The sequence below is a fragment of the Mixophyes fleayi genome, chromosome 2, assembly GCF_038048845.1.
Source record: "Mixophyes fleayi isolate aMixFle1 chromosome 2, aMixFle1.hap1, whole genome shotgun sequence".
Lineage (NCBI taxonomy): Eukaryota > Metazoa > Chordata > Amphibia > Anura > Limnodynastidae > Mixophyes > Mixophyes fleayi.
The window spans coordinates 46298604-46370692 of record NC_134403.1 but is presented as its reverse complement, the minus strand read 5'-3'; the positions used below and the strand labels follow the sequence as shown (position 1 = coordinate 46370692).

The 72089-nt window shown below is 42.7% G+C and overlaps 1 protein-coding gene across 1 annotated transcript; it reads left to right on the top strand.

Annotated features, from left to right (window-relative positions):
• Window positions 1-45671: 45671 nt before the first annotated feature.
• On the top strand, window positions 45672-48588 carry LOC142140083 (uncharacterized). The gene is made up of 2 exons (XM_075197943.1): window positions 45672-48100; window positions 48390-48588. Exon 1 carries the CDS (start codon window positions 46019-46021, stop codon window positions 47444-47446), a length of 1428 nt encoding a protein of 475 aa, XP_075054044.1. The 5' UTR covers window positions 45672-46018; the 3' UTR covers window positions 47447-48100; window positions 48390-48588.
• The last annotated feature ends 23501 nt before the right edge of the window (window positions 48589-72089 follow it).

Sequence of the window (72089 nt, the reverse complement as noted above, 5' to 3'; positions counted from 1 at the left end):
ATCCCCTCGTAATAAAAGAGTTGGGGTCCTCTTTAACCAATAAGTGAAATGCGCGTATTTATATATCTAGATTTATGCACACAGGGCCTGGATTGTTAAGGAATACAAAGTGAACGCAATTTTTAAAAACGGACTGAAAGACGAGGATCCCAAGAAACGTTTCTAGCTAAATACGGGTGTAAGTATGCTCTGCCTATACGGCACTTACCATATGCAGATAGATACAACACAGTGCGCAATACACATGTATATATATAAAGTCCCATCAAAACGCAGTTTAAAAAATATTATTAAATACATTAATAATACAGTCATTAATGAAAAAAACATTAAAAAAAGGTTAAAAAAAACTCCCCATGAAATAAATGTGTACAATACATAAAATGCATTGTTATAGTTGCTCTTAATTGCAAATTACATGTTCTAGTAATCATACACGACCGTCACCACTATCACTTACACCTGTCCTGTAGCTGGTGCCTGTGATACGGCTGAAGATCACCAACCTCAGAGATGCCCAGGGCTTGAATCATCATCATCATCATCATCACCATTTATATAACGCCACTGACTCCGCAGCGCTGTACAGAGAACTCATTCACATCAGTCCCTGCACCCCCAACCTTGGCTATATACCGTATTTCCCCACGTATAAGACGCACCTTTTTCCCCAAAATTTTGGGTCTAAAACCTGGGTGCCTCTTATACAGGGGTAACGGGGATGCTGGGGGGGGGGCAGCGTTACAGGGACAGCGGGGGGGGGGGGATCCAGGACGAGGGGGACAGGCAGAGACTGTCAGCGGGGATCCAGCAGGCGGGGACAGGCAGAGAGTGTCAGCGGGGATCTAGCAGGCGGGGACAGGCAGAGAGTGTCAGTGGGGATCCAGCAGGCGGGGGACAGCAGAGAGTGTCAGTGGGGATCCAGCAGGCGGGGACAGGCAGAGAGTGGTTAGCGGAGATCCAGCAGGTGGTGACAGGCAGAGAGTGTCAGCGGGGATCCAGCAGGCGGGGACAGGCAGAGAGTGTTAGCGGGGATCCAGCAGGCGGTGACAGGCAGAGAGTGTCAGCGGAATCCAGCAGGCGGGGACAGGCAGAGAGTGTTAGTGGGGATCCAGCAGGCGGGGACAGGCAGAGTGTCAGCGGGGATCCAGCAGCCGGGGGACAGGCAGAGTGGCAGCAGGGATCCAGCAGGCGGGGACAGGCAGAGATTGTCAGCGGGGATCCAGCAGGCGGGGACAGACAGAGAGTGTCAGCGGAGATCCAGCAGGTGGGGACAGGCAGAGAGTGTTAGCGGGGATCCAGGAGGAGGGGGACAGGCAGAGAGTGTCAGCGGAGATCCAGCAGGCAGGGACAGGCAGATATTGTCAGCGGGGATCCAGCAGGCGGGGACAGGCAGAGAGTGTCAGCGGGGATCCAGCAGGCGGGGACAGGCAGAGAGTGTCAGCGGGGATCCAGCAGGCGGGGACAGGCAGAGTGGCAGTGGGGATCCAGCAGGCAGGGACAGGCAGAGTGGCAGCGGGGATCCAGAAGGAGGGTGACAGGCAGAGAGTGTCAGCGGAGATCCAGCAGGCGGGGACAGGCAGAGTGGCAGCGGGGATCCAGCAGGCGAGGACAGGCAGAGAGTGTCAGCGGGGATCTAGCAGGCGGGGACAGGCAGAGAGTGTCAGCGGGGATCCAGCAGGCGGGGACAGGCAGAGAGTGTTAGTGGGGATCCAGCAGGTGGGGACAGACAGAGAGTGTCAGCGGGGATCCAGCAACCGGGGGACAGGCAGAGATTGTCAGCGGGAATCCAGCAGGCGGGGACAGGCAGAGAGTGTCAGCGGGGATCTGGCAGAGAGTGTCAGTGGGGATCCAGCAGGCGGGAGACAGGCAGAGAGTGTCAGTGGGGATCCAGCAGGCGGGGACAGGCAGAGAGTGTCAGCGGGGATCCAGCAGGCGGGGACAGGCAGAGAGTGTCAGCGGGGATCCAGCAGGCGGGGACAGGCAAAGAGTGTCAGCGGGGATCCAGGAGGAGGGAGACAGGCAGAGAGTGTCAGCAGAGATCCAGCAGACAGGGACAGGCAGAGTGGCAGCGGGGATCCAGGAAGAGGGTGACAGGCAGAGAGTGTCAGCGAAGATCGAGCAGGCGGGGACAGGCAGAGTGGCAGCGGGGATCCAGCAGGCGGGGACAGGCAGAGAGTGTCAGCGGGGATCTGGCAGAGAGTGTCAGTGGGGATCCAGCAGGCGGGGGACAGGCAGAGAGTGTCAGTGGGGATCCAGCAGGCGGGACAGGCAGAGAGTGTTAGCGGGGATCCAGCAGGCGGGGACAGGCAGAGAGTGTTAGTGGGGATCCAGCAGGCGGGGACAGACAGAGAGTGTCAGCGGGATCCAGCAGGTGGGGACAGCAGAGAGTGTCAGCGGAGATCCAGCAGGCGGGGACAGGCAGAGAGTGTCAGCGGGGATCCAGCAGGCGGGGACAGGCAGAGAGTGTCAGCGGGATCCAGCAGGCGGGGACAGGCAGAGAGTGTCAGCGGGGATCCAGCAGGCGGGGACAGACAGAGAGTGTTAGCGGGGATCCAGGAGGAGGGGGACAGGCAGAGAGTGTCAGCGGAGATCCAACAGGCAGGGACAGGCAGAGTGGCAGCGGGGATCCAGGAGGAGGGACAGGCAGAGAGTGTCAGCAGGGATCCAGCAGGCGGGGGACAGGCAGAGAGTGTCAGTGGGGATCCAGCAGCCGGGGGACAGGCAGAGTGGCAGCAGGGATCCAGCAGGCGGGGACAGGCAGAGAGTGTCAGCGGGGATACAGCAGGCGGGGACAGGCAGAGTGGCAGCAGGGATCCAGGGAGAGGGGACAGGCAGAGAGTGTTAGCGGGGATCCAGCAGGCGGGGGACAGGCAGAGAGTGTCAGCGGAGATCCAACAGGCAGGGACAGGCAGAGTGGCAGCAGGGATCCAGGGAGAGGGGACAGGCAGAGAGTGTTAGCGGGGCTCCAGCAGGCGGGGGACAGGCAGAGAGTGTCAGCGGGGATCCAGGAGGAGGGGGACAGAGGCACAGTGGCAGCGATTGCAGGGAGAGTGTGTTGCCTGGCTGCTCTGATCACAATCAGAGCAGCCGGCCATTACACTCTCCCTGCCTTTTTTGACAGCTACCGTAATATTTTGTTTTCAAAAGTAAGGTGCGTCTTATACATGGGAGCGCCTTATACATGGGGAAATGCGGTACATACGCCCCTTCCCACCCCCGTTCCACACATGAAATCGTAGGGCATTTGCAGATGAATTGGATGTATTTGCGTTCAATGACGTATAGTCCTTTTCTGAGCATGAGCACTACAAGTTTATGCTAAATTCAGCCCGTTTTGGCATCTACGTTCCTTAATGTATGAGGTCCACAGTGTTCAGAAATGTGTTTTTCTGTCATGTGAGATGGTATTATGCCCCTTTCAAGCACCCCTCTGCTACTTCCACATATGCACGGCCTACCTGTCTTTGTGTAACCACCCTCGGTTATCACGGCGATAAAAAAAATCACTTAATACCCGCATTTAGGAAACAATTCTCATGAGTATCGGCTCACCTTCAGATTGGTTGCCTCCATTAAGTGTAAGTTTTACGTACAATATATTGTAGATTAATTTTGCTATCTGTTAATATTTTGGAAGGACATAACTTGGAATTCGTTTTATTTCCCTTGTGTTAAACAGGCCACTATGGCCAATTTAGGCTTGAGGCCCCAGTAATGGATTCCCTGGTAACTTTAATCCCCATTGTGTCCCTTAATTAACATATCTGACACTGGATTTGTTACAAGAGCCAAAAAGAACTACAGCTTTAAGCTGTTAATTACATGGGCAGTGTTCATTAGAGGGCTGGAGGCTGTGCCAGGGGAATGTGATGTACTTAATGCCAACTTCAACATCAGCAGCTTGATTAGTATTCTGTCAGAATGTTGATCACAAGCTGGGCGTCCCAGCATTAATCTGCTAGTATTCTGTGCCACATCTATGTCAAACTCTACGACAGGGCTATTTTCTCTTTAGCTACAGCTATAAATAAATCTTACACATTAGCCCTTTTACATATAAGTAATAACTAACATGATTATTATACAATGTCACAACAGAACACGGTAAACATTATGTGCATGGTTCATTAACAAACACAAAATGAATATACTGGGTCTGATTCATTAAGGAAAGTAAGACAAAAAATGGAGTAAATCTTCTCCTGTACAAAACCATGTTACACTACAAGGGGTGCAAATTAGTTTATTATTTTGCACATAAGATAAATACTTTCTGTTTTTTCCTGTAGAATACAAATACTCGATAGCTTTATTCTTACATTGAAATTCAAAGTTGATCTAGGACATGCCCTACCCCAATTATAAATCTGTCCCCACATTTTAAATTTACCTTACTCTCCAATACAACATGTTGCTCATTGCCCTTACTATTGTCATGTTCTGGTTATTAGCTGCTATTTGCACAGCCGAACTAGGAGGCGCGGAGTCTAACGCACCCCCGTTATTCACCAGGGACCCCCGCAAGGGAGTTTGGGCTTCGCTGCAGAGGGTGCGCAGGTCGCGGTTCTCCAAGACGGCCACTGGCGTAGTAATAGAGTAGAAAGCATAGTCAATCAAACCGGGTTAGAACCAAACGGACAGCGAGGTACAAATGAGAAGCCAAAGAATTGTCAAAGGCAGGCCAAGGGTCAGGAAACCGGAGCAGGAGATAAGGTACCAAGGGTGATCCAAAGGCAAGGTCAGAGATAATCCCAGGTCAGGAACAAACATAGGAAACAATAGTAGGCAAAAGACTGGATGTGAAACCAATACTCTGGCACCCTAATGGTGCCAGAGTCTCCCTTATATCCCCTTACGATCCCCCTCATTGGTGGACAGTGTATCTGACCGCCGAGCGGACGTGTGTACGTCCCGTTGCCTAACAACAGGACTTGGCCGGGGCAGCCGCATGCGCACGTGGCAACCCGGCAGTGGAGGGCCACGTCCCGTTGCCCAGCAATGGGACGCGTGGATTGGCCGGGACAGGAGGCCGCCTCTCGCACATAGAGACAGTGCGGAAGCGGCGCCTGACAACTATATATTGACTACACGCATACGCCCAGTCCCTCTCCGTTCCAACCCCTGAAATCGTAGGCTGTAGTAAGAGTCCTTTGTGCTCGATGATGATTTGGACGTTTCTGCATCTTGCGGTGTATGGTCCGGTTCTAAGCATGTGCAGAGTAATTGTGCGCTTTATACACAACATATCGCCATTTACGCTCCTTAATGAATCAGGTCCTATATGGATAATTTTAGATTATTCAGATATTCTAGGATATTGTCACATAAAATAAGTCCTGACTGTATATTCAGGGTGAGTTTCAGTTGTAGAAGATCTACTACAGGTGCTAGAGGCTGGGGGGAGAGGAGAGTGTGTACTTTATAGAAACTATTATGGAAATGTAGTTACATAAATCGTTACACCATTCACATTTTTATCCCATCGACTAATCCCATCATCATCCTGAAAAGCGCTAGTTATTGTACTTTATTCCAATTACACAATTAGATTGTCAGACCTTTATTCTCGTGTATTCAAACGTCTGAACTTGTTGTTGCTGCTTATTTGCAATTGTTATTTGTCATTATATATGCTGTATGGAGCTGCATATAACGTGTTGTTGTATAACTAATCTTACATATATATATATATATATATATATATATATATATATATATATATATATATATATATATACAGTATGTGCAACAGTAGAAATGTCATTTAAAACTACTCTCTACTATCACTGTTACACCACCCACGGTAATGATTATAATATTTCCATTTTCTTCTGCAATACTCCTTGTTTGATCTCATATATGCCTTAGATAAGTCATGAGAGTAAGGAAATATCTTTCCACCTTTATTGCATTTGTACATGGTAATGTTTTCATTACACAGTTTTTTTTCATGCACATAAATGTGTTTTCCCACTTATTAAATAACCGGAATGGCGTGAAAAGTCTCCCACTGAAAGTAACAGTGGATGCCTGATCACTGCCAGCCCAGAACACATCAATAAGTGCGCTGCTTCCAAGCCTCCATTAGAACATGTCATCTCACAGCACAAATAGGTTAATTTGGGAAAGTGCAGGTATTTTTTTCCATGAGACACCCACCCACATTTTCACAAATGCATTCATTTTTATAGACAGTGCATGGATTTGCAGGACAAGATGGGAGCACCTGCAGGGGTGAAAACGTTTGGCAATGAACGGAGTTGGCTGACTTCCATGCTATCTGTGGACTAAGCACAAAAATACACCTAGGGGTATATTTACTAAACTGCGGGTTTGAAAAAGTGGAGATGTTGTCTATAGCAACCAATCAGATTCTAGCTGTCATTTTGTAGAATGTACTAAATAAATGATAACTAGAATCTGATTGGTTGCTATAGGCAACATCTCCACTTTTTCACACAGTTTGGTAAATATACCACTTAGTGTTGCTCTGAAGTGCAAAAAAACTGATTTCATTTTGCATTACTGGATTATTTAAATGCCATAAAGGGGTAGAGGGGGCTTTCTAGGAGGGAACAGCTCTCTTTCCTCTCCTCAAAAGGACTTGAATTATCAAGCACCTAGATCTCGTCTCCCTATACGTATAAAGCGCTTACAGCTCTATTTATAACAGGGAGAAAACCCATGTCAAAAAAGGATGTTTTTACAGGAGATAGCAATTATCTCCATCTATCACGGTGATAGCACAGGTGGTAGTCTCCGCCAATGAAAAGATTCGCCAGCTTCTCCCAGCCAAAACTTCAGAAAGGTTATTGTAAGCTTGCGAGCAGGGCCCTCTTACCTCTCTGTATGTATTACCCAGTATTGTTTTATTACTGGGTAAAGCGCTACGGAATCTGCTGGCGCTATATAAATAGATGATGATGATGATGATGATGATAATGATGATGATGAAAGGTTATTTAAGAAGTATTGCAGCAGTGCCGGTACTGCCACAATCCTCACACTGCTCTTGTTATCTCAGGATAACAGGATATATTGGGGGGGTATTCAATTGTTAGCGTTAACGGAAAAAAACGAGCACTCAAAAAATCTTAGCGTTAATACGGTAATTACTCGCGGAATTTCAGCTCGCTGCTCCCTGAGCGGCGAGCTGAAATTCCGCGAGTAAATTACCGTATTAGCGCTTTTCGCTCGCAATATTACCATATAAACGGTAATATTTTTTGAGCGCTCGTTTTTTTTCGTTAACGCTAACAGTTGAATACCCCCCATTGCATGAAATAACTACAGTATCAATGTATTTATTTATTTATTTATTTATTCCATATTTTCAAACATTTATTTATTTTTGTTATAAATAGAACTGGAAGCCGCTGTCAGACAGTATCGCTGGGGAGTCTCACTCAGCTGCTTCTGTGAAATGTTCTGAATATTGCTGCTGCAAAACAAAATTTTCTATCGCTGATGCAAATGAGAATAGAAATTCTTAGTTATCATTGCTTTATAGTAAATAGAGCCCTTGGCATCTTCTGAGCACATTTACAGATATAGGTTGACTAATGAAATAAAAACTTTGAAATGTACAATCCTGGCACATGTAATAAAGACAGCCCTGATGCCCCCCTTCTCTTTCATCATAAAATAAGCCAGAAATGATGCTGAACTAAACAGCATTTTAGGAGAAACATGTAAAAGTTAAAATAAAGGGGTGGTCCAATGTGGAAGTAACTTGGATTTTTAATGAGAATTTTTTACAAATTCCATCTTGCACATTTTCCAACCTACAAATGTATGCGAATATAGAAGATCAAGTAGGAACACTTGAGCACACAAAAATTTCCTGCTGATCCTCACTTTATATACGGTTCGTAAGTAAGCCTTAAAATCTTGTTTTTTTGCATTTGGACATTGAATTAGGTGGATTACTGCAGTCATCCCACAATCGACAAGTAACACCTCAATCTGTGCCACTTCGCACTTCAAAACAGTGAAAACTTTTTACCTCTACAGTTGCCTTCATCTTGAAGCACTAAGCAGTGGACTTACCTTTGAAAATAGGCTAATATGTGCTAATATTGTATTAATATGTTATTATCATTATAAAAGCTATAACTGCTACTGTGAAAGGATAAAAATTCCATTTATGAAGTTAAGCTAGGGACACACTACAGAAATTATCCTGGTGTGATATCATTATCATCATCATCTATTTATTTACATAGAGCCACTAATTCCGCAGCGCTGTACAGAGAACTCATTCACATCAGTCCCTGCCCCATTGGAGCACTCACACAGACCGAGAGAGACTAAGGTCAATTCGATAGCTGCCAATTAACCTACCAGTATGTTTTTGGAGTGTGGGAGGAAACCAGAGCACCCGGAGGAAACCCACGCAAACACAGGGAGAACATACACACAGATAAGGTCAGATAAGACCATGGTCGGGAATCCAACTCATGACAACAGTGCTGTGAGGCAGAAGTGCTAACCACTAAGCCACCATGCTGCCCCATTAAAGATTTTACCAACAACTTTTTACCAACGACTGACTGTCCCGATCAGCATGCCGATTCATGTGTACACACTTACACGATTTTACAAAATATACCTTCAGATCTGTGCTCTTCATCTGTCATAAACATCTGCTGAATGGATCATGACTCTATGGCACTGGCGGATCCAGGGGAGGGGTGATTGGGACAATCGCACTTGCACATTTGCCGACATCGTTCCATCATTTATAGAGATTTCATGTCCGGTTATAAAACCAAATGAAATGATAGGATGTCCTTTAGTACGATGAAACATGATCGTGGGAGAGCAAACACTAATGCGATATTGGAACTAACAGGTGAATAGGGTGAAAAACCTGTAGTGTGTGTATATAACTTTATTCATACAGCAAATTCCTAATCTAGAGATGCCATTATGTCACAAGTCATGATTATAATTAAGCTGCAGCTTGTGCAATGATAAGTGAACTGTTAGGGGTTATGCATAAACGTTGCAAACAGTAAACACCCAGAAACCCCTCTTACTACCAGTTTACAATGTAAAGGAGACCTGAGCTGTAAGAAGACAGGAAGATGAGCAAAGTAGGAGACTCACAGAAGAGGAGATATTGGAGGAGATAGTAGAGATATGAGAGGAGATATTAGATAAGGTATAAATGAAGAGCAGACCTTTCCCCAGTGTTAGTAGACTGGCTGGTTCTACTCATCATTCAAGCTCACATTTCACAAATACCGCACTTGCAGGCCTACATTCCAGCCCTATGTGTGAATGATAATTTCAAGTCGTTCAGATAATTTATTGGCTTGCACAGGCCTTCATGTAACTTTTAGTAAATACTTTCCTTTTTTCTGACGTTTCTAACTCTCTTCTTTGCTTTTCAGCTATACCATTATATCATCAGGCAGGATTGTTTATTATTAGTCCCTTAGGATACAACAGAAAGCTGCTCTGTGGATAAAGCCGTGCCTGGTATAGAGAACACATGAGAGTTATGTCGCACCCCAGTGCAACACAGTGAAGCACTCTGTCTGATGAAAGGAAGCACAGCTGAAAAGCAACGAAGGAGGCTATAAACTAAACCCTATGTTATATGTTTATTTATTACAAGTTGCAGAAGGTTAGGAAAGATTAATGTAGAGATGGGTGGGCTCGATTCCCCGAGATCCGAACCCGCCGGAACTTCACCTATCCGAGTACCGAGCCGAGCAGGCTCGGTACTCTCCCGCCCATTTGGATTCGAAATCGAGGCAAAACGTCATTGTGACGTCATCGGATCTCAGTGCTTGGTTCTCGCGATATTTGAAATGCATAAATACCCCTCCACAGCAATCCATCGCCATTTGACAAAGGGAGAGAGCAGGGTTAGGTCACAGGCTGTAGTAGAGCAGGGACAGAGCAATTATTGTATATCTTATTCTTTCAATTATTATTGAAATTCTGCTAGCAATTCTTCTAGCAACTGTTAGAGCAGGAAGAGAGAAGGATAGAGGAGGCATTATTTTTGCATATTTTGCACTACAAGTGCTTTGGAGTGTTTCATATTCCCCAGTGTGAAACAACAATTTTTCTGGCTGCAAAAAGTCATATCTAGCAGCACTATCTATTGAATATTTTGCACTACAAGTGCTTTGGGGTGTCCCATATTTCACAGTGTGAAACAATAATTTTTCTGGCTGCAAAAAGTGATATTTAGCAGCACTATCTATTGAATATTTTGCACTACAAGTGCTTTGGGCTCATTTAAATGGATTCAAACCAGTCCACATATGAGCAGGATCAGCAAGCAGGTGCTGGCACCAATCCTGGTGGTTGTGTTCCCAGTACGTCATCTGGTAAAGCCTATGTAAAAGTACAGTCTTTTTAAATCAGGCAAAAAAACACACCCCAAATTTTTGTTTACCGCGTTGAAGCGAAAAAAAAAGTGTAACTGAGGAAAAATTAAGTGCTGATAAAAAAAAAATTGGCAACATGCCATTCTACACACGCAGTGGCAAAGAAAGAATGAGGCCTTCGCCTTTCTCTATTAGTGCGAGATCAAAAAATGTTACTGAGCCTTCTTCTTGTACGGTCACTCATGACCAAGCAAGACCAAGTAATTTGCAGTCCAAAAGTGGTGCACAACTACTGTTACGCGTGAAAGCCAAGCTGCAAGAAAACAGTAAGGCAGTAGAGGAAAATATATGCTCAGAATCAGAAATGACACCAATCTCTGTGGAGAGTCCATCCAACAGTGGTATGTGTAATCGTGAGCATTCTGATAGTGTACCCATAAAGAAGGGCCCTTTCAGCAGTTCTGCTGATGTGTGCCTGAACAGCCCGAGTGTAGCCAGTGATACACCAATTAAGGATGCCACTTTGGAATTAGAAGAGGATGAGGGGGAGATTTGTGTAGGTGAGGAGGGCGCTGATGAGGATGTTGATGAGGATGATGCAGACAGATACCAAACTGCCTTTCTCAATTTCTATTTATATTCTACAGTCTATAACGGCTGAATAGTTTTCTATTTTACTCCTAGTGGAGAGGGGGTCTGATGCAGACAGATACCAAACTGCCTTTGTCCATTTATTTTTATATTGTTCAGTTTATACAGGCTGCTTTTTTCTATTTAACTACAAGTGGAGGGGGGGGGGGGGGGCGGGATCATAGACAGCCACCAAACTACCTTGGTCCATTTATTTTATATTGTTCAGTCTATGCAGGCTGCTTTTTTTCTATTTAACTACAAGTGGAGGAAAGGGGGGTCATAGACAGTCACCAAACTAACTTGGTCCATTTCTATTTATATTATACAGTCTATAACGGCTGAATGGTTTTCTATTTTACTACTAGTGGAGAGGGAGTCTAATGCAGACAGATACCAAACTGTCTTTGTCCATTTCTATTTAATGTACAGTCAATGCAGGCTGATTTTTTTCTATTTGACTACAAGTGTAGGGTGTAATATACACCCAAAGATGATGACTGCATTGACAATAGGCATAGATGGAGAGGAAGACAATCAGGTTTGTCTGCAGAATTAAGGACGGCCTACCAGGATTAAACAGTTTTTTTCATAATTTACTAGCTTTAGAATTACCTTACTTATCCAAGAAACTGGTGGAGCACTAAATTAGGTTATTTTAGACCAAAAAAATTGTATTTTTTTACAAAAATAGCAAAACAAAACCAAACAAAACCAAAACCAAAACACGCAAGGGTGGTTTTGCCAAAACCAAAACACGAAGGTAATCCAGATCCAAAACCAAAACACGGGGGTCAGTGACCATCTCTAGATTAATGTCATCCAAAGGTGCAAAACCCCCTTAAACTGTTATCACGGCGATACTCTGAGCGGGATAATTATATCTAGAATACATATTGGACAAGAATATAAACACTTCTGTGAAAAATAACTTTATATAATCAATGAGATGTGATTTTAGAACTCACTGATTACTAAACATTAACACAGCTGCTGGCCCCCTCCTCATATCCTGCCTGTGCCATCCTTCAGAGATTTGTGGCTCTTTTATGATGATCTAGGTGTGTTTTGTCTTCGCTGACAGTTTTATACTCTGTTTTATTATCCTTATTCAGATGCTGGTAAACCAACAGATTTCCCTTTTACAAAGGACAAAACAACAACAGTTTCTTAAGTTCCTTACTGAATCCTCAGTGCACCGAGTTCTTAAGGTAAAAGACACTGTTACAACAGTTTTACTACGTCACGACCCATTCCATCACGCCACACTATCACAGTCAGTTACCAAGCCAACGTTTTCACCTCCTTTGTTACTTACATATCATATTTTTAGGATAATCACAGTCAAGTAGAGGTCATAACGGCAGCATGAATCGGGTGAGCTCCTATATTAGTGTATTTAATTGACAAGCTGATCTGAGCAAACAATGTATTCTTGTTTTATACAAAAAACACACCTGAGTATGAGTAAAAACATTGAATGAAATATGAGCATAAGTACAGTACATGTACTCAATAGTGACACAAGTCAGTGACTAGTCAGATATCATTGTACCACATACTTGCCGCTCTCCAGGGAATATCTGGGAGACTCCTGAATTTTGCGTAGGTCTCCCAGACTCCATTTTGGTCTGCCTCCCTCTGTAAAATGTCGCGTCATTTGCGCCATTGTGTCAGAGAGGCGGGACCAAATGACATGATTCGCTGATCCCCGTCACCACATGCCCACCTAGTCCTAGGGATCTTCCGGAGGTCAACTTTGAAAAGTTGCCAAGTATACTGTACCAGGATGGCATAACATCAAACTCATCAATGTAATCTATATGTCTAGAGCGGAAGATAGCAGTTACATTCCAGGACATACAGAACTTGTTTCTATAGTAAAATACATATATTAATATCCAACAAATTCATGTTAATAGCTATTGACAGCAATTTATTATGTCTTAGCTATTAGATCATTAAAACTGTACAGTCATGGCCAAAAGTTTTGAGAATGACACAAATATTATTTTTCACAAAGTTTGCTGTCTCAGTTTTTATGATGACAATTTGCATATACTCAAGAATGTCATGAAGATTGATCAAATGAATTGCAATTAGTCCCTCTTTGCCATGACAATGAACTTTATCCCAAAAACAACATTTCCACTGCATTTCAGTCCTCCCACAAAAGGACCAGCTGACATCAGGTCAGAAATTCTCTCATTAACACAGGTGAGAGTGTTGACGATGACAAGGCTGGAGATCACTCTGTTATGCTGATTGAGTTAGAATAACAGACTGGAAGCTTTAAAAGGGGTGTGGTAGTTGAAATCATTGTTCTTCCTCTGTTAACCATAGTTAACTGCAAGGAAACATGGCAGTCATCATTGCTTTACACAAAAAGGGCTTCACAGGCAAGGATATTGCTGCTAGTAAGATTGTACCTAAATCAACCATTTATCGGATCATCAAGAACTTCAAGGAGAGGTTCAATAGTTGTGAAGACGACTTCAGGACGTTTAAGAACGTCCAGCAAGCGCCAGGACTGTCTTCTAAAGTTGATTCAGCTGCAGGATTGGGGCACCACCAGTGCAGAGCTTGCTCAGGAATGACAGCAGGCAAGTATGTGTGCATCTGCACGCAAAGTGAGGCGAAGGCTTTTGGAGGATGACCTGGTGCAAAGAAGGCCAGCAAAGAAGCCACTTCTCTCCAGGAAAAACATCAGGGACAGACTGATATTCTGCAAAAGATATAGGGATTGGAATGCCGATGACTGGGATAAAGTAATTTTCTCTGATGAATCCCCTTTCAGATTGTTTGGGGCATCTCTAAAAACGCTTGTCCGGAGAAGGAAAGGTGAGCGCTACCATCAGTCCTGTGTCACGCCAACAGTAAAGCCTCCTGAGACCATTCATGTGTGGAGTTGCTTCTCAGCCTATGGAGTGGGCTCACTCACAATTTTTCCTAAGAACACAGCCATGAATAAAGAATGGTACCAAAACATCCTCCAAGAGCAACTTCTCCCAACCATCAAAGAACAGTTTGGTGATGAACAATGCCTTTTCCAGCATGATGGAGCACCTTGACATAACGCAAAAGTGATAACTAAGTGGCTTGGGGATCAAAACATCAAAATGTTGGGTCCATGGCCAGGAAACTCCCCAGACCTTAATCCCATTGAGAACTTGTGGTCAATCCTCAAGAGGCGGGTGGACAAACAAAAACACAAAATTCTGACAAACTCCAAGCATTGATTAGGCAAGAATAGGCGGCCATCATTCAGTATGTGGCCCAGAAGTTGATTGACAGCATGCCAGGGCGAATTGCAGAAGTCTTCAAAAAGAAGGGTCAAAATATTGACTCTTTGCATAGACTTAATGTAATTGTCAATAAAAGCCTTTGACACTTATGAAATGCTTGTAATTGTACGTCAGTATACCATAGCAACATCTGACAAAAAAGGTCTAAAAACACTGAAGCAGCAACCTTTGTGAAACCCAATACTTGTGTTATTCTCAAAACTTTTGGCCATGACTGTATTATGTTTAGGGTTTCCATATGTCCCACTTTTACCAGGGTAGTCCCCTTTTTCCTACCCAAAGTCTTTAACTCTCAAGGCTTTTTTTTTGCTTTTTAAGATCCTGATAAACCAAAATTAACAGAACAAGTTTAACCAGGTTGCTATAAATGTATTATCTCATTTGGGACCAAAAATCAATTATGGGGTGGATTGTACAGCCTGAGCCAAATTAATTTCAAAATTATGGGAGCACTAAAAAAAACAATAATGCTTCCTTCAAGAGTATGTATAAGTGGAACAATCAATGTTGATCACAGCTTGTCCTTTCAAGTATGATAGTAGTGTCCATAAATGCTTTCTTTATTGTTTTATTATGTTTTTTTACTGGGCTACACTATATGCAAACCAGTAAATGGTACAAGAATCCACAAGGTACAAAGGAGCAACCAATGAGGCATTTCCTTTTGTGACATGATAATTACTACATTGATTAATGTTAGCTGATGATTAGTTTGCTATTGGTTTCTTCATGTTTGCACTTTGTCACTAGACATTACTGCCTAATTATCTGCCTTATCAGCCTAGTGTCCATCACTCCATGAAGCTAAACATGGCTCCAACTACTCTTCCTTCTCAGAAGAACTACCTAAAGAAACGCATTGCCTTCAAAGACTCTCCCACAAAGTAAAACATTACTGGCTTCCCCAAATATGCTGTTGTCTACTTCCCCAAATAATGCTGTGGATGCTTCCAAGCAAATATATTTTCCATTTCTCATCTGCATGTGAGCTTCTAACCTCAAAAGCTTCTCATACCTTTAAATCTTTTCTCAATTCACATACACTAACCCCTCCAACCACGATCACTGCCCAAGATCTTACTTCCTAAGAAGTAAGATCTTGAAAGTCTGTTCCGCCCAAGCTGTAGTTTAACCAGTGTAACAGGCCTATCAGTGCAGTACTGGTTAATGTATCCGGTTCAAACGGTAGTTAATAACAGTCTTTCTATCTTGTTTAATACATAAAGGATAATAATAATAATAATAATATGTTATTTTGTCTTGTTCTTTTTGATAGCGAATTATTGTGCACAGGTGCATTGCATGTCACCGTTAACATAAATGTTAAATAATATGTTAAACTAATTGTGCATTTTTTTTCATTACTCTGTGGGGAACTTTTTGGTTTATTGTTTTGAAAATGTATATACACTCTTTGCTCATTTTTTATCTTCTTATTTACTACAGTTGTAAAGCTTCACCAGAATTTGTCAGGTACTTCCCTGTCCCAGTTCGTATAGATTATGAAAAAGGTGACTGATATTGAACCTATAAAATTGCTGCATTATGGGAATGGCAGGGACCCCAGAGAAGGAATCACACCAAAAGTACCGGTGTGAGGGATGGAGGGTGAGAGTACAAAGTGTAATGTAGAAATACCCTTTACGACTTTGTATATACCCATCCTGATTGTATCTATGATACTTAATAGGATGTCACATATTGTGTGGTGACTGGAAATTGACAGGCTCAAGTCCTTGGGGTATATTTCTTTAGTACATTCTACAAAATGACAGCTAGAATCTGATTGGTTGCTATAAGCAACCTCTCCACTTTTTCAAACCCGCAGTTTAGTAAATATACCCCCTTATTTCCAATGTTAGCTTCTAAAGGTAGCAAGCAAATAGTTGGCCAGTGACTAATTGAAGTCATCTTCTCTCCGCCACAAAGGGAGATTTGTACGGCACACATGAGGCAGGCACTACGGTTTTCTGAAAAGAACAATGCCTGTTAGCCAGGAAATGTCCACATGGCATTGATGATAAAAGAGCTGTACAGTGTTTTCGCTGAATAAAACAGAACATCTTGGCTGAAACATAGGCAGATAATCTGTAAGTGGAAACAGAACAAACACAGTACTTTGATGTTAGCTTTTTGTTGTTATTTTCTTCTTTTTTAAGTTCACTATTTATATGCAAAATTAATTTGACATTAAAACAGTCAGTGGAACATTGTTTCAGGACTTTGCTTTCATTTTCTTCAACCTTCCATTTTCAGTACTTGAGCTTTTCCAAAGTTTTACACAGAATCTGCTCCTTGTTCTCCCTTCCTAATTCACTAAGCAAATTTCCCACACTTTAAAGCCAACTACCTTCAATTTATTTACTTATATTTCATCAGCTACATATACAAAGAATAGAGGAACTGAACACAAGTCTGCATTAGGTCATCAGTGTCGGAACTACTGGGGTTGTGAACTCTATAGTGAGTATGATAGATTCGCAGCATGAAGGGTATGTGCCACCAGCTACTAACTGGGCATTGGTGTTGGCCAATCAGGAGGCGCATTGACACAAAGGAAAGCTGGCTTCTGATTGGCTAACACTGATGTCATACATGCAAATCAAAGCTGTTTTGGCCTCCATGACCCACTAGGCCAGTGTGCAGCTGATCTGGACAGGCAGTATCTTCAACTCTAGTGTCACACTTCTATGCTGAGAACTGCAAATGACAGCTATGGAGCCTGGAATATGCTGAAAGCATAAATATTTATTGAGTAGATGTGATGCAGAAAGCACAGCAAATGGTACAAACCGAGCATTGCAAACACAGAACAATGGATATCTGGATGAGGTTAAAAAAAGGAAACAACAAGGAATACAGCTGATGCAGGTGAACTGGCTGAGTGGAAAGAAACCAGGTATAGAGATGTCGGCAAGCAGCTTGTAGTAGCCCCAGGGAACAGGAGGAGTAACAGGAGAAACAAATGAGCACTACAATATCAGGAACAGCAACACAAATGACCAGCCAAGGTAACTGGGAGAGGCAGGTATAAATAATGAGAGAACAGGTGCAGATGATTAGCTACTGCAGCAGGGTAACCAATGCTAAGGAAAGAGACAAGGATTAGTAGCAGCACCTCTGATGAAACAGGGCAACTGCAAGGCACATACAATAGTATGAAGTCCAATATAGTTCCAGAGGCAGGAGCTGCCGATACAAAGCAGAATGCTGATGCAATGCTACAGTAGAAACAAAGGCAGATCCTGACACCTAGGCTTATAACTGCAATTTTCTTTAAAATGATTAACATTCCTTTGAACGGGGTGGATTGGCCATAGACCTTACCTCATAACGTTATGGGGCTGCTTGGGGGGAGGGCAGGCTGGTCCGGTCCCAAATGTAATGATTTGGGTTGCCATTTTTGTAGGCTGGACCGCACACTGTCTGATGTTTTACAGAATCAGGCTCCTTTGTGTGTGCACCTCTGTCCCCTGCTTCTGTGTGTGTGTGCACCCCCCGTCACCCTCCTTTTTGTGTGTGTACACCTCTGTCTCCAATTTTGTATGCATACCAATATCTTGCCATCTGTCATCATCATTTATTTATATAGCGCCACTAATTCTGCAGCGCTGTACAGAGAACTCACTCACATCAGTCCCTGCCCCATTGGAGCTTACAGTCTAATTCCCTAACATACACACACAGACACACACAGACTAGGGTAAATCTAATAGCAGCCAATTAACCTGGGCAGCACAGTGGTCTAGTGGTTAGCACTTCTGTCTCACAGCACTGGAGTCATGAGTTTGATTCCCGACCATGGTCTGTGTGGAGTTTGTATGTTCTCCCCGTGTTTGCGTAGGTTTCCTCCGGGTGCTCCGGTTTCCTCCCACTCTCCAAAAACATACTGGTAGGTTAATTGGCTGCTGTCAAAATTTACATCTCTGTGTGTGGGAATTTAGACTGTAAGCTCCAATGGGGCAGAGACTGATGTGAGTGAGTTCTCTGTACAGCACTGCGGAATTAGTGGTACTATATAAATAACTGATGATGATGATGATGAACCTACCAGTATGTTGAGTGTGGGAGGAAACCTGGAGCACCCGGAGGAAACCCACGCAAACACGGGGAGAACATACAAACTCCACACAAATAAGGCCATGGTCGGGAATCGAACTCATGACCCAGTGCTGTCTCTCTCTCCCCATGTGTGTTTCTCTCTACCGGGTCCCCCTAATTGTTGTTTATCTCCAAATTATAGGTGCCTGCCCCTTATTTCTACCCCTTTGTGTTTATGTCTCCCTTTGTCCTCCCATGCCATCTGTCCCCCACTTTTTCCCCACAACACACTTGCACCACAACTTTACCCCCACGTCTTTCACTTCTCCCCTGTTCACGCCTTGCCTTTTCATTTTCTGCTGAAGTCTGGAAGGCAGATCCAGTGCTGGTGGCTGCCGATCAGAAGTGACATGGACGAAAAGAAGCACAACCATGTCCAATGCCACGTAGTTTAACTGAAGGATGACAGGAAAGAACGATTTTCTGATTTTGCTGAGTGTCTCAATAGTAAAGTATTTTTATGTTATAGGTCTTATTCATCATGCTGAAAACCCTATTAGTACATGTGCTAATGGGGTTTTGAAAGACTGCTGGTCAGGGATTCCTTATTGGAGATTTTACATGCACTAGGGAACTCAATTATTATTATTATTTAAAATCAATAGGGCTTTTTCTCATTTCAAGGGTTACTGCCGACAATAATGCTGTTATTGCTGGCAGTAACCCCTGCCGGCTGAAAGATTACCTTTGCATGGGGAAGCCTATTTAATAGGTGTATCGGCAGTAGTTGTACCACCACAATACATGGTCTATTATCGCCATCTCAGGCGTTGTCCCGACTTACCATCGTTGTGGTTAAGGCTAAAGGTGTACTAACCCTGCCTACTTTGTGTGGTCCCCACATACATTTCTTTCGTTCCTGCCTACATTAGGCCACTTTCAAAAATAATTCCAGAGCCACTTTAAGTTCCCAATCCGCCCCTGCACAAAATAGCATCAGCCCAGGTTATCCATTCAGCTTTCATTACTTCACTTTTTTAAGAAATTCCAGCTTTTTCTGTGAATCCCAGCACATTCATTGCAATTTTATTTTTTGGCAAAATGTTTGTTCAGTGGTTGTACACATTTTGGCTGTGCACCTATTTTCTTGCCCAATAGATACAAGTGTAATGTCATCTGTTATGCACTATAAGAGGCTTTTGTCTTGAGGTCTTTTGAGTTCATCTTTGTTAGTTAATTCTTCTGCTTCAGACATGAGTTTAATCTGGGAGATGGATTTACCTCACATAAATCAATAGTTAGTTGTAGAATCTTATCCAGACAAGCATACATTAATTAGACAGAAAGACATGAAGCAATGCATAACTGAGTGGAGTTAAAATATTGATAATGCAATTGACTTATGTGAACACATAGATTAATGGCATGTGGAAGACAGTTACACTTTAGTTTAACTCTATGTGCTACCTCTAATATAATCCTATTCTCATAAATATAAGTCACCTAAAATCTGTGGGAAACAGTGGGAAGGGATAAAGTAGTGGTGACCAGCATCATCGCATCAGAAAAAGATTTTTAGTTCAAGGATCTACTGGACGACCATCTCTGTTCATCTGCTGGACCCACTGAGATCGCCTTTCATTGATGTTGCCAACACCTTTACACCAGCCAGAGGGAGGCAAAAGAGCCTTTATTTGCTCCAATGCCCTGGACTACCTGGATTACCTGTTCTTTCCTACTCTCTCTATACCCACACCAGCTAATCCACATACATTCACATCTCTCATATCACTCCACCATGCACCTACTCAATTTACCCATTTTGATTCAACTCACTTCCACCACACTTTTCACTAAGCTCTTCTATTTCCAGTACCGTTTCTCCTCTCCCATCATTATTCCACCCTCATTACCTTCTCGCTTGTCTATACCCATAAACTTTTCTGCTCCCTGCACTCAACTTACCTACCGACCTACACAACACCAAGGAAACCTTACCAACAACTCCTCCTTCTGGCCCTGCTCCTTCTCATTGCTGCTGACAATATCACACCCAGCCCTGGGCTCCATGCAATCTCCATTATTGGCTTAGGCTCCTCTTTCCACCCCAACACTTCTCATCCACCATGTATTTCCAATCCCTCCAACCTCATCCACCTCTCTCCACTCCCCTTCCTCCCTTTTACTTGTGCATTTCCAAATCAACCTTCCCTGACTTCTCTTGTTCTCTACTATCTCATGTGACTCTTTATTTTCACATGGTTGCCCCAATTTTACCTTACGCTCAAGTCCAAATCAAAGCTCACAATCTTCCCTCCTCCATTCCACAAACTTACCGCTCCACGCTCCTGCACCGGCTCTCTCTGCTCTCGGAGCCGCACTTCTGAATATCAGCGGTCACATGACCGCAACTCGGGGCAGGGAATTCAAACTTGATAGGGTATTTAATCTTCACGCTGACACTCGGTAAGTTTCAGAGCAACGTGTATACTTCCTGGCTACATTCTCTTCGTGGATTCGTTGTGCTACTCAGTTCTTTTCCTGACTCCTGTGCACCACTGCTGCCTGTTTCACTATTCTGGTTCTCCTGGGTTCATGTACCGACCTGGCTTGTTGACTATCCACTGCTGACTTCTCATGTACCAGATTCGGCTATTCTGACCTTGAACTCTGCCTTCTAATTTTGCCTCTGCCACCCAATCGTGTACCGAACCTGGACCCCACTCACTCTGAGACCATCTGCTGATTCTGTACCGTGACTTCTGATTGTATACCAGATCTGGCTTGTCTGACTATGAGATTTCCTTTCCACTACCTACAACTATTACTTGCTTAATCTATGCTAGTGCTACATGTGGAGGCAGATCAGTGGACCGCGACCTGCGAGCTCTCGGCAGCTAAGTCCATCCTGCCTTGTTGCGGTTATTGGTGAATACCTGGGAGCTCGTTAGACTCCACACCTATGGTCGGCCAGCGCCAATCTAGGTTAGCACCAGATCCTATTATGAATGTTACACACCTCCTTCACCATCAACAACAGCACAATTTCTGCCGTCTCCCAAGCAATCTGTTTTGGTGTCACCATTGTTTCCACTGTCTGTCTCACATCACATTTCTTTCACAGTCCTGTTACCTCCACCTTTGAACTACTACTAGAATATGTTATTTTCTTACCAAACACACATAAGTGTATGGATGCATTTCTATGTACACTAAACCAGGCCCTTTGTGCTTTACTTGTGCCTTCAAACAGGAATTGACTTAAATCAAATTATTGGTAGGACATTAATTCCCACAACCTCTGAAGTAATAAAACAAACAAAGCATTTTCAGGTGAATCTGTAAACTTGTAAAAGAGGTAATCACAATAACCTAGAAGTGGGCTTACATGCTGAAATGACCATTTCACAAATAAAAACACAATGCATGTATTTTTTGCTAGGCATAAAGACAATTAGACCAGGTTACCACTGATAGAGAGTTAATAATGGACAGCAAAGCAATACAACACAAGTTTAGATTAAAACAAAATTGTCAAAAATTATAATGATGTAATATTTGCATAGTCCATACATTGTAAGCTTGCGGGCAGGGCCTTCTTACCTCTCCGTCTGTCTGTATTACCCAGTATTGTTTTATTACTGTGTTTGTTCCCAATAGTAAAGTGCTACGGAATTAACTGGCACTATATAAATAAATGGGGATGATGATGATGATGATAGTGATATTACAGGCAAAAGGTTAAGATAATGAGCATTTGCATGAATCTTCCTGTAACTCCTTAGTGCAAAGTTCCAATCTTATATTCTTTGCTTCTGGGAAAAAATGCTGGTATTGTACTGGTTGAAAATAGGTAAATACAATTTTTTGCCAAAAGGAGAACTCCACCTTCAGATAATTCTATTGTACAGGAACATTAGCTTTTTTTATATTGTTATATATGACAATGCAAGGATGGAGGGCCGTGCATGCCAGTTACTTCACATTACCTATCACTGATCTAGTACATTCTAGAAAATGCTGGCAATAATCTGATTGGTTGATATGGGCAACACCTTCACGTTTCCATTTTAGAATGGTTTTTTTTAAAAAAAATCTACCCTAGAGTCTTAATACTTAGGCATTTGTTTTGCATACATCATTGTTGTGAATCACACCATACAAAATGGAACAAAATAGAAAAGATTGCAAAATCATGAAATGTACAGTACAGTCAGGGCCGTCTTTCCCATTGGGCACAATGGGCAGGTGCCCGGGGGCCCTGCAGCCCAGGGGGGCCCGTCAAAGGCAGCACAAAAAAAAAAAAACCTGAAAAAAAAAAGAAAATACTTACCTTGCGGTCAGCTGGCGATCCGACTCCCTCCCTGGTCTCCTCCTCCGTCGCGCTCCGCAATGGATGTCGGGCGGGCGTGATGACGTCACGCCCGACATGCACTGCAGGGTTGTTTTTTTTTGTGCTGCCTTCGACGGGCCCCCCTGGGCTGCAGGGCCCATATATATAATCATTTTTTATTTTTTTTTATATATATCTATATATATAAATGTCTAGTGGCGTGTGTTAGTCTGTCTGTGTGTGTGTGTACAAAATAAAACCAAGCTGCAGCGCCACCTGCTGGGCGGAGTTATACACTGACCTACTAAATTCTTAGTGTGTGTGTAAAAAAAAAATCAGAAAGGGCTGAAATTTGGTATACTAAGATGTTTTTAATTTGTTAATTTAATTTGTTACTTGTTAAAAGTGTTTATAAAGATTTAAAAAAAATATATATATATTTCTTGAAGGAGAAGTGACAGTTGGGAGTGGTTGGTGGTTGCCGGGGGTGACAGTGGGGAGTGGTTGGTGGTTGCCGGGGGTGACAGTTGGGAGTGGTTGGTGGTTGCCGGGGGTGACAGTGGGGAGTGGTTGGTGGTTGAGCCCTGGGCTAGGCCCAAATGCATGACAAGAACCTTTTTAACACCTTAAGTAGCTTGATTTGACTAGAATGCATAAGTATCATGCACGGTTTAACTTGTATATATATATGTATATACAGGGGCCCCGGTGCACTGCTTTGCCCGTGGGCCCAAAATGTTGTTAAGAGGGCCCTGAGTACAGTATATCAGCAGCAACGCCAAACATAATGAGGAAGGGAAATGGAATCCCTGTTCAGTTAATAATAAACCAACAAAATAATAACACACAAACATTTGAAAGCAAACACAATTAAATGCACGCAGCTCAGACAGTGCTGCCAGCTGCAAGCTGTCTCTGTAGGTCTCATTTCCTCACTCTCCACCTCAGTGTTCCGTTAAACAAAGGTCTTTTTAGTACACAGGGTCAGAGTAATTCTTTGTTGAGTCCCCTCAGCGTGTGAAGCTGGTGACCTCAGCGGTGTCTGAACTGTCAGATGATTAGAAGAACGTTTTTAGAACACTGTAGTACCTAGTCCTGTACTGCGCTGTCAGGGTTATTGTTGCATATTGTAGAGGGTCACATAGTGAGGAGTCAATTAGAGAAAATGAGTGGTGAGCTGGGACAAATCTGTCAGTGTAGGTGGGCAGCTCTATGTAGCATTGAATGTTCTGCTTGAGGATCAAAACCTTGCATAACAATTTAAGTTCCGTCATCCCCCATGAGGGCAACTTACAGGTTCACTCTGCTGAATTAATCAAAACTGATTAGACTTCTGATGTGTGTAACTGAATTAGTCACAGGATAGCAAAGAAAATGAACGATGCGCAAGATCCGTCACTGGTTAAAAGAGACTTTATAGTGAAAATAATTTGTAATTTAATATAAATATATATATTTAGCTTTCTCTTCTAACTGATTTGAAGAATTTTACTCATATTGACCAGTGTTCAAACCTCATAGCCTGGTAATGGTTGGTGATATTGTGATGGCTGAGTGTTGATTGTTGGTGGATGCGAATATTTATTTTTACCTGGTAAAGCAGGTTGTATTGATGCTAATAACTTTTCTCATGCTCATGTTCTTTACTTACTTACCACTTATTTATTTTTTGGTGACACAGCTGGACTAGTGAGTTTTATTTAGGGGGTAAATGTCTTGCTCAGTTCTTTGCTACATAGTACATAGGACTGTCCAGCCAAGAAGATGTAAAACGTTTCTTTCCCACAGAATCCACACTTCTTAACTGGGGATGTCTACCTAGACCTCCAGCTCACCTTATAGACCTTCAGAAGGGAAACCATAACTACAGGTGAGTTCCCCTATCTGTTAAACACTATTACATACCCCCAACATTTCCGTATTGTGCTGGAGCCTTGCAATTTAACATGGGCAAAAGGAGCCAAACCAAATTGTCGGTGTGTCCGCTTGCATCAGTCAGGGCCTTGGTGGATCAGTTGCACTGAGTAATTTGTCAGGATTTTTGAATTAAAAATGTCAAAATGTACAGTATGATACTGAGAAGGCCTAATACAATGGATGGAACCCCCCCCCCCCCCCCACTGTATTGCATTATTTATCACAAATGACCATGGGACTCAGTCAAAGAGGGCGACAACGGTTAAGAAGTGAGTCAACCATGTGATGTTCACATCTAATCCTGGTATGCCCTATATGGCTAACTATGCCCCACTGCTGCCAAGTGCCCCCAACCAATCATGATAAATGTTGGGTGGATTTCCATTCCCTTTAATAGGGGTAAAGCTACAACTTTGTGGATCCCATAAACATTTTTGGAAGGAGCCTCAAAAGCTTAGATCATCATCACCATTTATTTATATAGCACCACTGATTGATTCCGCAGCACTGTGCAGAGAACTCATTCACATCAGTCCCTGCCCCATTGGAGCTTACAGTCTAAATTCCCTAACATACACACACAGCCAATTAACCTACCAGTATGTTTTTGGAGTGTGGGAGGAAACCGGAGCACCTGGAGGAAACCCACGCAAACACAGGGAGAACATACAAACTCCACACAGATAAGGCCATGGTCGGGAATTGAACTCATGACCCCAGCGCTGTGAGGCAGAAGTGCTAACCACTTAGCCACAAAAGCTTAGATAGGTAAACCCTTCTTCCCCTCCTAATCCCTGATATATATTACCACCCTTTCATTCTCATCAAATGTAATAATTTATAGTAATTTATTATCCTTTATTTACATAGTACCTGCAAATTTGCAGCTTTTGCAGAGACTATTTAATAGTTTGCAACAATCTCTGCAGTATGTTTTTGTGGGAGAAAACCAGAACACCAGGATAAAACCCACACAAACATGGGGAGAACACAGATAGTGCTCTAGTCATAATCTAACCCATGGCCCCACTACTGTGAGGCAGTAGTGGATATATTGTTTTTACTTGTGAATGGCATTTAAAGTATTTATGTTTTCTTAGTGAATTATTTTTAAGGTACTATACTGTTTACCCACTAACTACTACAGATGACAACGAAGCCATTTGGTTTAGTTTTGTAGCGTACTAAAATGAAAAGAAGAAAATCACAGACAACAAGCAGGTTAATCCGGTGTGTTTCTCACTTGATTTACTAGGAATAACAGAGGAAGATCAAGATAATGAAACAGCCTCTAAGCCCGGAGCCATGTACAATACATCTTCATGGCAAGTTACTGACCTGCTCCTTACTGCATCATGCCTGGTATGATGAAGGACAATGGATCAGTAAAGCTATCATCATTTTCCCACGAGGGAATTATCTGGTCAGGTCATATGCTGACCTCTGACACAGACCAATGATCTTAGACAGTTTGAGAACGTTAAACTTCTGTAAACTGAACTCAGTGAAAGGTTATAGGAAGCGGATGAGTGAGAATGATTTCACTGTTAAACACTTCAAACATTTATCAGAGCTGTCATTCAGATGCCATATACACACTGTACATCTTAGTCCATTCACAAGGCTGCATATTAATTGTCATAAATTGACATTGTGTATTGGATCAGATGCTAGCAATCCAGGAAAAAAACCATAAAAGTGATATTTTCACACAAGAAGATTAAAACAGCACAGTTGTTTATGTGCTGTTTTAATAGATTGTAAGCTTGCGAGCAGGGCCTTCTCACCTCTTTGTCTGTTTTACCCAGTTTGTTTATTAGTTTATTATGTTTGTCCCCAATTGTAAAGCGCTACGGAATATGTTGGCGCTATATAAATAAATGATGATGATGATGAGTTGTTTATGTTAGCTCTGCTAGGAAATAAACTACAGTATGCTTGCTTACTTTCCATACATTTCACATACTAGTTTTCACATCAAGTCTTTGTGATTGGATCCACCAGTCTGCAAAGTGGTGGATTAAACGGATCTACGGCCCTGGACTGTAAGTACTCCATAGAGTCCCTTCTAACACGCGTGTCTCCACTACATGTAAACATACTGCAGGTATGTAGCGTGTTGCTTAAATCACTTGTAGTTGAGACTCGCATGGTCCTACAGCACACACTTCTATTCGGGTCCTGGATTACATTATGCCCCCCCCCCCTTCCTTGTCACATATTAGCCCAACCCTCACTCCCTATGTCACATACGTCCCACACTCTCCCCTTGTCACATATGACTCCAATAAACCCTTCTATTATTACATATCACATGCCTGTCAACATATGCTTCCACCACAATGTTCCTCTTGTCACATGCTCCCCAAGCACCAGTAAATGGAGGGGGGATCTGGTCTTCTTCACACCAACATCCGCCAGTGTTGCTCAATGAGGAAAGGAACTCTGGAGACGTCAACTCACTGAAGACGTCAATGTTGCTCTGCACAGACTGCCCACTTCATGGATCAGCAGTGTTCGATGCACATGTCTTATGCTATGTTGCTGCATGACTGGCTCCTGGAATGTTGGGGCCCCTCACTGGAAAAGAGATAGGTACTATTCATCTCATGGAAAGCTGATCACCCATCCAGCCCTAAAATTAAATCAATAACAGCCACATTTAATAAATAGCATCATGTGACCATTGTTCCACTATTAGTATAGTTACTGTGGATCTACATGGATCTTGAATAAGCAAATTTGCTGTTATTCTTATGTAAAGAGGCACAGGCTATTCATACATAAAAGAAGATCACGGGCCAAAATCAATCAATTACCCCTCTTTACAGGCACTGGGCCCCACAGCAAAAGTAGGTGGGGATGCAATTTGCCCACCTGCAGCTCCCACTCTGTTCTGAGCATGGGTGAACATCCGTGTTGCTCACCCTAAATTTTTAATCAATTCCAGATAGCTCAGTTCAAAAAAAAAAAAAGTGATGTTAAGTAATTGGCTCAGGAAATCAAAATAGCAAAAGTTTGAGGAGTAAAAAGTAATGATGTTATTTTCAGGCCCTTGCATTCCCTTTGCTATGTCCAGGTAACTGAGAGATTTTCACACAGTTTATCATCACACTGACTCAATCGCTGCACTACTGTTCCTAAAATACCGGCCTGAATCACAGACACTAATTGTACTTTGTGAATATTAGCAACAGCAACAGCTGGCCTTGTATACACTCTGTTTATAAAGTCTCTGCGCTGTAAATCCATTTGAGTCATCTGTAAATCAGCTATTTGTGGAGGTTCACGTAAACGCAATTTATACTAATCATTACTGATTGTTATTAGATTCCATACTAAATGTGTCCTAGGTGTATTGCACAACTAGTTCCTTGAAATATCCCCAGACCACACATAGACATGCTGTGAACTCGAGAAATGGCTCAACTTAATATTACTCACCAACATATTTAGGTATTTGTTGTTATGATTGCATCTAAATGAGTGAAATGATTGACAGCCCACAAATGGCAATATATATTGTAAAGTTTCAAAGACTGAAGGGTAGATTTATCAAACCTTCTAAAAAGGAAAGTGGAGGTGTTGCCCATAGCAACCAATCAGGTCCCAGCTATCACTTATCCAGTGCAGTTGGATCAAGGTGACAACGGTTATGGAGGAGCAGAGCTTTGTACCAGGCGATGGGAGGAGGTGGGTGAAATAGAGAGTAGACAGAATGAAGAGAGATAGCTGGATCTGTGTCTGTGTGTGAGTGTGTGTCTATATTAGGGAATTTAGACTGTAAGCTCCAATGGGGCAGGGACTGATGTGAATGAGTTCTCTGTACAGCGCTGCGGAATTAGTGGCGCTATATAAATAAATAAATGCTGATGATGATGATGATCTACAGAGTGCTTTTTTAGGAGCGTTTTTTACAGTGTGGAAGGGAACATAGCCATTTCCACTCCACAAAAGAACTTCATTTCTGCAGCAGTTCTGAGCTGTCATAGATCGGTTATCCTCCTATACTTTTAATACCTAATATTGTCACATGTAATAAAGACAGTCCCACGTCTACTCACTCTCATGATTAATTTAAGCCATAATCGAGACTTCTAGGAGAACAGTTTAATTTAATACAAGGTATGTACTAAAGTGGGGGAGGTTGGGCTTTTGAACAGTGGGGAGTAGATGTGTACTATGGTGTCTGCGGGGTGGACCACCTAGGTACACAGGCGCAAAACCGAAACATTTTCCATGTGCATTTAGTGAGTGTCACAAATGAGGACCACTCTGTTGGTTCCAGACATAAATTTGTGGAAGGGCCAGTTAGACTCAGTCCTGGGTCCCTTCTTTAACCATATTTTCACACTGGTTTCTTACAGCATGAACAAAAAATTGATGATCATTTCCATTACTGGTAGCCTACGTTTATCTTATACAGACAAGTGGGGGAGGCTGGTGCCATGGAGCTCTACACTGATGGGGAGGACGTGGTGGGACATGGGGTGGAAGGGAGCATAGAAGTGAAACCCGGCCTTGGTTTGTTCTCTTGGCTATAAGAGATGCAGGGTACATTGGAATATGTTGACACTGTACAAATAAAGATTAATAATAATAACCAGAATTACAACATTTCCTACTGAGTTTTGGAACCAAGAGCTTTCTGTTTACTAGAAGTTATGATCCCGGTAAGCAGAGACAGCTCTTACTTTCAGAACATTATATGTCTAACAGGTGGGTGACCCCCGGGGTATATGAGGTCATTCATTACTTCCTCTCTAAAAACAGCTCTGAGCTACTAGTGTCATTAATGTATAAATACCTAAAAATGTAACCATCATAAAAATGTAATTATCTGATATTTTATGTAAAACTCAATATCAATCTGTTTCCAGTTTATTTAGAAATGGGTTTTGTTACAATTACTTCAGTAGGTTGCATAGTATTTTCTTATAATGAATAATAGTGTGTGGAGCATTATTGCTTCTGTACATACACTGTTATGCTTACAAATAGCAGTAGAGCCAGTGTCATACACTCCACTATGTTTGATATTAGCAGTTGTGGGCTGCAAGTCCTGGTGCAATAGGTTATGGTTTAACCAGTCTATCCCTATCAGTACATTGTTCAGGGTAGCAGAAGTGAACGATCCATTGATGCTTCATTTGATCTACCCTATCAGTACATTATTCAGGATAGCAGAAGCGGGCGATCCATCGATGTTCCATTAGGTCTATCCTATCAGTACATTGTCCAGGATAGCAGAAGCGGATGATCCAGTGATGCTCCATTAGGACTATCCTATCAGTACATTGTCCAGGATAGCAGAAGTGAACGATCCATCAATGCTCCATTAGATCTACCCTATCCGTACATTGTCCAGGATAGCAGAAGCAGATGCAGATGATCCATGGATGCTCCATTAGATCTACCCTTATCAGTACATTATTCAGGGTAGCAGAAGCGGGCGATCCATCGATGCTCCATTAGGTCTATGCTATCAGTAAATTGTCCAGGATAGCAGAAGCGGATGATCCAATGATACTCCTTTAGGACTATCCTATCAGTACATTGTCCAGGATAGCAGAAGTGAATGATCCATCAATGCTCCATTAGATCTACCTTATCCGTACATTGTCCAGGATAGCAGAAGCAGATGCAGATGATCCATGGATGCTCCATTAGATCTACCCTTATCAGTACATTATTCAGGGTAGCAGAAGCGGGCGATCCATCGATGTTCCATTAGATTTATCCTATCAGTACATTATTCAGGATAGCAGAAGTGAACGATCCATCAATGCTCCATTAGATCTATCCTATCTGTACATTGTTCAGGATAGCAGAAGTGGACGATCCACCGATGCTCCATTAGGTCTTTCCCTATCAGTACATTGTCCAGGATAGTAGAAGCGGACGATCCATCGATGCTCCATTAGATCTATCCTATCAGTACATTGTTCAGGATAACAGAAGCGGATGATCCAATGATGCTCCATTAGGACTATCCTATCCGTACATTGTCCAGGATAGCAGAAGCAGATGCAGATGATCCATGGATGCTCCATTAGATCTACCCTTATCAGTACATTATTCAGGGTAGCAGAAGCGGGCGATCCATCGATGCTCCATTAGGTCTATCCTATCAGTACATTGTCCAGGATAGCAGAAGCTGATGATCCAATGATGTCCATTAGGACTATCCTATCAGTACATTGTCCAGGATAGCAGAAGTGAATGATCCATCGATGTTCCATTAGATTTATCCTATCAGTACATTATTCAGGATAGCAGAAGTGAACGATCCATCAATGCTCCATTAGATCTATCCTATCAGTACATTGTCCAGGATAGCAGAAGCGTACGATCCATCGATGCTCCATTAGATCTATCCTATCAGTACATTGTTCAGGATAGCAGAAGTGGACGATCCACCGATGCTCCATTAGATCTATCCCATCAGTACATTGTCCAGGATAGCAGAAGCGGACAATCCATCGATGTTCCATTAGATGCAGTCAGAGACACAGGCACTCTAGACTACTGCCAGTTCATCAGTCCAGGATCCCCAATGAACAAAGAGAAATACATACTCACACAAGGGGAGAGATTCAATTAGCCTCGATGTTCCTGAGAAGCGGTAGTACAGTAAAACTATACGCTAATTTTTGCTGGCACCTCTCTGGGGTGTGAGCAAAAATCAGTGGATATTTCACTACAAAAATAAGCACGAAGTGTCTCCGTGGCCATCCTGGAGACACTTTGCGTGTATTTTTTGCTAATTGAATCTTCCCCTTAGTGTTGGCAGCCATTTTGTGAACTTCTCCAATAGTGTTGAGAACAGAGCTTATTAATTCATTAAAAACATCACTGAGGCACTTCACCATCCACATTGTACATCCTCCATTGCCAATGCTATTGACAGATATAAACGGTGGGGTTGAAAAGACGAGAGGGAGTTCACTCTTGTAAATGCCAGCAAATGATTGATCGTGTGTGGCTCACAATCAATCATTTGCCACCCTTCTAAACTAACCATCCTCTGTTTCAAATATACTGCTGGTAACTGTTAAAATAGCATTAACAATGCAGTTTTCCATTAACAAGAACTTTTCATGAGAGGCCAACCTATCAATTCAATACGTGAGCTCCTAGTAAGCCCATAGGATGCATTATTATGAAGATTGCTTCATCCTACAACCTGTTTCTACTGTATGTAGATGAGTGGTACCTTGATAAATGCATGTAATAGCCTATCCATGAAGAATGCATTACAGTTTAAGTCTCCTAGTCATTAATAATGTGCTACAAATGTCAAAGTATCATGAAAAAATACTGCATATGCCGAGACTTTGTGTGTATAAAGTGCACGTTATTAATTTGCAATGGGAGTTGGAGTTATTAGGGATGAGTTCAGCATTGTACAATCCAGCTGGTCTGCTTTCCTGTTTACAATTGGAGAAATAGCCACATGTTGCTGAGAAGTATGTATCACTCCCTCATAAACCAGTGAACAATTCAGCCTTTCTGTTATGATTTGCTTTCTTTCATCAGCACCCCTAGGGCTTACTCGCTTATTAAATGAATTATTGCTAACAGTCCCGTTGCTTTAGGTTATCAGTACAGAACTAAAGAGACAAGTGTAATCAATGACTGAATGTTCTGGCACTGCAAACATTGTATACTGTTTTGTTAGTGACCAAAATATCATGGGAAACACACTCTTTCCATAAGAAACTTTTGTTTTCCCATAAATAGACATTAAACCATATTTGGGGTTTATTTTGTCCATTCTCTAAATATTTTCATTTGTACATACACAGCAAGCTGCCATATTGATTGTCACAGTTTTCCATACACAGTATAATGCTACAATCAAGATATTTCAATAGTGTCATTTAAACTACACCTGCTAGTTACACACAGAAGAGGTAGCCATATCCTACGCTGGGACAGTATTCATGAGAATGCATGAGGATGGAAGCAATCAATTCACCAACTATAGAAGCCATTTTGCGGGCTGAACCAATCTGTATGTAGCTAATGAATTTACTACCATAAGAAGCCATTTTGTGGACTGAACCAAAATTCATAAGGACACACTCAATCCATTTGCTGAGGAAGCCATTTTGTGATTCTGAACCGATACTCAAGAGAATGCAGCCAATCAATTCATTAGGAGCCAGTGTCATCAAAAAGACTACGTGCCTGAGTCATTAAGGAGAGCAAAGCATTAAAAAAGAGTAACTTTGCACCTGGGCAAAATCATGTTGCACTGGAAGGGGAGGTAAATTTAAAATGTGGGGACAGATTTGTAGTTGGGGTAGGGCATGTCCTAAATCAACTTTACATTTCAGTGTAAAAATAAAGCTACCAATTATTTGTGTGCTACATGACAAAACAGCCAGTATTTAACTTATGTGCAAAATAATAAATGAATTTGCAACCCTTGCATTGTAACATGGTTTGTCCCAGAGAAAATGTACTCCTTTTTTTTTTGTCTTACTTTACTTAATGACTCTGGCCCTACAAGTAGTTCTCAGGGACGAAAGTGCACAATTCCATAACCATGTAAGTGTGGTGGTCGAGTATGATGGGATTCCCTTCCCTTACCTTGTCCTCCAGACACGAGTCAGGTTCTTTTTTATTCGGACATCCGGTGGTCAAGAGATAAATACTTCAATGAGAGGGACAAGGATTGGTCAAATAACTTGGGTTTAATAATAATGCGGTAAAGATAATTTTGGTAAGCCACCGCGCCACTGACCCCTTCAACTCAATGGCAATGACAAAACACTCATTTGATTAACATAGAGCACAATAGCATTTAACATATAATAATAAATCAATTTTAGGTAAATCACTTAACATTAACATTTAACTAATACATTTGGTGCACCAATATTATCCCTGGTAACGTTACCATATTTTACACTCAGTCCTGGGCTGAACTGTGCACAGGAATTTAGTAGAAGTGCTGCACGTGGTTGGGGCCCATAAATTACTTTTTCACGCCAAATAAACTGATGATCTTTTGTATTCACAGACCTCTCTATTTTCTCTCCTCTCACACTGTTCTCAGTACATAGCTCAGTCTGTTTAGTGTGATGTCACAGATCTCTATACTGCTTATTTGTTTTCAGTACTTTCCTTTTTACTCACACCTCTCTTTGGCTCACTTCTTCTCTTCTTCTCTTCTTACACTACTTCACTTTTAATCTGCTTATATATCACTTTGTCTGATTTTCATTCTATCCCTATTTTTCTCTCTCAGTCTATGCAGACACAGGGATCTCTCTCCCTCAGAAGTCTAGAACTTTCCTCTCCCCACTGCCTTCTGGGAGTTCACAGTTATTACCAAAGTTAGTGGACTTGTTGCTATGCCACACACTCCTCCTTCCTGTCACCCCCGGCAACCACCAACCACTCCCAACTGTCACTTCTCCCTCAGGAAAATATATATTTATTTATTTTTTTAAATCTTTATAAACACTTTTAACAATTAACAAATTAAATTAACAAATTAAAAACATATAGATACACCCCAGGGTACTCGGATTTTAGGGGCACCACATTCACCCCCGCTTTTTCAGGTGCGTGTCCTCACGCATTAAGACATAAAGGTGGTTGTTCTATATCAACTCAAATCACACATCTACAACATTTATAATAGCAAACATTTTCAATGACAACAGTTTTAATATACATTATATACATTATATACAACAGTTTCAGTGAGAAAGATCTCTAATCCTGATACTGCCAATAGTAGCTCGAAAGGGTCGGTGGGCAGCTGAGGCAAAGTCCCTTTTCTATCATCTGGTTCTTCGTCCCAGTCATCCCTTGATGTTTCTTCTTGAGGACGATGCTTCCTTCTAAAAGCCGATAGGCCTGCACATCCCAGTCGTAGTCTTTCTGCTGCCGTTTGTAGAAGAACGGAGGAGGGCGTCTGTGCTGGACAGGTCTCTGCTGAGAGGACACTTCTTCTGCTCTCTCTCCCTCGCTCACTTGCTCTGTACTTACTTCCCCACCAGATTCTGCAGCATTCTCTCCTCTTGGCCGGTAGAAACGTCTGCGGATCCTTCGTCGGTAGGGTGCAAATCTGCTTCCTTTTACTGGTACACCACCAGGGCCAGTCACGTTTGCTGCCTCGGCACCCTTCTCTCTGTCCACAACATCAAATTCCACAGTCTCCCCTTCTCCAACACTGCGCAGAAACTTCCGTGGGTTATTTCGCTTTATTGCTGTCTGGTGGACAAAGACATCTTCTTTGGTGTCATTTCTGTTGATGAAGCCATATCCATTCCGCACATTAAACCACTTGACAGTGCCCGAAACCTTTACATGGGAATCAGCGGAATTTTGGTAACCTTGTAGGAGCCGAACAGTATGTTGAAAGGCCTGATGACCGGGGGAAGCCGCTTGGGTTAATTTACCCTTCAAAGTCGCCACTAGCTCATCCGGGCATCTTTGCAGCACATTCATCCCCAGGATGATGGGGGCTATGTTCCCTTTACAGGGGGCGGTGACAAGACAGCCTTGTCTTGGCAACAAGGTCGCTCCGATCTGGATGTCCGCTTCCCAATACCTTTCACACGCAATCTCGAGGCCGTTACTGGCGGTCAGCTGCAGCCAGGTTGGTGGTGGTGATAACAGCTGCTCTTTGCCCCAATACTTGTGGAATGTAGGGAGCCGGATGGTCGTAATCTGTGACCCCGTGTCAAGCATAGCCAGGGTCTCCACTCCATTAATTGTAACAGGTAACGTGGGACATTGTCCGATGAACTGGGGCCTCCAGTTTTCTGGATCCGGATCTATTCCCGGAGCTCGCCCTGAGATTCGGCCCTCAATCTCGGGGTGTCGGAGTTTAAATGTTCATTTTGGTCGCAGTTTCTTTCTATGTGTCCTATCCCATGGCAGCGGCGGCATATCGGGCGCCCTTGACTATCGAATTGGTTGGGCGATCGCCGTACATACTCGCGAGGTGGTTCCCACCTGCCTCGGACTGGTCTTTGTCTTTCGGGCCTCCACTCTGGTTCCCCGTAGGTGGGTGCCAGTGGCCTCGCCATTTGGCGCATCTCTCGCTGGATTTCTGCCATTCCGACGGCCAGCTCCTCCATTTGCTCTTTGAGCATTTGCATTGGGTCTCCGGTGGGATACTGACCGCTCTGTATTACCGATTCTTGAGTCCGTGTTGACTTTTCTGTGCTGCTTGCTATGGCTCCCGTCGAGCTTGCGCTTTCTCTGAAGCCTACCAATTCTGGGTATTCTTCCTCCCTTCCCCGTTGGTTACCGACAATGGCGATGGCGGTCTCTTTAAACTCTCGGAAGGTTTTGCCTGGCATCTGTGCTTTCATCAGTCGTAGCTGAATCTTAACGCTTTCTTGGGTGACTCCTTCTACGAACTGTACGGTTAGGGCTTCGTCCGCGTTTCGTACTTCCTCTTTGTCCACTGCCTGAATGGCTCTTAACATCTCTTGTAGGCTCAGGGCATAGTCTCGCAGTGTCTCGTTCGGTTGTTGCTTGCGAGCATATAGTTTCATCTTCAACTCCGGAAGAGTTCTTGTGTCAAATGTTGTGGAATTTTTTTTTAAAACTTGTGCCGCTTCTTTCTTGTCGTCCATCGGCCATGAGATTACCTCTCTGAGCGCCGACCCTGTGAGTTGCCCTATTAAGATCTCCACTTTCTGCTGTTCATTCAACGGGTATAGTCGGAACATAGATTCCAGTTTGTTCACGAATTCTGTGAATGAAGTCTTCTGTAGCTTGTCGTCATCCCCGCTGTACTTCGGGAGCCATGGGGCCCCAAAATAGTATGGTAGGGTTATGGGCCCTGCCGGTTGCTGATCCATTTTTCACTGAAGGTATTACTCTCCTGATGCACTCGGATCCTGTTCGGTTTGACGCCAAAGTTATGTGGTGGTCGAGTATGATGGGATTCCCTTCCCTTACCTTGTCCTCCAGACACGAGTCAGGTTCTTTTTTATTCGGACATCCGGTGGTCAGGAGATAAATACTTCAATGAGAGGGACAAGGATTGGTCAAATAACTTGGGTTTAATAATAATGCGGTAAAGATAATTTTGGTAAGCAACCGCGCCACTGACCCCTTCAACTCAATAGCAATGACAAAACACTCATTTGATTAACATAGAGCACAATAGCATTTAACATATAATAATAAATCAATTTTAGGTAAATCACTTAACATTAACATTTAACTAATACATTTGGTGCACCAATATTATCCCTGGTAACGTTACCATATTTTACATTCAGTCCTGGGTTGAACTGTGCACAGGAATTTAGTAGAAGTGCTGCACGTGGTTGGGGCCCATAAATTACTTTTTCACGCCAAATAAGCTGATGATCTTTTGTATTACACAGTCTCTTTTGTGTATTCACAGACCTCTCTATTCTCTCTCCTCTCACACTGTTCTCAGTACATAGCTCAGTCTGTTTAGTGTGATGTCACAGATCTCTATACTGCTTATTTGTTTTCAGTACTTTCCTTTTTACTCACACCTCTCTTTGGCTCACTTCTTATCTTCTTCTGTTCTTACGCTTACTTCACTTTTAATCTGCTTATATATCACTTTGTCCGATTTTCATTCTGTTCCTATTTTTCTCTCTCAGTCTATGCAGACACAGGGATCTCTCTCCCTCAGAAGTCTAGAACTTTCCTCTTCCCACTGCCTTCTGGGAGTTCACAGTTATTACCAAAGTTAGTGGACTTGTTGCTATGCCACACACTCCTCCTTCCTGTCACCCCCGGCAACCACCAACCACTCCCAACTGTCACTTCTCCCTCAGGAAAATATATATATATTTATTTTAAATCTTTATAAACACTTTTAACAATTAACAAATTAAATTAACAAATTAAAAACATATAGATACACCCCAGGGTACTCAGATTTTGGGGCACCACATAAGTATGTAACCAGTAAGACAAACCTTGTAAGTATCCTTATAGTCTCTACAGAGGGATAACATAAAGCTATGTCTGGTATATACATTATCCCGTGTTAGGCACAATTAAACACAGAACATTTTTGAGGTTATTGCCCCTTTAACAACATAGTATCAAAATCTAGGCACTTCGAAAGTGTGGAAGCCAAGGTGCCCCCTCCCCCCCCCATACACTCAATAGCGGTGCCCCCTTCCTCCATTCAGAAGCAGTGCCTCCATAGCGACTCATAATTAAGTGTCACACTCCCTGAAATAGAGGAGCAGCAGATGATGGCGTTAGATGTAAGAAGTTGTCGATTGCTACTTCATGTCAGCGGTCAGAGCTCTATGTGGGGGGACTACAGGGCATTAAAAACACTGAATGGGTGACATTATTTCACACTTTCATTGCTTTAGGTCCCCTCTAACCATTGGCATCCTGTTGAAGTGCCTAGGTACGCCTAATAGTAGCGTCAGCCCTGGGGAAGAGATGCCCAGCTGTAATGATGGAACTGCACTCGTCTTCTGGCCCTGGAGCAAGCAAACCTGTTCTGTGAGGGTTCGCTGTGATCTAATCAGTGGCCGTCGTGGCGAGCCAATTGGAGCTGGCTTAGTCGCTCTCAATGGCTAAATATAAGCGGGGCCATTACGATAGACCTGGAAGGAGCTCTGGAGAGAAGACATCAGGATCAGACAAGACATCAGATCCAGGGAGAGCTGCAGCAGAGCCTGGAGGATGGTGGCAGTCAGTGAGAAGACAGAAGACGGCTCTGAACCCAAGAAGAAAGCAGGGGTGCGGCTCAGAACTGTTAGATAAAGGTAAGGCCTTCAGCATCTTTTCACAGGCCGGCACCTGCACTTCACATACGGGCAAAAGGAGCGTTGGCACATTTTTGGGCACTAGGTAAGTGTATCAGTTAGTCAGGTACAAGGCCCGTGGTTCTTAAAGGTATCTTAGGCCCATATTCATTTTGGGCAACCCCCAGCAAGCTAAAAAGCAGCACAATGTATCTTTGGTGTAAACACTGCAGACAGTAAAAGTCATAGAATTCTACATAAACCTCATGAGAACCATATTAAACTGGCATGAAAAATGCACATGGTTCTAATTAGTTTTTATTGTATTTTCCATGCATGAACAGACAGACAAAGTGTGAACAAACTTTATTAAAAAAAGTGTTTATGAGAGAGCTCAATGTTCAAGATGAAAATATTATTACTAGCAGTTTTATTATTTATAATACTATCATTTAACAATAGGGAGTCATAAACAATGCATTAAGGGGAAGGTATGAAAGATTCAGAAATGCAGAGAACCAGCATCTTATATTTATACCTTGCACAATAAACTATTAAATAGTGAAGGGACGAGGACAAGAGGGAAGTGGGCCCTGCTCATGAGAGCTTACAATCTAGGGGAGAGGTAGACAAACAGAGTGACACTGAATGATTAGGACAGTGTGAAGTGGGGAGTAGGAGTGGGTTAGGCGGAGAGCTGGTTGGCTTTGATGCCTTTACAATTACAATGTAAGGTCTCTGCTGAGCAGGGCACTGCTATGCTTTGTTTTCATGTCTTCATTTATTATCTCTACCTTGTATGTCCTTGTATTACGTATGCCCTGTTTTCTCCACTGTTCGGGGCTGCAGAGCACTGTGTTCAAATCAAAAACAATAATAATAAAAATATGTTATAAATATGTCCTTATATAAAAATTCAGCATTGCTAGTAAATGTCCATGGAGTCATTACTTTAAAAACATATGGCAGCCACACACCATTCTAAATTAAGGTGGAAAACTGTACAAGGTTAGGTATGTTGTTTGCCTAAACTTTCAAAGAGTGACAGAGCACCGAAGATAGCATGTTACAGATGTATATCAAGAGTACAGAATACTTTACATTTTCATTGAAGCTATTACTATCTGTTAAAGTGAATTCCATGGAGCCCATCTGCAACATAAAATTAAGAGGATCCATGTGCCTCTTTTATTATTTCCAAGTCCTCAGAGGGTCAGTGACTTTGTGACTACAGCTGTTCTGCACATGAGGAGCAGACACATTTCAGAACCTCTGTGCTCTAACTGCTGTAGGACTATAGCCCCAATCAACTCCAGGTGGTATACTAACTAAACTGTGGGTTTGAAGAAGTGGAGATGTTGCCTATAGCAACCAATCATATTCTAGGTGTCATTTTGTAGAATGTTCTAAATAAATGATAACTAGAATCTGATTGGTTGCTATAGGCAACATTTCCACTTCTTCAAACCCTCAGTTTAGTAAATATACCCCCAGGTTGTCATCCTTGTTTTGTGGGGTAACTTGTATTTCATGATGAATAATAATATGTATGGTGAACTTCTTTAAACTCCATCAGATAGGTCACATGATATGTTGCCAACTATACTTGTGACTTATGGGACCCAGCGAATATTTTTAATATTAGAAATTAGAGGGTCCTGTGACACAAAATCCACCAGTGTTTGGAAATCCCCCTTTAATATAACCTGCCACCCTTCATAGTAAATGGGGAGGATGCTTCCCTTGGAACTCAGTTATAAAATTCTAAAAATTAAACTGTGCACTGATCCTGATTTCACAAGGGTGTAAAGTGAAAGAAAAAAAAAGCAAATATTAAAAAAATGCGCAGCATGCTCCCCTCTCCAAGGGATCTATTTATGACCATACATATGTAACCCCTGGGGATGCTGCAGTTGGACTTGAGCACCCAGGGGCTAATAATCACACTTGCATCAGTAAGAAAAGAGATGCATATAGCTATTTACCAGTCAAGGAGAAGGAACTACATCTCCCAGAATGCTGTTATGAAGAGGGGGCGGAGCCTAAGAAGACTGAGAAACCTGAGGGCGGAGAGAGAGAGGGAGAGAGGAGCATCCTGGGAGAGACTGAGCTGTGTGACCAGTTCAGATAGGTGACCCTAGGGAGAAGGGCACTGGATGAGTGATCTGAGCAGAGAGAGCAGTCTGCAGAGATATCAAAGCTCGGTGCAGTTCTGAACAGAACCTGCTGGAAGCCACAGTTTGAAGCTGTAGGAGGAGGTTTGCATGCATCTCTGAAGAAGGACATTTTACAAGTCAGCCATTTTGGAGATAATCAAGTTCAGACCTGTGACACACTGGTGCAGATAAGTTACTGGTTATTTTTATCTATCTGTTGTTGTTCAAGTGGGGTTTGGACTATATCTGGCCACAAGGGCTGAAGAGTTAGGGATAGATGGGTGGGCAGGTAAATATGCACCAAGTGTGTGTCTAATCAGCACTTGTGGAACTACAAGTCCCAGGATACAAATTAGAAAGGATTTTACAGTTGTTGCTAGAGGAGGGTCTGCATACTGTGACTGCTGTACCTCACTGCAAGTGATTTAAAGACCTCCAACATCTGCAAACTGGACACATGATGTTTCCATGCCATGCTGCATACATACAGAAGGGCTCCAACTTGCAGTGCACTGCTCTATTTGTGTGGTGTGTTTGAATACTGCTGTGTGTGTTTGGCAGTACATTGTAGGGCTATAAGGGAAAATATATAAATTCACCCTGCAAGATATTCACAGTATCAGGAGCAAGTAAGATATCTGATATATTTTTTCATGTGTATAAAGCTGTGACAGTTAATGGTTATATTGTTATATATTATATTATATTGTATGCTGTTATTGATTTATTGCGAGTTTTTGTGTTAACTTGGTGTGCATAGTAAGAAGTGGTGCGCCACTTTCATCCACACTGTTTTATTACTGTATTGTATTGTTTGCACTATTATTTCAAATTATACCAAAGTATATTTTTCTATAAAATTACAAAGCTGCATTTAGGATTTCCATTTAAATAAATGTGCCTGGCTGGCTTTTGCAGCACACATTTTGTCACAGAGTGTTAATACTGGGCAGGGGGTTTCCCGAATCTCCCCCTGGTGTATCTTTGGAACACCCCCCAGAAGAGAAAGCAGAGATTCGGGTGGAGGCACTGAAAACCAAGTACCAAGGTGAGAAGCATCTGCGTGGTTCAATATATATATATACCCTCACAACGCTTAATACACAAGGGGGTGTTACAGTGGAGGCACTGCTGAGATACTGAAGACACACTCAGTGAAACCCATCAGCACAGACGTCATGGATAGTATAAGAGAAGAAGTGTTTCTGTGGTGTGAACAACAGACTGTGGCCCCAACTCGATGTTTAGGGATCTATGGTGACTCTCAGGGAGTGACAGATGAGGAAGTCCTGCATGTGCTCCACAGGATTTATGGGGTAGAACATCCTAAAATCCTTGGATGGAAAGGTAGAGATCAGCATAAGACCAGTCTGATCCTCTGTGAGACGCAAGCAGAATTGGATAAAGATTTTCTTCCCTCCCTCGTTTCTGGGCCACAAAAACAACAATGGCATATTGTGATACCGTTAAAGCCAAAACAGCTAGTCGCAGCACCTCTTAATGCTGAACTTCCAGATGGAGATATTAACCGACAAGTATTCCCTCAGGCCAGGGAAGAGAATTCTCAGTCACCCTCCAGTACTAGGAAAACTGATGAGGATCAAAGCGAACTGTTCCTCACTGCTGTACAGAAACTGGTAGACCAGTTAGGAAAGTCACAGCATGAAGGGGGCTACAGAAGGCTCCGGCTCTTCTCAGGAATAAAACCAGTCCCTACTGGGGAAGAAACTTACGAGGCATGGAAAGAGATGGCTTCCCAATACCTGGAGGAATGGCATTGCTCCGAACCCTATAAGAGACAGCGGATCGTTGAAAGTCTGCGAGGTCCCGCTGGAGAACTAATCCAAGCTGTACGGAGAAGTGACCCCCAAGCCACTGCACGACACTACTTAGCGACTCTAGATCAGGAATATGGAATGGCAGAGGATGCAACAGATCTGCTCTATCAGCTACGCCACACCTATCAGGAGTCAGGGGAGACATTGTCCAATTATATCTATCGGCTGGACAAGCTGATCCACCTTATTGTGTCAAAGAAAGGAATACCCCTAGCAGAAGTAGACGACAGGCGTATGCAACAGTTGTTACGGGGTGCTCTGTCCCATGACCCAGTAGCGATGAAGATAAGAAATGCTCAACTGGGACAACCATCACCTACTTTTCTTCAGTTGATACAAGATGTTAAACAAGAGGAAACTATAGTTAAATCCCGAGAGAGGGTGACCAAGAAAGTCAAGGTCGTACAGTCAAAGCCCGAGGCTGACCTTCCCAGCACTGAGTTAATGAAGATTGTGGAGAAACAAGGTGAGCAGATTGCTCAGTTGTTGGAGATGCAGAAGCAGATTCAAGCACAGATGCTGAAATACCACACTACCGAGCAACTGCACCCAAACATCCACCCCCGGCAAGTTCTCGAAGCTAACACTACTCGGAAACAGAACAATTGTTTCACTTGTGGAGAAGTTGGGCATCTCGCTAGACAATGTCCTCAGAGGAAGGGAGGAAGGTGGTCACCCTCACCATCCCACCGGGATAGGAAGCTTTCGGAAAACTGAAAGGGAGGACCAGGAACCCCCACACTGGCCCTCTAAAGAAAGCTGACATTAACACTGTGGGGAACTCTCACCTGGAATGGGGTCTTTTGCCCAAAGGATTGCTGGGACCCTCTCCTCACGTGCCGGCATGTCTAAATGGGAGACCTTGTATGGCCTTGCTAGATAGTGGTTCACAGGTGTCCATTGTGTTCGAGAAGTGGTACCGAGATAATCTATCTGACTTGCCCATAAAGCCATTGTGTGGACTGACCATCTGGGGTCTGAGTGACAAGAATTATCCCTACCTTGGGTACATCACTGTACCTTTGAAGTTCCCACGGGAAGTAGCTGGAATAGAAGAAGAGGTGAACGTGCTTGCACTTGTCTGTCCTGAGGCCGAAGGAGAACCTCGAGATGTCTCAGTGATTATTGGAACTAACTCCCATTTGTTCGAGATACTGGCCAACTGGTGCCAAGAGGTGGGAGGAGCAAGTTATAGTAAAACACTTAAGATTCATCCTATGTGCCTTGCTGCTTATAAGAAGAAAGAGGAAAAAAAATCTCAGAAAGAAACCACATTACAAATAGGAAGTTTTGATCAATGCTTTAATGGTAGTGATGCTAGTCAAGAAGACCGACACTGGCTAGTTATGCAAATGCTACAAAGAGAGGCTGCCTTCTCTTCGGGGGACTGGGATTTAGGTCTAGTGACAGAAGTGGAGCACCACATAAGGCTAACGGACGACAGACCTTTCCGAGAACGGTCAAGACGCCTAGCCCCTGCTGATTTGGATGATATTCGGGAACATTTAAGGGAGATGCTAGAGAATGATGTGATTGAGAGATCTGAGAGTCCCTATGCTTCTCCTATTGTGGTGGCTAGAAAGAAGACGGGAAAAATACGGATGTGCGTGGACTACCGGACATTAAACAAGCGCACGATTCCTGATCAGTACACTGTCCCTAGGATAGACGAAGCCCTTGATTGTCTTCAGGGAAGCAAGTGGTTTTCTGTGCTAGATCTACTCAGCGGGTACTATCAGATATTGATGAGTCAGAAGGATGCTGAGAAAACCGCCTTCATCTGCCCGGTTGGATTCTTTCAGTTCAAAAGATTGCCACAAGGATTATCAGGGGCTCCAGCCACTTTCCAACGATGCATGGATGATGTTGTGGGTGACATGAATTTCAGGGAAGTGCTGGTATACTTGGATGATTTGATAGTATTTGGCCAAACATTGAATGAGCACAACGAAAGACTCCTCAAGGTATTGGATCGCTTAATAAAGAAAGGGTTGAAGTTGTCCCTTGACAAGTGTAGCTTCTGTAAAACCCAGGTCAAGTATGTGGGATATGTTGTGGATCGGGAAGGAATTTCTACAGATTCAGCGAAGATAGAAGCGGTGAAAGAATGGCCTCGACCAACAATACTGAAGGAATTAAGGTCTTTTTTGGGGTTCTGTGGCTATTACAGAAGGTTTGTCCCAAACTACAGTAAACTTGTCAAGCCTCTTACAGATCTAACTCGAGGTTATCCTGCTCCAAGAGGTTCCCATCGGAAAGAGAAACCATTGTTCCGGGTAAATGATGCGTTCGGGGAAAGGTGGAGTGAGGCTTGCGAACAAGCTTTTGAAGGATTGAAAACCTGCCTGATTCAAGCGCCTGTTCTGGCATATGCCGATCCAGAGTTACCATACATTCTGCATGTAGATGCCTCCTTTGAGGGACTTGGGGGAGTGCTATACCAAGTGCAAGAAGGAAGGTTAAGACCAGTCTATTACATCAGTCGAGGTCTCTCACCCAGTGAACGGAACTACCCGGTGCATAAGTTGGAGTTCCTGGCCCTTAAGTGGGCAGTTGTTGACAAACTTCACGACTACTTGTATGGAGTACCATTCGAAGTGCATACAGACAACAATCCCCTCACATATGTGCAGACCACAGCAAAGCTAGATGCAACTGGGCACAGATGGTTGGCGGCGCTGGCCATTTACAATTTCACAATAAAGTACAGGCCTGGGAGAAGAAATGTAGATGCCGATGCTTTGTCAAGATTACCGGGAAGGTTTGTGGAATCTCAGGAAGAAGAATGGATAGAGTTGCCAGCTCCAGAGGTGAAGGGGATGTGTCACGAGGGACGTGTGGTCGTGCCTCCAGTCAAAGAATGCTTAACAGCTCTAGGGGCAACGACAGATGCACTACCAAGACAATATTGCTGGTTGAGTCAAATGGAGCTCAGTGATCTTCAGAAGTTGAGTTCAAGCCAAGTCAAAGAAGATCAGCAGAATGACTCCTCTATAGCAGCAGTTAGGTGGTCTGTTAAACACAGACAAAGAATCCACCCGAGTAGTTTGAAAACGGAGGAAGCTATTTTGCTAAGCAGACAGAGAGAGTCATTGGTGGTGAAGCAGGGGCTACTGTATAGAGAAACCAGCCGCAAAGATGGCAGAGAGAGGAAACAGCTAGTATTGCCAAAGAAGCACCGTCCCATGGTTCTCCGTGCGTTGCATGATAAACACGGCCACCTGGGAATAGAGAAGACCATGAGTTTAATTTCAGATAGATTCTACTGGCCGAAAATGGAGATAGACATTGAGAGTTATTGTAAATCTTGTGGGACATGCATACTTCGAAAATCCCTCCCAGAAAAGGCTGCCCCCTTAAAGAATATATCCAGCAATGGGCCTTTAGAGTTAGTCTGTATTGACTTTCTATCAGTGGAACCGGATGAAAGCAACAAGTGTAACATTCTAGTGGTGACAGATCATTACACCCGTTATGCTCAAGCCTACCAGACAAAAGACCAGAGAGCTGTGACCGTGGCAAAAATCCTATGGGAAAAGTTCTTTGTCCACTATGGACTGCCTGCCCGCATTCATTCAGATCAGGGTCGGGATTTTGAGAGCAAGCTAATAAAAGAACTGTGCGAGGTCTGCGGGATAAAGAAGTCCAGGACTACTCCTTTCCATCCCCAAGGAGATCCGCAGCCGGAGAGATTTAATCGGACCCTTCTCAGCATGATGGGCACTTTGGACACTAAAAAAAAGGCACATTGGAGTAGGCACATCAGCCATTTGGTCCACGCCTACAATTGCACGAAAAACGAGTCCACGGGGTACTCCCCATATCTCTTAATGTTTGGAAGGGAGGCTAGATTACCAATCGATATCTGTTTTGGAATGGACACTGCTGATCCCCAAGAAAAGCCCCATTTGAAATATGTGGAGCAGCTGAAACAAGAACTAAAGGAGGCCTACAGACTAGCAGAAGCAGCTGCATCAAAAGCTGGACAACGAAACAAGGGTCGTTATGATCTACAGGTCAAGGAGCATATTCTGGAGCCAGGTGACAGGGTTTTACTTAGACACTTGGGCCTCCCAGGGAAACACAAGTTAGCCAATCGTTGGCGAAAGGATCCTCATGTTGTGGTTGCAAAATTGCCAGACATCCCAGCCTATCGAATTAGGCCCGAGGGGCTAACAGGCCCTATAAAGACATACCATCGACAACATTTGCTTCCCATCAGAGATGGTGTCCGGTTTTGGGAGGAGCCTGAAACAGATGAGCCAAAAGTGTCCACACCCAGAAGATCACGGCGAATCAGAGAACCGACCACAGAAGAAGATGATGGAGATGATTGGGGGTATGATGCTCCAGGTAAATTGGGAGAAATAGATTGGAGACAAGATATCAGAAGGCTCACTAGGTCTACCGAGGGGGCCGCTGTAAGACCTCCACAAGTAGAAGAAAGGAGAACTATGCCTGCCATTTCAGATGAAAGTGTCAACCCAAGAGTAGCTGGACGGTTGGATTCTCAGTGTTCAGTAGAGGAAGGCTCTAACCAGGAAGTTGACATGGATGGGGACGTCGTTGATCCAGATGGAGGATGCACTGAACGCCCCAACAGGGTGTTGGGGGGAGAGGAAGGGAACCCACCAGTCCAGGGTCGGCCTAAAAGGACCCCTAGAGCCCCAATGATGTTGACTTATGATAGTCTAGGTCATATGACTGAGATTCCTAAGGTGATTCATCCTAGCTGGGTCTATCAGTGGCCATATCTGACTCCCATATCTGTTATGCCAGGGCCTGTTGTGTATGGATGTGAAAGTGTATTTAGACAGGATGTCTTAACCCCTTTAAATTTGCAGGATGTGGGACAAGCCTCATCATTTGTTCATTGTGGACTTGCCCCACAGGGGGAGTGTGTAACCCCTGGGGATGCTGCAGTTGGACTTGAGCACCCAGGGGCTAATAATCACACTTGCATCAGTAAGAAAAGAGATGCATATAGCTATTTACCAGTCAAGGAGAAGGAACTACATCTCCCAGAATGCTGTTATGAAGAGGGGGCGGAGCCTAAGAAGACTGAGAAACCTGAGGGCGGAGAGAGAGAGGGAGAGAGGAGCATCCTGGGAGAGACTGAGCTGTGTGACCAGTTCAGATAGGTGACCCTAGGGAGAAGGGCACTGGATGAGTGATCTGAGCAGAGAGAGCAGTCTGCAGAGATATCAAAGCTCGGTGCAGTTCTGAACAGAACCTGCTGGAAGCCACAGTTTGAAGCTGTAGGAGGAGGTTTGCATGCATCTCTGAAGAAGGACATTTTACAAGTCAGCCATTTTGGAGATAATCAAGTTCAGACCTGTGACACACTGGTGCAGATAAGTTACTGGTTATTTTTATCTATCTGTTGTTGTTCAAGTGGGGTTTGGACTATATCTGGCCACAAGGGCTGAAGAGTTAGGGATAGATGGGTGGGCAGGTAAATATGCACCAAGTGTGTGTCTAATCAGCACTTGTGGAACTACAAGTCCCAGGATACAAATTAGAAAGGATTTTACAGTTGTTGCTAGAGGAGGGTCTGCATACTGTGACTGCTGTACCTCACTGCAAGTGATTTAAAGACCTCCAACATCTGCAAACTGGACACATGATGTTTCCATGCCATGCTGCATACATACAGAAGGGCTCCAACTTGCAGTGCACTGCTCTATTTGTGTGGTGTGTTTGAATACTGCTGTGTGTGTTTGGCAGTACATTGTAGGGCTATAAGGGAAAATATATAAATTCACCCTGCAAGATATTCACAGTATCAGGAGCAAGTAAGATATCTGATATATTTTTTCATGTGTATAAAGCTGTGACAGTTAATGGTTATATTGTTATATATTATATTATATTGTATGCTGTTATTGATTTATTGCGAGTTTTTGTGTTAACTTGGTGTGCATAGTAAGAAGTGGTGCGCCACTTTCATCCACACTGTTTTATTACTGTATTGTATTGTTTGCACTATTATTTCAAATTATACCAAAGTATATTTTTCTATAAAATTACAAAGCTGCATTTAGGATTTCCATTTAAATAAATGTGCCTGGCTGGCTTTTGCAGCACACATTTTGTCACAGAGTGTTAATACTGGGCAGGGGGTTTCCCGAATCTCCCCCTGGTGTATCTTTGGAACACCCCCCAGAAGAGAAAGCAGAGATTCGGGTGGAGGCACTGAAAACCAAGTACCAAGGTGAGAAGCATCTGCGTGGTTCAATATATATATATACCCTCACAACGCTTAATACACAAGGGGGTGTTACACATATTTGCTCACTGTTAATTATCATTTTAATATTGTAGGTTCAGACCAGGCCTATGTACTGTGCACATCTCTGATATCTCCTGTGTTTGGCTTTTGTTAAATAGCCAGGCTGCTAATATGCCTGAACCATGCGGATATGCCTACACCATGCTGCTAATATGCCTGAACCATGCGGATAGGCCTACACTATGCTGCTAATATGCCTGAACTATGGGGATATGCCTAGATCATGCTGCTATTATGCCTAAACCATGCGGATAGGCCTACACCATGCTGCTAATATGCCTAAACCATGCGGAAATGCCTACACCATGCTGCTAATATGCCTAAACCATGCGGAAATGCCTACACCATGCTGATAATATGCCTAAACCATGGGGATATGCCTACACCATGCTGCTAATATGCCTAAACCATGGGGATATGCCTACACCATGCTGCTAATATGCCTAAACCATGGGGATATGCCTAGATCATGCTGCTAATATGCCTAAATCACGTAGATATTCCTACACCATGCTGCTAATATGCCTACACCATGCTGCTAATATGCCTACACCATGCTGCTAATATGCCTAAACCATGCGGATATGCCTACACCATGCTGCTAATATGCCTAAACCATGCGGATATGCCTACACCATGCTGCTAATATGCCTGAACCATGAGGATATGCCTACACCATGCTGCTAATTTGCCTGAACCATGAGGATATGCCTACACCATGCTGCTCATATGCCTCAACCATGCGGAACAGCTGTTTCCATATGGTTTAAGGCAGGCCTGTCCAACCTGCGGCCCTCCAGATGTTGTGAAACTACAAGTCCCAGCATGCCCTTCCAGCTATCAACAGGTTGTCTACTGGCAAAGCATGCTGGGGCTTGTAGTTTCACAACACCTGGAGGGCCGCAGGTTGGACAGGCCTGGTTTAAGGCTTCATAAATAAGTCTCTATTGGCCAACAATGCAAGCAGACTCTTCAGCTCCATCTAGCCAACCTCATTATAAAAGTACACGGTGGTGCAGTGGTTAGCAGCACTCTGGTCACGGGTCCAAATCCAGACGGGCCTTATCTGTGTGGAGTTTGAATGTTTTTCCCGTGTTTATGTGGATTTCCTCCAGGTGTTCTGATTTCCTCCCACAATTCAAAAAAATACTGGTTTGTTAATTGACTTCTGACAAAATTAACCCTAGTGTGTCCGCGTGGCAGGGAATATAGATTGTAAGCTCCACTGGATGTGAATATTTAAATATTCTCTGTTCAATACTGTGTAATATATAGACGCTATATATGAAGCTGTTAGTAAATAAATAATAACAGTAATATTAATTGTTGCTTTATTCAAAAATATATTATAAATCTCTATATCATTTATTTTCACACATACACAAATAGTATCTAGGAAGTCTATGGAATAAGTACCGTTTCCTCTTCTGAAGGGCTAATTCCGCTGTGTGCAATGGTTTCCAGTGGCAGAATAAAATAATAATTATGTTGAATTATTAAGGAAATGTGGCACTTGGCTAAATATCAGCCTCTGCTTTCTCCAAGCCTGCAATATCAAAGACTCCATGTAAACCATAAATTATGCCACAGCGGCACAAAACCTCACCAGAACTACATGGATGGTGGCTAACCTTATCCTGCTTATTACTGTGTATACCAAAGACTGGTTATTATAGGTCTCCACTGTTCCTCTGGAAACTCAAACTACTCATTTGGATAAAGATTTCTTCCCTCATGTGTATTTTGACAGCTGTCCTGGGTTTGGCAGCTTACAAACAGGAGATGGCCCAGTACTTGTTCACGGAGCAGCTTTCTCTCAGCATGATTATATCTGATATTCTCTGTTCATCTGTGCATGTATTTAGACAGTGCTAGAAAAATACGGCAACTTGTCTGTTTCTTCACTCTCTGTCTCAAGCAGTGATTTCAGTCAGCGTTTGGACACTGTTTTTCAGTAACTCTCTGTGAGATTCTCCATAGAATATTTTGCTGGGGCCCCCCATTGTTGTGGGGGTCACCTTAAAAACGTACTCCTAAGGTGAATTTTCAAGGTATTTCTTTTATATTTAGCAATAAGCTGTTCATTTTCAAAAAAAAATTATCAAATAGCAGCAGCATAGAAATAGTCTATTTGTGTGTGTTCATTGAAATGCACAGAATCACGTACGCTGTCTCAATGTTCAGCGTCAGTGCAGTCTTTTCTGTGGAAAAATCCTCCCTTGAGGTGTGCTTAATGTCACTGCGTCATGGTACCACTACAATTCACAACATAAAACTTTCCTCTATAGCCAAACAGGATGCATTGGAGCTAAAAGAGTAAACAACTCCTGCAGTCCGAGGAAAGGAGAGACAAGAAACACGGGAAGCAGACATGATATGAGGGAGCAGACAAGAGGGATCCTGTTACGGCTAGCGGGTCTTATCATAAACCAGTAGAACCAGATGGAGAGGTCTTCAAATATAGCAGCCGCCTTTCCCGCAGAGCTCGTTATGCTCACAGGTACTCGGATGCCCCCAGGTCTTATACTCAAAATAGTACAGGTTTATGAATGCACCGTAACGGGGTGTAGAATAAGCGTAGTCAGGAAACAGGCCAAGGTCGCAGGTCTGAAGCAGGTAACATGGTCAGAAACAGGCAAGATGTCAGGACTGGCAGCGGTCAAGGCAGGTCCAGGTTCCAGGCAGATGGTCAAATACACAGAAGTAAATCCAAAGTTCAACAACCAGCACAGGAGCAGGCAAGCAGACAGGATTCTGAGCGCTAGAACCGGCAGGGAGGTTAAGCCCTCCCTGCCTTAAATAGTTAGCAGGGCCAATCATAAAAGAGGAACACAGGCTTGGCAATCAGGCTCAACAAGCTGCTAATTAACCCTGTAGGGGCTGGAGGTATGGGGACACAGCTACCCAACAGGCTCCTCCTATCTCATAATAGAATAAAAAAACAACCTAATGAATTTTGCTGAATACAGTCAGCAAGAACAAATGTATATTATTTATTTGCGCGCGCGCCCGGCTGTAGATCATGCTGGAGCGCTGTGCTATCTGCAGAGAGCGTCCCGGCCGTTGTCCTGGCAACGGTCGGGATGGAAGGGTAAATGACGTCCCGGTCGTCATGGTGATGGCCCGGGGCGCTGAGGCAGAGAGCCATGGCTGGTGAGTACACAGCCGCGGCTCGTGACAGATCCTACATGTTTTAAGGTGCCAGAGACAAGTAGTTAGAGCTTACTTGCCAACTTTGGCAAGTTTGCCTCCAGGAGATGCTGGAGTCAGGTGGGTGTGTGTAGGCAGGGCTCAGCGAATCGTGTCATTTGGCCCCCCAAAAAACCCATCATCAGTTGTAGCCTATTATGGTATGGGACGGGGTCATGATGACTCTTTATTTGCATCATAAGCCCCGTCCCCACTGGTTAATTAATTAATTGTGTCCAAGACCCGGGAGTTTGCCCTGCTCTCCTAGGAGGACTCCCAGAAATTTTGGAGTCTCCCAGACAGTCTGGGAAAGTAGGCAACAATGAGATAGAGGCAAGGGGTAAGCATTCAGTATAGGAGAGGGGGCTGATATTTGCTAATGGGTAGTGGGCAGACATTTATTTAGTGAAATGTGGCAACAATGAAGGTTTAAAGCAAACAGTTAAAAGGGGGACAATAATAAGGATATAGAGGCGTACAAAATGGATAAAGTACAATACAAAAGATAATCCCCCAATATGGCAGGGGAATGAGAACTTGTATGAGAACTGGATACAAGGAAGGTGCAATGTATGTATTCTGTGTGTGAAAAATATTAATAGGGGTAATTCTTTGTTGGTTGTAAACATGGGAAGAAGGAGTCTCAGCTCAGATATTGTACTGCTGGCTACGCCTGTGTTGCTGTCAACCATTCCAGAAGCTCATTTCTCTGGAAGTTATGTTTCAGTTCATTAAAACAACCATGCTTTGCTTTACATTGTTACACAAATATTCAATAATATTCTTTCAATCCCCGCATGACATTAAGAAAATGTGTTTTAAACCTTCCGGCTTGGTAAAAGTAAAGTAAATATGCTTTCAGTGAATAAACATATAATTCATTTCCTAGTTGAAATGAAAGCTTTATAATTAGGTCTTAATGGATGATTATTTAGTGGAATATTGCATTCTACTAGAACACGCTTACTGGTACAAAGTGTGCACTTGAATAAGACAGCAACAAGTGAAGAATAACGAAAACCAATGTTAGATATTGTGCTTTGTATGAGCAGTGCTTAATTTATCATCATAATCATTTATTTATAAGACACCACAAAACTCTGCAGTACCGGACAGTCAATTTACGTTCATTCATGTATTGACTAGAATTATGGTACGATACATACAAAGAAAATCAAGCACATTTCATAACATTCTGTATATGAATTCTTTCTTAACAAACTTTGAATACAAAATTCCTCTTATTACAGCATATGGTGCTATATATTTAATATAACTAGTACATTACCTTCAAAGAATTTGTATTTGTTTTATCCTCCAATTTTTGGGGGTCTGGAGACAACAGTGCACTATTATTTATTAAAACTGCGTTCAAAGAAAAGGAAATGCTTCTTTCTCACTGATTTTCCCAGTAACTGTCTTTCATTTGTGGATCACAGCAACGACCTTCGGATCTAAAAACACATTTTGAGATCAAAGTGGTTTATATACATTGATTGAAGGGGGAACTCCTCCTCCAGGTCTACAGAGAAAGATCACAGTTTAATCGTTAGCTTTCCCAGGACTGATCTGGGCTCACTCTTTACCACATATAGAGGTCTATTTATGACAGTGTTTCTCAACTCCGGTCCTCAGGACCCACTAACAGTGCAGGATTGCCAGGTGACCAGTGAAATAATCATACCACCTGCTACACTGTGTCAAGCAGTAATGAATACACCTGTGCTCCAGCAAGGAGATATGGAAAACATGTACTGTAGGGGGTCCTGAGGACTGGGTTTGAAATACACTGATTTATGACTTCTTAAATTAAACTGCTCACGTTAATTTTAATTTTTTACCTTACCTTAATGATAAGAAATTAATTAACATAGCTATTTATTCAAATTAATTAGCTGGGACACCGACTCCGATAGTAAAGTGATCGCAACTTAAAGGTTTCTAAGGCCAGACAGAATTTACAATGGGGAGTGCACGAAGACTACTGGGGAGGAAACTGAAGAGCCCTTCACAGCGATGCACTCCCCCTATAGGTTATAAAGGTTATTGCCATCATCAGATGGTGTTAGCTACCAGGATCAAGATCCTAATTTCAGATCTTGATAATTAGGGCAAAATTGCAGTCCCCAGGACTGGATTTGCGATTGAAGATACTGGGACCCCAGCAGATATTGGAGATACTGAGGTACATGCATGGAATCTACTGCAAACAATGACGGCTTCTGATCTAGACCGCAAACAGAGGATGATATTTTATAAGCAGTAGTACCTGAAGATTCCAGAACAATGGACAATGATTTCTTCTGAGCTTTTGTTTAGCCTGTAAACAAGTGTTTTATGAATGCACGTAACCTCAAACACACTTATTTACTAAAGGTAGAAGTGAATCGACTGAATCCTTATTGGATTTTGTATTAATTTTGACGGTTTGCATGTTCAAAATATTTATGTGTAATGAACCAAGGCATATATAATATATTGGTGCATGCATTCTTTTCTATAAGTCAAGAAACAGAGCTCAGAAACTACCAAGCAAGTTCAAGTGGAACTAAAGGTTAATTTGTGTACAATTCCATAGTACGTCGATAGTTATTGACTTTAATCAATAAATTAATCAATGAATACACAACACTATACACAACAATATTCTACAGCACACCAATTCTTGTTGTCTGGTAGATATACCGCATCTTTAAAAAATACAATCAGAACAAGGCATTTCCATTATAATACAATTATTTTTGCACTCCGTATACTAATAGCAGCAACACCCACTCTGAGCGAATTCATCATTACAGCTCTCAGGTGAGGCTGAAATAGTAAAACTCATTTCCCTTAGTATAAAGCATGATCACAGTTTACAAGTAGTTTTCTTTTTTTTTTTAGTTTAGTTTCACTTTGGAAAAAAAATGCCTCCATTACATTTGTGTTCACGAAACCGTCATGTCATTGAAATTATACATATTATACAATTATATATCTATTTTATAGTACAAATCCATCAATATATTTATTTTACAATGTAGTTTTTAAACTGTACTAGAGTAGGGTACCTATTGTCATAAGATAAAGTTAGCGTACAGTCTCCTGGGGTTAGACGGCTGCACGTCACACTCTTCAGCCAGATAAATCACACCAATCCAGTGTCTTGTTTCAACTTGCCTCAGCTAGATTTATTCTCCAGGTATAAAGATAAACAAACAGAAACAACAGTCCTAGCCTGTCAGGCTTCCAACTTTACAAACGGGAACTCCCTCTCTGAAGTGAGGGACCTAGTGTAACCGGGACTGTAGGGAGAAAGACAACCCACTGAACAATCCCTCTCCTGCACACCAGGTACTTATACAATCCTGAGGAACTACTATGGGAAAACACTGCGCTCTCCTCCCCGAAAAACTCCATGGTCCCACCACGTCATATGGACCCCTTAGGACTCGGTCTAGGGAAGAAACGAGACAGGTTATTAAAATGCAATAAGGGTGGGAGTGTCTGAGACGACGGCAGGGAGCAAAGACACTTCACTCTACCCTGATTGTCGACACTTTGCTTTGTTCTGGGCCTGGGAGCGGGGCTACAGATATTCGAGGAAGGGAAGACTCCCGCCTGAATATCCCACTCACCATGGTACAATTGTGGGCTCTTAGACAACACTGAAAAGACAGTACTCACCAGGAACTGGTCACCTCCACTTGACAGCCATCTGCAACTCTGCAAGTTGAACACCTAGGAACAGGGCCGATAAAAAAACAACCACCCCACAGAGCTACCTCTCAAATGAGCTTCCCACACTAGCGTTATCTACAATAACAACAAAGTAGCACCCTGATCCTAACAACTAGAGATGGGCGGGTCCGGTTCTCCGAGAACCGAACCCACCCGAACTTTGGGTATCCGAGTACCGAGCTGAGCAGCTCGGTACTCTCCCGCCCATTCCGAATCCAAATCGAGGCCGAACGTCATTGTGACGTCGTCGGATCTCGGGGCTCGGTTCTCGCGATACTTCAACTTTATAAATACACGCCTCCACAGCAATCCATCGCCATTTGACAGAGGGAGAGAGCAGGGTGTAGTCATAGGCTAATTAGAGCAGGGACAGAGAATACAATATTGTTCTTGCAATTGCTCTAACCAAAATCGCTAGTGCAGAGAGGAGGATAGAGGTTTATTATTTTTTCTTCATATTTGGCACTCCCCAGCGCTTTTGGGGTGTCCCCCATAATTGTGCATAAATATTTCTGGCTGTCAAAAGTCATATCTGTCAGCAGTATCTACTAAATAATTTTTAGCACTCCTCAGTGCTTTTGGGGTGTCCTCCCTAATTGTGCATTAATATTTCTGGCTGTCAAAAGTCATATCTGTCAGCAGTATCTACTAAATAATTTTTAGCACTCCTCAGTGCTTTTGGGGTGTCCTCCCTAATTGTGCATTAATATTTCTGGCTGTCAAAAGTCATATCTGTCAGCAGTATCTACTAAATAATTTTTAGCACTCCTCAGTGCTTTTGGGGTGTCCTCCCTAATTGTGCATTAATATTTCTGGCTGTCAAAAGTAATATCTGTCAGCAGTATCTACTAAATAACTTTTAGCACTCCTCAGTGCTTTTGGGGTGTCCTCCCTAATTGTGCATTAATATTTCTGGCTGTCAAAAGTCATATCTGTCAGCAGTATCTACTAAATAATTTTTAGCACTCCTCAGTGCTTTTGGGGTGTCCTCCCTAATTGTGCATAAATATTTCTGGCTGTCAAAAGTCATATCTGTCAGCAGTATCTACTAAATAATTTTTAGCACTCCTCAGTGCTTTTGGGGTGTCCTCCCTAATTGTGCATTAATATTTCTGGCTGTCAAAAGTAATATCTGTCAGCAGTATCTACTAAATAATTTTTAGCACTCTTCAGTGCTTTTGGGGTGTCCTCCCTAATTGTGCATTAATATTTCTGGCTGTCAAAAGTCATATCTGTCAGCAGTATCTACTAAATAATTTTTAGCACTCCTCAGTGCTTTTGGGGTGTACTCCCTAATTGTGCATTAATATTTCTGGCTGTCAAAAGTCATATCTGTCAGCAGTATCTACCAAATAATTTTTAGCACTCCCCAGTGGTTTGCGCTCAGAATGGATTCAAAGCAGTCCACATATGATCTGAATGAGCAACCAGGTTCTGTCACCAGTCCTGATGTTAGTGTTCCCAGTACGTCATCTGGCCAAGGCGATGTCAAACAACAGAGTGTTTTCAAATTAGTGCAAAAAACAAAAACCCCAAAAAAATTTACTGTATTGAAGCGAAAAAGAAGTGTAACTGAGCAAAAGTTAAGTGACGATAAAAAAAAAATTGCAAGCATGCCATTCTACACATGCAGTGGCAAAGAGAGAATGAGGCCTTCACCTTTGGCTATTAGTGGCAGATCCCAAAAATTTACCCAGCCTACAATTGGTGCACAACTACTGTTACGCGTCAAAGCCGAGCTGCAAGATAACAGTGAGGCATTACAGGAGAATATTTGCTCTGATTCACAAATGACAACAATCCCTGTGGAGAGTCCATCCAACAGTAGGATGTCTAATCGTGAGCATTCTTCTGATGTGTGCCTTAATAGCCCGAGTGTAGCCGGTGATACCCAAATTGAGGATGCCACTTTGGAATTAGAAGAGGATGAGGGGGAGATTTGTGTAGGCGACGAGGGCGCGAATGATGATGTTGATGATTATGATGCAGACAGATACCAAATTGCCTTTCTCAATTTCTATTTATATTCTAGATTATATAACGGCTGAATAGTTTTCTATTTTACTCCTAGTGGAGAGAGGATCTGATGCAGACAGATACCAAACTGCCTTTGTCCATTTCAATTTATATTGTACAGTATATAACGGCTGAATTTATTAGTATTTTATACAAGTGGAGGGGAGCCTAGAGAGACAGAAACCAAACTGGCTTTCTCCATGTCAACTAATATTGTACAGTCTATAATGGCTGAATTTTTGGTTTTTTTAAAAAAGTGGAGGGGGGCCTATAGAGACAGAAAGCAAACTGTCTTTTTCCATTTCTTTACATATTTAACTATAAGTGTAGGGTGTAATATACATCCAAAGACGATGGCTGCATTGCCAATATGCATAGATGGAGAGGAAGACAATCTGTTTTGTGTGTAGAATAAATGAAGGCCTACCAACGAAGAATTAAACTGTTTTTTTGGATGATTTATTACCTCAACAATTAGATTACTTGTCTCTAAAACAGTTGGAGCACTAAATTGGGTTAATTTAGGCCCAAAAACATGGATTTTCCCAAAAAATAGCAAAACAAAACCAAACAAAACCAAAACCAAAACACGCAATGGCGGTTTTGCAAAACCAAAACCAAAACCAAAACACAACGGTAATCCAGATCCAAAACCGAATCCAAAACCAAAACACGGGGGTCAGTGACCATCTCTACTAACAACGGACTATGTGATCAGACAATGCGCGACTTTAACGCTACTATCACTAGGTGTGGTGCATTACCCTAGCTCACACCATACAGTTCAAAGATACAAATCACAATATGCAAACAGAATAATGGCTACCTGAAGTCTACCTTTAATGGAGGCATGACTCCTGGATCCTGAAAGGGAGAGTTCCTTAACTAGAGGCTAAACCCACCTATATATGGGTGAGACCGTATCCTACTCCCTGGGGATTAATGTGAAAGTTACCCTTCCACTGACTATGAGGTGTTCACTCTCTCCTCAGTGCCAATAGCCACACTAGCCGAACGAGGACCAGCCAGGAACAGCACCAGACAGAATGAAGAGTCCTCACCTGGATCCGTCAGCAGCCGCTACCAAAACTCAGAATGTTTGTCTCCCACAAATCACAGAGGGTACTGCCTAAATTGGAACCGCCAGATACTCAGCCGGAACTCAAAAGTAGGCACCCCAATTGGAATTACCAGCAGTAGCCACTGGAACTCAAAAGGAGCTGAGCACTGCCAACTGGGAGCCTGCATGACAAGTTCAGTCCACTAGTCCTCCAGATACTAGAGTCACCTTGTGGTACTTGCAGCCCGCAAGTGGCAGCCTATTGGAAAATTGGGGCAGGGGCACTAACACTACTCTTACAGGGACCGATACTGGGATGTAGAATCAATTCTACACTATCCACTACTGCCCACCCACAAAATGACTGTAAAGGAAATACACACACTACCCTACTGTACTGCGCTATAAAGTGTAATACAATATCTTAAAGTGACCCCCCCACACACCTCACCCCCGAGGAACAGACCAGGCAGGTCTCACTAAAGGAATTACCACCTACGTTTGTCTGCCTAATGCCACCTCCCACTCACAGGTCTACAACCTGCCTCACAGGCTCATCCTGTTTCTATTACTGGTGCCATAGGTCTACAGCTTGAACTGACTTGCCACCACAGACCTAAAGCCTGACTTGTTTGTCACCACAGGAATAAAGCCTGAATTTAATACTGCAGCCACGAGCCTAATGCTCGATGATAATTGCTCCCTGAAATCCTAGTGATGCAGGGTATTATGCCCATTGTCGCCACTCGGGGCCAGTGTGTGGAATTAACCAATGGCCTTGTGCCCAACTGTGTGGTAAAGGAAATAGAGTACAGGCAAAGGCCTTGGACAGAGATGCCCACAAGGGCCTTACCTGTTTTCAGCCATTTCCTCGAATGTCCTCAGCGGTCCCGCAGCCTCCCTCTCTGCCAACATCTTTAAGGCTTTGCCATCAACTCTTCTTATTTTCTTCACGGCAGGGGTGCTTCTAGCTCTGATAAAGGCTCCCTGACCACTTTTCCGGTGTTCCTCTCCAGACGCAGCTTGTCTTGATTGAAGTTCTATAAGGCCATCATTCTCCTCTTGGCTCCACCATTGAACCGCCAAAGGTGCTGGGCGCAACTGCATATATAAAAGCCGTCACACTGATGCTACACGGTGACACTACGAGGTGACACTACACTGTGATGTGGTGAGCCTTGATTGGCTCTGCACAGCACCAAAAATGCAAACGCCCAAAGGTGAGCCCTGATTGGCTCACCTCGCCGGCCGCCAATTAACTGACAGTGAATCATTGATGATTCGCTGTCACCAGCGCCAGAGCGTGCCAGGGAAGAACAGAAAAACTTACCATTGCTGGATCCTGGAACAGGTGAGTCTTCTTGGATTCTTTAATTCTCTCTTCTTTCCTTGCCTTCTTTACGGGCCTGGGAAACACCTCTTCATACTAGAATCCCACATACATACAAAACAACAGAAGTTGCAGAACACAAAAGGCAGTATATCTCAGGAGCCGTCTGACCTCCTCCCCAGGTTTTCAGAGACTGAATGATCTGTCTAGCAGCATTTTAACAGCACCTCATCAGGTGCAACTCCTAATTACTAATGACTTGGTAACTGGTTGGAAAACCTGAAATGGGTTTTAAGAATGGAGCCCTTCTCTCTCCATTCATAACTCAGGGATCCTTATACCGGCTCTTCCAACAGCCTAACACAATCCTTGGGAAGTTTTTTCCCACAGACAAACAAACAATATTCAGGACTTAGATAACTGCCATGTACAACTTTCCCTGTGCTTCAGTCACACTATATACAACATAATGTATAGTCTAATGTAGAATGTACTAAATAAATGATAGCTAGAATCTGATTGTTTTTTTAAACCCGCCAGAAAACTCTCAGCTTGATACATTTACCCCCAGGACACTCACTAAATACTTTGTGCTGCTGGGAACATTCTGATGATCTGATTGCTATGCTGGGAACATTCTGATGATGATTGCTATGCTGGGAACATTCTGATGATGATTGCTATGCTGGGAACATTCTGATGATCTGATTGGGTACAGGATTTCCTCTCCCTGCCCATTTTGAAACTGAGGACATCGTCAATGAGCAAGAGATGAAGAATGAATACAATAAAAACATAATGACATTCTACTCAGAGGCTGAAATGACACCCAAGGATATATTGTGTGTGATATTGTTTAACCTTAAAAATGATTGGTTACTTAGATAGCTCAAGGGCAAGGCAAGGTACTGAAGATTATTTCCACGAGTTGACCATGAGACAAGTTCTATAATTCTTATAGCTTGTTCCCACCTATTGTTATGACCCTTTCTGTATGATTATAGCAGAAGAACATGAATGAACTATGATCTAGAAAGAAAAATGAAACTAGACACACAAGCATGTGCTCTGTTATTATTAATAAAACTAAATCCATTTAAATCCACATTTGCAGAGCATGTATCCATGCCTAGGCTGATTTATTACTGCTATTATTTTGACTATTTATGCTACAGTACTAATAAATCATTGGAACTGTATGTAACACTGTACAATTAAAGTAAAAGGTGAAAAGACATTATATATAGTACAAATCCAAAATAATGAGAATTGAGGGGCCCCTCTAGCTTCTGACAATAAAATGGAAATGAGAGACGCAGGTCTTGGCTCTGCAAGGGGAAGTTAATTGAAGTTGTGATAATTAACAAAATATTTATTGAGCATATGGAAGTGAAAATAAGCCAGCATAATTACCTCTGAAAATATGGGCTTTTAGTGACCCTTTAAAAGACGAGACTCTGAAGGACAATCTGATGGCGGTTGAGAAGAGAGGAAGCGCAAGATATGTCCTGCAGATATTACAAGAGAGGAGATCAGATAAGTGCTTAATAAAAGATTCTGAGATGGGTGTAATGTACCTGTTGCAATATTGCAGCCAATATTTGGCAATCGGCCCGATATCGCAGGGTGTATAGCAAAAAAATTACCTTGATGCCCATTTTTTTGTGAACATTTTTGGTATCAATAATAATCCTACTGAAATTGACAGGATTATTTTCGCGCAATAAAAATATTGTCAGAAGAGGACCTCAGGTGGTCTCTCTGGTCTGTGGTCATAGCAGACAACGGGGATCCTGGAGGTAATGTGATGAGTCAAACAGCCGGATTGTGTCTAATTCCACCAAGTTTCATATCCAGCAAATTGGATGTGGAGGTTGATCTCTGGGATTTGGGGAAGGACCAAGTGGCTTTATATGAGTGTGGCAGAATGAAAGTGAGGATACTCTGAGGAGGAAATACATTTAGCAAGGAGTTGAAATAGTCAAGGCAGGTTATGATAAGCTTCATTATATTCATTATAGGGCAGCGTAGTGGCCTAGTGGTTAGCACTTCTGCCTCACAGCACTGGGGTCATGAGTTCGATGACCGACCATGGCCTTATCTGTGTGGAGTTTGTATGTTCTCCCTGTGGTTGCGTGGGTTTCCTCCGGGTGCACCGGTTTCCTCCCACATTCTAAAAACCTACTGGTAGGTTAATTGGCTGCTATTGTCTGTCTGTCTGTGTCTGTGTGAGTGTGTGTCTATATTAGGGAATTTAGACTTTAAGCTCCAATGGGACAGGGACTGATGTGAATGAGTTCTCTGTACAGCGCTGCGGAATTAGTGGCGCTATATAAATAACTGATGATGATGATTATATTCTCTACAAGGTGGAGCCTTCTCATTTACACTTCAAATTCTCCTTTTTATGGCAGGAAAGTACTGAACCCATAGTTCTGCCAGTGGGAATTAGGGATAAAACTTACCCTTCGCTATCACAAATATTTATTTATTTTTGTCGTTGTTGTTGCCGTTCATCGATGAAATGTATAGAAATAGTGACACGTCAAACTGACCAACTCATGTATTCAATGTTTTGCAGCTTAATTTAATAAAGCTTCCTTTATAGTATGACGAATGTGGTGAGTTTGCTGTGGCCTTTGTCCAATATTACTTAATTCTGTTGCTACAACTGAGAGTAGCTGAGCATGTAATTAGCTGGAAGCGTGACTGTGTTGAACACGATCCATGTCTGACCTAGTCGGACAAGTTCCAGTTGATGGCCTCACCCAAGCTTTGTAAGAAGCCACAGGTAAATAAGCAGGCTTAAAACAAACCAAATAAGTATTATATTATTATAATATATTGAGATACCAACAAGTAAAAATCAAAAGTGAGTTACACTTATATTCAACAATAAAACCAATTCATATCTGGTCTATTAGACTCACATCATTGATGCTTTAAGGTCATTTTTTTTTACTAACTGTTGTCTATGCAGCCACCAACAGGACAGTATTAATGCTGTTCTTTCAACCCTTTAGTTGGAATATGAAGAATGTGGACAAGGGAGGTCAGAATAGGAGATAAATAAAACAAAGACACTGGGGCACATTTATGAAAATCGGGGCAGTTAAAAATGCAAACAAATAGGTTCACTGCTCATAGCAAAAATTGCAACATCTAAACATATTTAAATACAGAGCTAGTACACATGTTAAAAAATATAAAGTATGCAGCTAACACTTATTTAATAAAATATACCGATACAATATTTAATAAAGTATACATATAAATATGTAATTAATACATACATTTAATAAAATATAAAATAAGAACTGAAGCTAACACACAAATGATATTAAACACAAAATCTACAAAAAATGCATGCAATTAAGCCTATTAATGAATGTACCTACTTAAATTAAGACAAACAGTCTTCGAACATACTTCGTCCCTACTCCACTCTCCAAAGCGTGCAAAGTAGGAACAGTCTCCTGATTGGCTCACACAATTCCCATCGGTGGCAAAATAAACAAGAAAGAGTAGCTGGAATTAGCGGGGCCCCGCAATCTAGTGCTGGGTACAACGTGATCTACTGATAAATTGCAATCTTGATTTGGCCATGTCTATTCAAGGTAATATATGTGTAGTGCTTCAATATTTTTAAATGTAAGTCTGTCTCATATAGTTATCCACTATAGGCACAGGGTAATAGAGGTGAAACATGCCCCATTATCTGGAAAGCACTACTGAGAAGTGGGGTCATTGGTAGGGCATTATTGATTTTTTATGGATTGTGATAACTTATTTCATACATTTAGGCAACAAAGATATAAGGGTTGGGTATTAAGAATACCGCAACTCCTGCTTCTAATTATTTCCTAGATGAGATCTACTGAACTGTGTAAACTGCAATAAAGCAATTATACCTTCCAACCTAGTCATTTAAGTCTTGATAAGCTGACGTTACCTTTAGTGGTAGTCTACTCTACGCCTACACGACCCTGTGGACCTCTGTTGTTATACCCATGCCAGTGCAAATTTACCAGGAGCAGAAGAGAGCATAACAAGCGTCATTCATTAGAACCTAAAACTGGGACTGGGGCAGTCATTGACCAGACAACATCCTGGACTGTATTTAATTTGAATTACATGCTTGCTAACAATGGGCGATATGTATTAAAACCTTTTATATCTATAAATATGAAACAGCTTCAACAAATTTGTAACTTTTTCTGTTTAAAGGTCTCCTGTCCTATGCTAGGTCTACATTGATATTAGTTGTGAACGTATATGGGTCTCGAAAATTTCGCTGAAATATCACGTTTTTGTTAAATATGTTACAAGCAATAACAATTTTTGCCAAAAACACATACCCATTTAGCAACAGAATTTTTTAAAAAAGTTCACAGATAAAATATGAACAGGTGGTATAGAGGTCCACACCTTTAGTAGCCACTGATGCCCCCAGGTCTTAAGCTCTAGTGCAGTAGAAGTTTATCCTTAACGCAGCTGGTATAGGAGGTGGGAACCAAGATTGGAGCGGGTGGTCAGAAACAGGCTGGGATCAGAGGTCCATAGCAGGTAGAGTAGTCAGAGACAGGCCAAAGGATCAGGACTGGCAGCGAGCAGGGATATCCAATAACAAAGCCAAAGGTCAGGGCAACAGAGTACAAGCAGGGTCTACAAAAGAAGCCAAGGGTCACAACCAAGAGTCAGGTCAGCAGAGAACAGCAGGTCAGCAATAGTGTAAAACACAAGCACTATAACCAGCAGGAAGGTTAAACCCTCCATGCCTTAAATACCTAAAATGACCAATCAGGCTCCAGGCAACAGCAACCCCCTAATGGGCCTCCAGATGTTGTTTAATAACACAGCCCTAAATGCACACGTGCCGGCTGCCACACTTGCTGGCATGTAGCGTTAATTACTTGAGCGTCCCAGCCAGTGACGTCCCAGGTGAGGTGGGTGGAAGTGACATCCCGGCCCTCACCATGAGAGGAAGCAAGTTGTTTATGGCTCATGACAGTAGGCAGCATTCTATGCAATTGGTTTCCAATGCAGAAGATTTAATATATATATCCCTTAACATGGACAGATCTGGCCTTGGTAGTTCAGTCAGTGACTAGCAGATAAAGAAACATACAATGTAAATCATACTTGCCAACATTTTTTTTTCTTTTTCCGGGAGATGCCGGCTGGGACGTGGGCGTGCAGGGGGCGGGGCTGCGAAATCGCGTCATTTTGGCCCGCCCCCGTGATGGAATGACGCAAATCGCGTCATTTTACAGTGGGGGCGGGGCTAAACGCCGCGATTCCGGGTGAATCGCGGCGTTTAAACTAAATTTTTCCCCCTTCCTATCAGGGAGATTGCCACACTCGTCCGGGAGACTCTCGCAAAATGCGGGAGTCTCCCAGACAATCCGGGAGAGTTGGCAAGTATGATGTAAATATCTTAGACCCAGTTATGGTATGAAAATGTTTGCATTAGACAAGCTTGTATTTTGGTATAGTGACCATTCAGACAGCTTTTTGTGCTGACTTAAACAGTGACATGTCTCTTTAATCTTCCCAGGAATATAGCAGGTTATTTTTTTTGCAGTTGTATGTATTAGAAAGCAGAGTTAATTACATCACACCTATAAATTTCAATCTGTCAGCCACATGTTAGCTCCATCTTATCTTCCAATTTCCACTAATTAATGTCCATATTCACAGTTTTCCAAATGTTCCGTAATCTCGCAATGATTCACAAGACACGTTTCAGCACATCTTGTTTTAAACAGATGGCTGCATAATATGGTAACAGAAGAGTGTTACTTCTAATCATCACTCTGACAAAAATGGAAAAAGTATCTGTAATAAATAATATAACTCTACAGTGAAATGTGTAACCTTTATTTACTGCTTACTTCATACTTTATCTTGCATAACATTACACACGCACACACGTACACACATACTTGTTTTTATTGCATCGTGAGGACCCATGTCTGGAACATGGCCTATAGGGACACCCCTTTCCTAATGCCCTGTCGACAGTACAATCATAGGGGTAGGTGTTGGAGCCGTTTGTCACCAGAGTTGCCACATAAGATTTACACTTTGACTTTGCATAAAGTACTGACACGGACTGCTAGATGGGGAAAGTTTCATGTGTTTTGACTGTCTGAGGACATCCACATTCCCACGTACATAAACTAATAAATAATAACAACGGTAGGTAAAGCTTACACCGACACCTTGCCATGGAGGCTACAGCCCTGTTCAGCCACTTTATATAATTTCAACAAGTTTGATCCCTCTTTAAAGTTCCGATCTTTCAGTATGGATGGTTCAGCCATGAGGCACGCAACACAGTCTTGCTTTCCGGGCACCCGGTATGTCTGTATAAACCTCATCAAGTGTTTCTCCACAGCCTGGTCCTCCTCTCTGTCCGAGGATTTCCTCCGCACTTCTTTGCAACATAGAAGTGTCACAGGCGATTGCTCATATCCAGGATGTCGCTCTGTAGCTGGACCGGTTCTGAAAAGAAACAGATATGTAAAAGACTGAGGTGAAAGTCAACAGCCTACATCAGACACCAGATTTTCCACTTACCGTCCGGATCAATGTGCATCTCGTCCAAATTCTTGCCTTTGAATTTCGCCAGTCTGCCACTCTCGAGAGCCAATAACAGTTTACTGATCTTGTCGAGTTGGAAGGTACCTTCTGGGAGACGATAATACTGGCAGTACACCCTGTTGTCGTACCCAAGGAAGTCTGCCAACTGATCCAGTACTATGTCATTTAGGTTGAGGACCTTCATGAGAGTGGCAATGTGCTTTTGAAGCTTTGTGGAAGGCAGCATGTGGGAATGCTTTGCCCCAAACTCTCGGGCAAACAGTCGTATGCAATCGGAGCATCTGAAGTGTGACAAGGCAGCTGGTCTGGCGAACATGTAGACATTTTGGCTATTCACTCCACATTTATCATGCTTTTCTGCGAGAAATTCCATTGCGGCTTCCATGGCTGGTGTCAGAAGGATGGGGACTTTTCTCCCTCGTTTTCCTCAGATTTCAATGCGAGTAAAATGCCGGCAGAGTTTCCTCTCAACCTCGGAAAGCGTTAGGGACACATCTTCGTGGAGATCCAAAGTATCTCTTGAGGAGAAGTTAGTCAGCAACATTTCTAAAACTTTCCCTTCCCTTCTTCGATTGAACAAGATCACCTTTGCCAGGGTGACTTTTGCAAGTAGTACCCAGTGGTTAACCGTAGGCTCGGTGGATAAATCACTTTGGTAGGCTTGCTGCTTTTCATCGAGATACAAGTGCATATTTTTCACATCTTCCTTGAAAGGTAAGAGCTGAGGCATGTTCCACTTGGACTCCTTAAGAGTTTTCAAGGCAGCTGATAAGATCAACTCGTTCCATCTCGCCTCATATAGTTTCCTGAAATTTTGTGTGTTTTCAACCGCAGCAGTGCAGCCCTCCATCATGGCTCGGCACTCCACAATGCTCGCTATCTTTTGTAGGCCGTGCCCGACCTTGAGTGCCAGCGAGGGCATCTTAAATGTACATGTCTCCTCGTCATAGACAGCTACCAGCTTCACAGCGTCTACTACATGCAGAAAGTTTGATGGGGTGGTAAAGTCTTCCATCCTCTCCAAAGGGGTAGCTCTTCTGGCCTGTAGCAGTAGCCTGATGTTTCATTGTTTTCATTTCATTGAAACATGGATTATTGTTTCAATGAAACGTACAAAACATTATGCGTTAAAAGAACAAAAGTTTAAGTATTAACTAGATAATACAAACAAATTTAAGGGGCAGAGATGTTTTGTTAATTCTTTTTGCCAATAGATAAAATTTATAAATTCTAGAACTGAAAATATTTAATGACAATTACAAAGTGTTGTTTTGAAATTCAAGTCAAATTGTTAGCTTTTTTGATTTCTTTTAAGTATTCAACTAGAAACTTAATTACAAAGTATCATTTTGATTGCAGGTTTTTATTTATTTATGTATCACTTAACCATAGTTTAAACTGATTTTCTAAAAATTACTTTGTCTCTTTTATCTCTTTAGCGTAAATTCTAGCTCACATTGCTTAATTTTTATAAAATAATAATAGAATTAGCCATTAAAGTGGTAATGTGATTATCTCCTAAATGGAAGTTTTAACAAGCATCAAACCTCTGCTGTTGATATTTGCAGAAAGGAATATAATATTTTTAAAACATTTTCTATTCAAATATATGGGAGGTTTTTTAACACAAACCACAAGAAAAGGTAATAATTTTCACACCATTTTAACATCATTGTTAAAGGTTATAACATTAAAAAAATATATAAGGGGTTGTCATTTAAAATGCTAAAATTATTTAAATATGTTTTTCTAATAAAATCCCTACTTTTATACATATTGGGTAGGGATCAATACTATAATGTTAAAAAATAGTATTTGTGGCAAGTGGTATGCTGATTTTTATGGTATGTTCAAAAAATAATTCATGAGCACTTTGTTTGTCCTATAAACATTACAATCCTTCATTTTATTCCTTGAATACAAGCCAACCTATTGTTCAGTCTTAAAACGTACAGCCATTTTCCTGTTTTATTGTGTGAATGCAAAAAAAATAATTCTGTAATATTGTGAAAATCGTTGAAAATGTTTAATATAAGATCTTAAGTATATTAGCTTCCCTCTCTAATACCTTTGAGATTAGTCCATTAATGCAAGCCCTTTTTAGCATTAGAATAGCCATTTCTGAGTAGAAACTATAGGACTCATAGAAATACAAAGATCCATTGATTCCCAGCAATGGATATGGAATGAAAAGACATTGAGAGACAGGAGGCGATTGTCAAGTGTATGGATAGCGCAGAAGGACACAGGGCTTCTGTGGTTTATAAGGACTTGTTCACAGGCATATTTGCCACCTGTGATGTCTGTTCTGCTCCAGTGCAACTCATTTGACATAGAATACTTTGTAAGCAATATATGGATGGGACAATCATCATCATCATCATCTATTTATATAGCGCCACTTATTCTGCAGTGCTGTACAGAGAACTCACTCACATCAGTCCCTGCCCCATTGGAGCTTACAGTCTAAATTTCCTAACACACACACACACAGACTAGGGTCAATTTGATAGCAGCCAATTAACCTACCAGTGTGTGCTTGGAGTGTGGGAAGAAACCGGAGCGCCCGGAGGAAACACACGCATACACGGGGAGAACATACAAACTCCACACAGATAAGGCCATGGTCGGGAATTGAACTCATGACCCCAGTGCTGAGATGCAGAAGTGCTAACCACTGAGCCACTGTGCTGCCCTACACTTATGCACAACTGTTGTAAGCATAGGAGTAAGAATAAAGCAATATAAGAGACAACACTCAAGTAAAGTCCTCACCTGTGCGTATGATCGGGAGAGAGCATAGAAAAGTTATTGTTTTACAAGTATTTAGTGCACTAGGTATTATGTAAGCACCAAACACCAAGTGTGACAATTTGTCTGGATATTACATAGCTATGGCAACCAATAGCCATAGGAGTCTAACAAGGCTCTTCACTGCTCCCCTTCTAGCTGCCATCCGTGCTGCTCTGGGACTTACTAGCAGAGCTGCCATCAGGGGGGTACAGGGGGTACTCTTGTACCGGGACTGGGCTCACCAGGGTGCCCCGTGGCACACACTTACCAGGGGGCACGCTGTCCTCCAGTCACGGTGACAGTCAGGCTAAAGACAGCAGCGGGGACGCCGGGACTGGAGGACAGTGGGCCCCCTGGTAAGGAAGAATGCAGAATGCAATCGCAGGGGCGGAGCAATCATTCCCCTGCAATCATGTTATCTTCCTGTGACAGCCAGGCAGCTGTCAATCGTGATCGCAGGGCAACCATTGCTCCGTCCCTGCAATCATGTGATCCTCCCTTCTCCTATCGGTGAGTGATGGTGTGGTGTGACCTGACATCACACTGATGTTCCCGCTGCTGCTGAAGAAGGAGCAGCAGCTGCAACATCTTGGTAAGTATATTTTAAAAAAATGTTATTATCACCTTTATTTTCTTATTTTTCTATTTATTTCAACCAATTATTAAAAAAACATTTTGAATGCTACTGGAGTTGGTGGGGACGGTTCATGGGGGTTTCATCATGGGGGGGGGTGTTTCATGGGGGGGGGGTCATCGGGGGGCCCTCCCTGCTTCATTTGTACTGGGCCCCACGATTTCTGATGGCGGCCCTGCTTACTAGCCTATACTATCTTCTCTGAGTGATGCAGCAGCGAGGAGCTTAGTGAGCTTCCTGCACCGTGACCATTGATGCCACAAGGCCTTTGAAGCTCCTAAATTCCATGTGCAAGATGCTACACAGAAGGGGAAAGGTGACCAATCTCCCACCTTCTAAGGATCTCACAGTCATGGCTCATTTAGTTCCTCTCAGATGTTATTTGCAACTCTTCTCACATTTTTTTAAAGATATCTTCCACCTTCACAACCTGCTCTCACACTGTATCTGACAGGAAAGCGCAATTTGTTTCAAAATTATTTGCGAGGGGAGTTTTCTAAGCAATTCGATATTAAACTAGATTTTCCTACTGTATCCCATCCCCCAGATGAGTGGACAGAAGGAGAGATCACCAACACCACCTCCAGATTTATGCCTCCGCACATCGAGACAATAAGCAACATACACTCCCTGGAACAGATTATGTTCATGAATCTACCAACAGAACTCTATTTTATTGTCTCTGTCATTCATCCTAAACTTCAATTACCACTTTACTCCTAGTCCCTATGAGATTCCTGCTTTTTAAACCACCATCTTTGATCTCCAAGAAATATGAAACTAGAGAAAGCCAGTTTATATAGCGCACACACACACACACACACACGTACACGCACACGCACACACACACACACACACCCTTATTTGTTAGTTTCGGACTAAACTGGCATTAAATTAGAGTAGCATGTGTGAAACCTCAAAATGATAATCCTGAATAACTAAAATCTAAATGATCAAACTAGCTGGAGAATTCTGTCAGTTAACTACACAATGGCCTGTGCTATCACCGCTTCCCCCCCCCCCCCCGATCAATAGGCCCCCTGAGTGCCCGAGGCCCCTGGGCTGTAGCCCAGTTAGACCTAGGGTTAATCCAGCCCTGGCTATCACTGACCAGTGGGAAACAGAAGGCAGTTGGACTGGCTCTCTAATTGTAGCTAAGGTTAAATTACTTATATGTTTTTCTGCTGAAAGAGTCTCCAAGAATGGAGAGAAGACATCATGTAAGCTGGGAGGACCATCTAGGTACAAGGCATCATGTGCTGTACATTCAGTGTGCTTTGTAAAATAGGTCTATTATGCAGAGCCATATCTGGAGCTAAGTCTAGTATGCAGAGCCATATCTGGAGTCAAATCTAGTATTCAGACCCATATTTGGAGCTAAGTCTACTATGCAGACCCATATCTGAAGCTAAGTCTAGTATGCAGACCCATATCTGGAGCTAAGTCTAGTATGCAGAGCCATATCTGGAGTCAAATCTAGTATTCAGCTCCATATCTGGAGCTAAGTCTACTATGCAGACCCATATCTGGAGCTAAGTCTAGTATGCAGACCCATATCTGGAGCTAAGTCTAGTATGCAGACCCATATCTGGAGCTAAGTCTAGTATGTAGACCCATACCTGGAGCTAAGTTTAGTATGCAGACCCATAACTGGAGCTAAGTCTAGTATGTAGACCCATATCTGGAGCTAAGTCTAGTATGCAGACCCATATCTGGAGCTAAGTCTAGTATGCAGACCCATAACTGGAGCTAAGTCTAGTATTCAGACCCATATCTGGAGCTAAGTCTAGTATGCAGACCCATATCTGGAGCTAAGTCTAGTATGCAGACCCATATCTGGAGCTAAGTCTAGTATGCAGACCCATATCTGGAGCTAAGTCTAGTATGCAGACCCATATCTGGAGCTAAGTCTAGTATGTAGACCCATATCTGGAGCTAAGTCTAGTATGCCGACCCATATCTGGAGCTAAGTCTAGTATGCAGACCCATAACTGGAGCTAAGTCTAGTATTCAGACCCATATCTGGAGCTAAGTCTAGTATGCAGACCCATATCTGGAGCTAAGTCTAGTATGCAGACCCATATCTGGAGCTAAGTCTAGTATGCAGACCCATATTTGTTACCCATGTTAGTGCCCATTCC

What these genes read in the sequence shown, in the direction of transcription:
- LOC142140083 (XM_075197943.1), top strand. Translation starts at nt 46,019, where the DNA reads ATGATGGGCACTTTGGACACTAAAAAAAAGGCACATTGGAGTAGGCAC.